The following is a 61236-nucleotide window of genomic DNA, read 5'->3' on the forward strand; positions in this document are numbered from 1 at the left end:
GCAAGTACTGCTCTAGGTGTTGATTAGTCCTCTCAACCAGGCCGTTCGTCTGAGGGTGATACGCCGAGGAGAAAGCCAAGGTGATTCCCAAGGACTTAGTAAAGTCGCGCCAGAATCTAGCAACAAACTGGGTATCTCTGTCCGGCACGGTACTCCGTGCAGGCGAACGATGTCCCGGATGAACACATCCGCCAGAGTAGAGGCGTTGGGAAGCTTCTTAAGCGGGATAAAATGAGCCATTTTTGAAAAGCGGTCAACCACCAGAATCACGGTATGGCCCTTCGAAGGAGGCAGCTCGACAATAAAGTCCATGGCCACATGAGTCCAAGGAACCGACGGACAAGGAAGCGGCAGAAGCAGTCCAGCAGGACGTGTGCGACACGTCCTGCATTTAGTGCATGAGTGGACAAAGGCTGTAGCGTCCCTGCCCCAGTGGGGCCACCAAAAAGCTCGAGAAATCAGGTCCTTGGTGCGCGCCACTCCAGAATGTCCCGAGGTTCTAGCGCCGTGAAGCGTGCGTAGCACGAGGGTGCGTAAGCTAGGAGGCACAAATAGTTTCCCAGGAGGTAAGGAGGGCGGAGCTTGTCCTTGAGAGCGAGAAATACGATCCAGCAGGGGAGTATACCCGCGTAGATGAATGGCAGCGATGACCTTGGCAGGGAGAATAATGGGTTCAGGTTCCCCATTCTCCTCCTCTGGTCGCGTGTGCATACGGGACAATGCATTCGCCTTGGTGTTCTTAGAGCCTGGACGATACGTCAACACAAACGGAAATCGGGAGAGAACAAGGCCCATCTAGCCTGGCGCGGATTGAGGCATTTAGCAGATTCCATGTACTGGAGGTTCTTATGATCAGTCAAAATTAAGATAGGTAGAGGCTCCCTCCAGCATGTGACACCACTCCTCCAAAGCCAGGATGACAGCCAATAACTCCTTATTCCCGATGTCATGGTTCCTCTCAGCCGCAGAAAAGTGCAGAGAGAAGTACCCACAAGGGTGCAGCGGTCCGCTGTATGATGCGCGTTGAGAGAGAACGGCACCAACCCCAGATTCCGAAGCATCTACTTCCAGGACAAACGGTAGATGCGGGTCCGCATGCCGTAGCACCGGGGCAGACGTGAATCTCTCCTTTAGAATAGTGAATGCAGAAACTGCCTCCGAAGACCACTCCGCGACTTTGGCACCTTTCTTTGTCAAGTCCGTTAAGGGTGCAACGATCTTGGAGTAGTTACGAATAAAACGCTGATAATAGTTGGCAAATCCAGTAAATGTGCAGTAATACTGCAGTAAAAGTGCAGTATTGCAGTTTTTTCATGTCCAAAAAACTGCAGTATTACTTCAGAAAAAACTGCAGTCATTTTTCGTAAGGGCGTGGCGGCTGCTGCAGAGGTGGCCGTGCGTTGGAGGGGGGTCTCCCTCTCCTCCGTGGCGGCTGCTGTGGAGGTGGCCGTGTTTTCCCTCCCCATTGGTTCCATTTTTTTTGTTACAGGCCATCAGTTGGTTCCATTTCCATGTCTAGGAGAGCCGCAGGTAGGAGAAACAGTATGGAGGTGGGCTTCTCTATAGACCGGGTTCATGTGACGTGATTTTGGGTGAGGGGTATGTTGTTGATGGTAGTCAAGTACATCAGGTTGTACATTGGTCATTTATGTGCGAGGTAATGACATGGGGGTTGTAAGTTGGTTTGGAGAATGAACCAGGATATGTTTAGGTTAATGGGGCTGTTTCTTGGTGTGGTCTGAAATGGTCCCCAGGGGAAAATGGAACTGGGACTGGTATATTGCGGCGCTGGAGCAGAGGCGGGGGAAGGTTAACAAGCTGATGGCGAGCTTTGTGAGGAAGCAGCAAGGTGTGGCGATAAGTAATGTGGATCTGGAGGGGGAGCGTACTAGGCTTTTTATTGCAGATGTGGTGCATTTTAGTGATGTAGGGTTGGAATTGTTTGGGTTGGCTGTTGCAGGTGGGATTGGAAAAGTTTTCTTGTTGTGTGGGGGAGTCCCATCTGGCTTGAGGGGTCAAGGGACGGGCTTGTGGCAGTAGTTTGCCAGTTAGCCAGGGGATGTCATGTGGTACTATAACCAGTGGTGGTAAGGTTTTTGTAGAAGGTTCCTGGCTGGGCGTCGTTGCTGGAACCTCGGGTGGGGTCGGGGCATCAAAGAATGCCCTCCCATAGGTGATGTTTATGGTTTGGCCCCAGTTGATCCTGTTTGCAATGTAAATGGTTTTGGGTCATTGTTGTGTTAATGCACCTTTTATGTTCACAGGTTGAGTGGCAATTACTTTTCATCCCACATTGTTGTCTGTGTGTTTATTTGGGGGATTATTGTGCATGGCATTGCCTGGGAGTCAAGGCTACTCCTGGTATAAGACTTTTGTTAAATTTTCAGAGATCATCATTAACAAGAAATCACTGTTCACAAGAATTCCCTTTCGTAATACATCTAAATATGTCAGATCTCCATGAATTATGGTTTTGTATATTGGATTTTTTGGACTTATGTTTGGCTTTCCCTGGTGATTAATTGGACTGATGATTTTGTCTAAGGAAAGGCTATAATAATTAAAGAATAGGTAATAAATAACACATACACATAAAATACATATTTTGGGGGGATAGAATTTTTTTTTTGAAATGGCATGTAATAAGTTTATTTCCTGCCTGTCACTGATGATATATATTCTGCCCTTTTCTTTTAAGTATCTCTGGTGGTCCTGCAGGCTATAGAGGAACCCCAGGCTACAAAACCTTCCATATGTTTAAAAGGATTTATCCTTTCCACATCATTCATACAGTCTTTCACAAATTTTTAACCTATTTTTTGGGGCCCCTGAATACCACCATCGTGGTGTCTCCAAATACATTCTTCAGGTCATGATCTTGTTTGAGGTGATGCCAATGTTTGTTAATTATAATTTTAATAATGTGGTTTTCCCCATAGTAATTTACAATCAATGATATATTCCTACATTTTTGTTCTAACTTACCATTTTTGGGGTACAAAATTTCAATAAGGTCCTTTCGAGCTACTTCCCTCATTACTGAATTTACTGCTTTTCTGTTATATTCCTTTTCAATAAAGAATTGTTTAAATGTATCTGCCTGTGTAGTGTACTGTTGTATGTACATGCAGTGTCTTCTTCCTTGCATAAATTGGCTCCTGGGAGCATTCTTTAACATGGGGTGTAATGACAGCTATCATAATATATGTTGCTGTTTACATCCACAGTTCCAAAGGTGTTTCTTTGTCTACTCAAAAATGTAAACAATGAAAATAACATTTACAAGATTTTTCAGAACCTCTAAAAATCAGGCATGTGATTATCTAAGGATGTGGTTGAGGTGCCTGCATGCCATTTGATTATGCCTTTTGTGTATTTCTCATGTGGGAAAGATGGTTAAAGTATTTTCTAAAGTATGGATGTTCTAGGTGTCAGTAGGACAAATTTTTTTTTAGTAATCTGGGATTCAGCAATCTTTAGTGAACACGTTTTATTACACCAACCTCAATCAACTCCCCCCTAGTTAATAGGGGGTCCTGTTGTTTTCTTAAATTGTTTATTTTATTCATGTTTTCCGTATTTTGTTAATGTAATTGTATTCAGGTTAGGGTGGGGCAATTGTTAAGTATCAGTTGAGGACATGCAAGGTCTTATTCAGCTCACACAACCTCACTTTAAACAAATAAAATGCAATATTCCACAGTCTTGCAAGCAAACTCATATATTTGTTTTACTAGCATTCAAGCAAATGCGACCTCAGTCAAGTGAACATAAACAATAGTTGTTTAAGTGGTAAAGCAATTATACAGCTCTCCAGAATATGATGATACTCTAATAAACAGTAAATGATGATAATAAAGCCATGAGCAAAATGTGAAATTTAAGGAGATTAGAGATATTAGACTGTCAGTGATATGAAACATTTAATACTGATAACAGTAACTACAGGGGACAGGCAACACATTCCATTTTGGGTTTTGTTTAGTCTTGAATTTTGTTATCATTTTGATATCGTTTTAATCCTCCAAATTATGTTGGAATATTCAGTGGCATCTACGTAGTACAACATATATTTTGCATTCCACGACACATACAATTTTGAAGAACAAAATTAGGTTTAAAAATATTGGCTGAAGGAATTGTTTCTATAGTTGTTTAGTGGTGTAGATGTTCATATAGGATATTTGACACTGTATCTATACCACAGGTCTGCTGTGGCCTTAACAAAGGGGTGCACCTTGGCTAGAGGTCTACCCACCTGTGACAGGGCCAGGCTAGCTGGCTCATATGTTTGTGTGTAGTGTAGCGGGGCCATGGAGCGCTTTTGTGTCCAGTTCGTGATACCGTGACCCGGTAATATTTTATATTGTGTTTTATTATGTAACCGGCCCAGAGACTGAATGTGGCTGCAGCTCCAGCCTTCAAAGGAACAATCAGATAACCTTGTTGGGGCTCTTAATCAGCCAGCACAGCCCTGTCTGCCCAAACGGCACCCGCACTACAGAGGGGATAACACAGGTGGGGGAAACCCATTGTATCCCTTAATCCCCTCACTTGATACATCGTCTGTATACTCATGGGATTTGTGAAGGGTTGTGGCTGATGGGATTGGGTTCGGTGAAGATTGAATTGGGATTATATATATATACTATGTGTGTTTATAAATAAAAGGAGTTCTTGTTTTACTACAAATGGGGGTCTGACTGATCCGTGGATAGCAGGAGCTATCCGTATAAGGGACTGACTGGTGATTCCTCAGCCCTCAAACAGAGCTACCCAGCGTTGGGTACGGTGACCCTGTAACAGTCATGCACACACACACTTATCTTTGTTCTTTCTCTGTTCAATTTGGGATGGCTTCTTTCTCTGTTCTTTCAGTTCTATTACTATGATAAAAAGGTTTTGTACCGTGTTAGCCGTTGGGAAAACAGGAGAAAAGTATAGTTAAAATGATACCATTTATTGGCTAACAGAGTTTAATTGCAAGCTTTCAAGACCAAGTTGTTAGGTCCCTTACTCAGGCATTAATGAAGCTAACACAGACTTTTCTAAATACAAATGCACAATTCACACATTAACAAAGACTTTAGATAAACAAAGAGGCATTGGGGAATTTGTTCAGCAGTAAATTAGCTGGACTAGCAGAGATCTAATGGACAGATATGGTTCAATCAAAGCATCCTTGGTCAGTTTACTCCCTGGTTAGAGGGGCCATAAAACCAATTGACATATGCCAGATCCATGAAGGTGTCAAATATTCCCAGGAATAAGTTGTTTGTAGTTAATTCTAATTGTGAGAGGATAAATGAATTAATCGCTGTACCACATGTCATGATACAGGCTCCAAAAGTAATGGAGCAGTTACCAACTTTAATTCCAGCATTACAGGAAGAAAATATGATTAAACACCTGATAACATGTTACACTAAAGGAGTTATTTACCTAGTACAGTAGCCCCTTTGGGATGCAGTATATTGGCAGAACTCCACAAGAGATTGGACGAACGTGTTAGGGCAATCATTCTGTTGCGTTGCACTTTAAGGAATACCATGATAGCGACCCACAACATCTTATATTTATGGGACTCCAAATAGTCAGCAGGGACTGGAGAGGGGGCAACTTTGAGAAAAAAATAGGTCAGGTAGAAATGAAATGGGTATTTAACCTTAAAACCTTAGCCCCAAGAGGTTTGAATCAAGATTTTGATTTAATTTTTTAGACTAATTTTTTAGACCAATTTTTGAATAAAAAGCCTTTTTTGCACACATACTTTTTTGCACATATTCCTTTAATATTGGAAATAAAGATCTATATTTTTTGTATATTAATTGTATACCTACTGTATATTTTATGTATATTTATCGTGCAATTATTGTCCTTGATTGTATGCATAATGCACTTTATATTTGATTCTGTTTCTGGTTATAGAACAATGTATGTCTTAGATTGATTGGTTTTATTAGTCTATCCCCGTAATTGACTTTGAACAAACTGTTGTGAAGCAATATGTCCCAATATAAAGATCTGTGGGAACGAGTATAACCGATACAAAACGGGATATTTAAGGAAGGTGGAGAGGACGAGTCGATAACGCTACTGAGGAAGCCTGATTGGGCGAAACGTGTCTGCGCGTCAACGTCATTACGCTATACCCGGAGGCTAGAGAAAAATGAGAGACTCTGATACTCGCAAAACAGATCTACAATGTGAGCATATTCCACTTTAGTTTTATATAATAAATCTTTTTTTGCATTTTACATCTTGCCTCTCCACCTGTATTTCGTCTCTAATACACCATTGTATGAATTGAAAACCAATGAGGCATAGAAACGGGAGAGAGACGGGAATACTGCTGACAGAATCCCTCGACCTGCTGTGCGCCCGAATAAGTCCAAGCAAGCTGATTTGCTCAAACCTATGTGAGTGTGATATTACCCTGGGGGGGGGACTTTAGATACACACTTATTACAAAACGGAAAGCACTATGATTTTTGTTTGTTCTTGATTTTTATTTTACATGCAAATACGTTCCTGTTATAAAACGGATGGACGTCTGGTTTACACAATTGGAAATATAAGTATTTTATAACAGTTTTTTGCGGGATATACACTGTTTGTATTTTTGGAAATTATTCACATGGTTGTCACTACATAAGTCCAATATTTGTTCCTGCGCAGCACTTTATCTTCCATCATTATTTTTGCATTATCGTTATTCATTATCACACATGCATTAGCGCTGAACACGTTTTTCTTATTATTTTCACATATTTTTTGTGCAGTTCAGCTCTATTGCTACCAGTACGGGAGATCTTTTTGTTTCCTTTCTAGGCTTTTGCCTGGGACACTAGCCTGGTAGGTAGTTTCCAAATTATTTAGAAAAGTGGATTTCATTTACAGTATTTAGTCTTGAAAAACATTTCGGGTGATCCAAATATTGTTTCCACTGACTGGCTGTTTTAATCCTTTAATAGAAAATATATGGATTAAACTGCATTTGATGGCTGGAGTATCCAGAGATGGACTGTTCCTGCTAAAAAGGGCCAGCACGGAGGTATAGTATGTTTATACTATATATATATATATATATATATATATATACATATAGTTTTGGTACTGTAAAAGCTACACTTCTCTATTTGTACAGTTTGACGATTCCATTCGTAATGTCTCTTCTTTGGTCATAAAGTATTATCACTATTAGCAACACCACGTGAGCTGCTGAGAATTACTGTATTTCATCGTTCAATCTCTCAGCCGAGGTTTTAACTCCCGCACAGCTACACGCGGCGTGAAAAAAGCACGTTTTAACGCCACACTCTGAGACATCTGTAACAAAGAGGAGTTAAATAATGAAAGTGTGGCGAACAAGGAAAATCTTCTCGCCCTACACCTAACTTCTACTCCGTATTTCCCTAATCTCTATTCTCTACAGCGGTGACATCTCCCGCAGCCCCCGGAAGTGATGTCACAGCCGGATGTCGGCCATTGACACGGTGGGCCTGAAGTCTGCCTGCGGGTGACAAGAAGTTGATCATGGGGCAGTCCGGGACTGGCGATCTGTGACCCGAGAGTGGGTAACACCCCGGGGGGGGGAGCGGAATGGGGTGGTGTGTTGTACACAATGTGTACGTTCTGTGCGCGCACTGTGTGTGTGTGTTTCCTGGTTGTGTGTTTCATGTCCGTATGTTTTGATTTTCTGCAAGTATTCCGTGTTACTCGTCAGTTCTGTATACAGTGAACCTGCATACAGCATAATCATGTTATGCAAAACATTCACTTTATCACTTTTCAATATTTGTTTGTACCGAATTAATGAGCCTCATATTGTTATCACCTGCTGTGATTGTGTGTGTATATATATATATATATGTGTGTTTTATAGATCAGATCATTTATATCAGTTATGCAAATTCCACATTTTATTTTACATCCATGTAATATTGATGATTTGTGTGGTGCCATCATATTCTGCTGCGCTGTTCAAAGTGATCACACTTAGGATAGGTAGATCCAGTTCTGAAATCACATGCTGAAGTACAAATCAGGTGAATCTGAATAAGTGTTCCGGTGTCCTTCATATATACGTAACAAAATACCGTCATGTTGCACGTAGCTTGCGCTAGTTTGGATACGCTCTGTTGTGTTATGTGTGTATAAATGTGTTTTATGACTCTATAATTTTCATGATGCAGCCATAAATCAGTTTAATATCGAGACGACTAGTGAAATCCTGTACACTAAATTCAAGTAATATAACCAAATTCTGTAGCTTCCTAAGTAGCAAGATGTGTGTATGGATAATATATCGTGCATGTCCATTTAAATGCCAGTAATTAATGTGCCTGGATCACATTTCTTCCTCTTCTCTGAAGGTCCATAAATGCAGATGAGTGATGTTTGGCCACAAAATTCATACCTTTTTGTCTGGAAGTAAATAAAACATTTTCTTTTTGTCTCTATCGTACCGGATATACCAGAGTGTAATGGGCTTATCTTAAAGTGGACCAGTCATCCACAAACATGTGGATCAAAAGGTCCAGTAAAGGCGAGTAAGACCCTTATTCTGTTAGCAAATGTGTGTGTATATATATTAAAGCTATGTTCACCTGGACATTGCCAGATCCAGGTTCTTTCTAATTTAGCTTCTTGGTTGTTGTGTGGCCATGCTTGTATCTCTGTGCTGTCAAACCTGAAGGCGTAGAGCTAATAGGGACAGATTTAATCTTTGATTAAATAACTTTTCACTCATATATTTACTAGCCAATGGGCTAGCACATTGCTTAGGGGACAAGTTGCCCACTACGGAGTGAGAACTTGTAACGTTTCAAGGACAGGTGTACGTATGAAGTGTTACTGCATGCCATGGAGTGAGCAAAATATTTATAGCATTATAGCAAGCTTTTTAGTGTATCTAACACCCAGTAACAGTGGCGGCACTACCGGGGTCACGACTGCGACCGGGCCCTGGAGTTCTGCCGATCAGGGGGTGCCGAGCGGTGGTTTTCAGCAACCGCTCGGCACCCTTCTGTCTCCTCTGCTCCCTGCCGCTGCCTGCCTCAGCGCTGCCCCGACTGCAGTGGTGGGAGCGTGAGGCGTCTGTCTCGGGTGCCGACGCTGAGCGCTGGCATGTGACTTCATATGCCGGCGCTCAGTATTGCAGCCCCGCGCACTGCGGCAGAGCAGCGAGACAGAGGCCTCGCGCCCCACCACAGGACTGCACAGTAAGTGACCTACAAAGGGGGGTAGGGACAGGGGGGTAGATAGCGTGAGAAGGGGGTGGGGGCCCTTAACAGATTCTCGCACCGGGGCCCTGAGGCTTCTAGTTACGCCCCTGCCCAGTAATGTTTGAAGTGCCCAATCTCGATTTGACTTTTTTCCCGTTAGTTCTATGACGATTCTTAAGGTTACAATGCAGATTTTCTTCTGTTTTAGAGATATTCAGAAATGCGACAATTCATGTGTGAAAAGATATATAGCTCTACACGGCTGCCTGTATTATCCAAAAAATGAGTACTTTTGCCGTATTTGGGTTTTTATATCAATAAATATATCAACCCTCGTCTGCGAGATCATCTTTTGGTTTCCGTTTGGTCCTGTTTCCGAAGACCCTGTAGATCTTTGGCACCGGCTCCTGTAAATGTGAATGGAAGCACAGCTAATGCCGATAAACATTTTTATCCAGTACTATAGATTTGGTGTACATGCATTGTGAGAACATGATGCCAGTAATTCAAACTAATCTTATAATGCCAACAAAACGATAATTATAGCAATGACAAAAGAAGAGCACAATATGTGGAATAAATGTCCTGAGATGGAAGCCATCTAAAGCTAAATGTATGAAAAAATACCTGTTTATTATGGGGAAAATGTCTACCATCCAAAAGAAGTAAAGTATGTTTACTGGATTAAACAATTCCCAACTTAATACTGAACCCCTCTTCAGCCATGTATACCACAACATCGTGAAGATATCACAAGCATTGTGACTGACGATTATAGCAGAGCAGGCTTATTAGAATTGTTTGTTATTTATTGATCTACATAGCGTCATCATATTATGCGGTGCTGTACAATGGACTCCCAACACATCAAGGATCTGATCACGAGGAACATTGATTAGGAAAAAGTGCCTATGATGAATGTTCCACCTTTCGCTTGGGTCTTCCTCTCTGGGATTCTTATCTTCATATCAGTGTACAAATTCTGCAACTGGCACAGCAAAAAAGGAGTGTATGTGTGTGTATGCCTACCTCAGGCGATTTGATACTCACTGAAGGGAGAAAAGAGAATTTTGCTGATTGTGAAGAAGAGAAAAAGAGGCTTACACTGTGTTCCCTTTAAATTGATACCTGAAATGCATTTTCTCATCTTCATAATCTCATTGACCATAAACTAGATGCCCCAACACATATAACATTTTTTTCTCATGCGTTTTACTGTCTACATTTGAAGGAGTTATTTCTATCTTCAGCAAACATAGTCTATTGCATGCAACTCTACATGTGCAGTGGTTTTGTATGTTTGCAGAATGGTAGACTGTGGGGCTAAATATTGCTAAATGAAGAGGTTGTGTATAGTTTGTGTACCCTTTGAGAATCTTTCTGGCGACTGCCTTTTGTAGGCAAAATATCTGAGAGGCTGGAAAGGACCATTTAAACCTAGTAGATCCCTGCTGCCGTATTGCATCAGGGAGATCAGAAATTGTTTTGTTTTTTCTCCCCTCATCATCACCAGGTCCGTGGTTTCAGACAGTCTGTTGGCACGAATTGGTTCCAGATACCTGTTACCCACAGAGTACATACAGGTTTTTTTATTTAAAGTTTCCCCCAAAAATGCAGTTGTTCTAAAACATGCATTTGTGGTACCTATAGAACACTGCTAATCGGATCTGCTCCCATGAGCTGTACCTGTCCGGTGCTGATATACTCTAAAGTATTGTGGCTTCAAAGGTGGCTCGTGCTAGATTTCCAGAGGTTCTAATGAAACCCCCCCACAACCCCTTCACTGTTAATTTCGATGGAAATTTGTTCCTGCCACTGATTATCTGTTTCAGGCAGCCAAATTTGGTGTGTAAAGACCAGAGAGGGCATGGTACACCACACATTTGGAGATGCAGCTTCTTCTAAAAATAATACCCCCCCCCCACACACACACACACACGTAAATAATCCACATTTACGTAGTTAGAAAGTAAATTTTTCACTGAGGGGGTTGTGAAAATAGACTTACAAATGTAAGAAAACCACGTTTTCTCCGATGTTGAATTACATTACTTTTATTATGTATATGTTTGTGTTTGCCTAAAATAGCTCATTATTATTTCTCTCATTCACCAAGCTGTAATGCATCATCTCGACGATTTAGTATGTGTTATGGAATGGCGAAAATTGCTAAAGCGGTGTGGGAAACAAAATGTCTTCCTACAACTGAATTATACAAAGCACTGTGAAGGAAACTACACATTCAATTTGCCTACAGTGCTAATTCTTAAAATGTCATGTATCTCCTTTCCAGTAGTATCATCAACATTGTCCAGGGTAAGACTAATGTTCTTTGGGCAGAAACAAGGAAAATCAGTTTTTGAGATTTGACTGGCACTGTGGGTCATATCCTTTTCAATCTGCACATAATGGCAAACATGGTATAACTTTATTATGTTCTAAAGTACTATTTTTATATTCTTTATTTTTGCCTTTCCCCGTTGTAGATCTTCTCAGTAACTGAAACTTGCTGTTTTTTTGTGTCCAGGTGCTTGCTATGGATGGGAATGCCATCACCCTGTGGCAGTTTCTGCTTCAGCTCTTACAGGAGCCTCACCACAAGAAACTTATCTGTTGGACCTCTAACGATGGCGAGTTCAAACTCCTGCAGGCTGAAGAAGTGGCTCGACTGTGGGGGGTGCGCAAGAACAAGCCTAGCATGAATTATGATAAGTTGAGCCGGGCTCTACGCTATTACTATGTCAAGGTAGTTTTTTGTTTTTGTATTTCCTTTCAATGTCATGTATACCATAACCAAATGCAGTGCACCTCAATAATACCTTTGAATTGTATTGAAAGGGGCAGTAAGGCCTAAGTTATTTTTATCAAGATCCGATAATTTTGACATCAGATTAAGGCCTATTCACTAAAGAAGGGAGTTTGCAGAGAGATATACACTTTCTTGATATCACATTGCATTAACGGTAAACCCCGGTATACTTCTGCAAAAAAAGGGAGAGCTCTTCAAATTGTGGTTGCTGATTTAGCTGGGCTTTGCACATCATAAAGAATAGAAATATCAGGGACGTGATATATTCAACTCTCCTGCAAACTGTATATTAAGTGAATAGACCCCATGGTTAGAAGCATGCCTTGTCTTCTTGCACACGAGCAAGATTAGGTTATGTATTCTGACTTTGCCAGAAATGTATTAAAAACTTAACAGAACTGGAAAAAAACCACAGAACAAAGGCAAACACAAATTCTGTATTTCTGGATAGGGTCACAACATATTGCAACATCTGCATCTCGGAAATATGGTTGATTTCTTTGAAATTCACCTAGGGAAGAAGACTAGTGCTTTCTACTGGCACTCAAAAACAATACTACTGACAAGTAGAAATAACTTTAAAATAGAGCTAAGTTGGCAGAAGTTATAAAACAGGCTGCAGCTGGACTTTGGTGTTTATTATATAAACTGACACTAAAGGACATATTTTGCTTCTGAAATATATACACTGCGTGGCAGATTCTGAGTTGATGCACATGAGCATCGTACTACCATGGCCTTTGTGATCTAACCTAGATGACCTCCTGCTGGCAGAAAAAACATTGACGTGATATATAGGGCTGCAACTAACGATTATTTTCATATTTTTAATTTATTTAAAAGAATTCAATAAACAAACAGGATGTTAAAAAAAAACAACAGCAGAATAAAAAAAACTTTGATAAAATGCATTTCTTGTTTTTATTCCCCAACCTGCCCCCCCTGTTATGCCCATTTGAGCCCAGGCTTGCCACACTACCTCCCAGATATGCCACATAGCCCCAGATATGTCTTATACCTCCTGAAATGCCATTCCACTGTGCCCCCATATATGCCTTATACCCCCTGATACGCCACTCTGTCCTCCCCAGACATGCCACTCTGCCCTCCCCAGACATGCCACTCTGCCCTCCCCAGACATGCCACTCTGCCCTTCCCAGACATGCCACACTGCCCTCCCCACATATGCCTTATATACCCTATATGCCTTATACCCCCTGATATGTCACTCCGTCCTCCCCAGATATGCCTTATACCCCCAGATATCCCATCGTCTCCTCATACACCCGTTGACAGCACGCTGACACTATACTTATAAATAAATATAGGATTACTCTTCACTGCCCCCAGGATTTAGATTCCCCTTAGTTGCCCCCCTATACATCTAACTGCACCTTAAGTTTACTTTAATAAATGAAATTAACCCTGTCATCAGCATTAAATTAACCCTAAAGACCCTATCAACCACAACGGGCCCTAAATTAACCCCCACCTCCCCATTAACCATAGCTGTCCCTAAATTAACCCCCACCTCCCTTAACTTTCAGCAGCCCAAATATTACTTTTATACTCGGATGAGTGTCACAGCAATGTGGATGCTATAGGAAATGGGCGGGGGTCAATCTTCAGTGTGACTGTAGGGGGACTGGGAGAAAAAGTGGCGGAGCCAAATCCCAGAGTGACTGCAGGGAGGGACTGGTAAGTAGGAACTGCTGTGAGTCACACTGAAACAGATTATAAAACAAGGGGTATTTCTCAGAGCATTTTCTCTGAAAAAAACCCCCTAATTTTATAATCCATAAAAATCGATTCAACTAATCGATAATGAAAATCGTTGCCATCTAAATGAGATCAGTGAACTGTGTGGTTTAGAAAGTCAGATCTGTCAATACTAGTCTAATTAAAGCTGTTGTTTAACCCTTTAATGGTGTTAAGACACTAAAAATAAACAAGCAGTAAAAAATTATTTCAAAAGGTTGAATTTGTTTTGACTTCACAATGCGTTATGAAAAAACACTATGGTGGGCTTTTTTTTGCCCAACCTAATACATAATTAACCATTGGAGACTTCCTAAAATCACATTATGGTCATGAGAGTCCATTATGCAAGCCAGCTCAGACCTTCTTGTAGTAGAACTTCGCCGTGCTTGACCTTTCATAATGTGATGTTAGAACATGCCTACTGTGAAGAGGATTGCACTCCTCCATTTGTGTCAACAAATTCAAATTAATAGAAATAGGTGTGAAAACTTAATGTTGTTCTTCTTTTATCCTGAACTTACTTTATCCATGTATGTTTATTGTAAGGTTTATTAAATTATTTTCATTAACCTTTTTTATTGTCTGGTTTTAGAATATTATAAAGAAAGTGAATGGGCAGAAATTTGTTTATAAGTTTGTTTCATACCCGGATATTCTCACCATGGACCCACTTACTTTAGGGCGTGGAGAAGGGGATACGGATGGGTGTGCCCTTGATGCTGTAAGCACTTATACAATAAGAGACAAGGAGAACTCTGGAAAAGAGAGAGTTACTGGCCTTTCCGGTAAATCCTCTGGAAGAAACGACTACATCCATTCTGGTCTGTACACATCCTTCACTTTAAATTCTCTAAATACAGCTGGAGTAAAACTTTTCAAAAATATCACTATGGAAACCCCTTTTGAGAAGAAAATTACTCAGGAAGCCTCTCCATCTGTCATCAAGTTTGTACCAACACCAGCCAAGAATCCAGAGCCAGCGCCTAGGGTCCCTTCCGTCCCACCTCAGCCTCCAGAACCGCAAGAGAAACCTGCTGAACCACCTCCTAATGTAGTAGTAAACACACTATCTCCCCCTGCCCCCTCTATCTCTCCTATTCCTTTTGAAACTTTATCACCCGCTTTGAATTCCAATCAAGAAATGGTAATTGACAACGACTTGGAATCTGTCAACTCACAGTCGATTGAATTTTCCAGTGAAGTGTCCATGGAAGTGCCAGAGCAGGAACCTGAGTTTGAGCCGGAACCTGAGCCCGAGCCGTATGTGCTGGACGTGAAAACCACCAAATCTAAAAAGCCCAAAGGGCTTGAATTAGCCCCCACCGTGGTAATTACCACTAGCGATGCAAATCCATTGGGCATCCTCAGTCCCTCATTGGCCACAGCATCTCTCACACCAGCGTTTTTCTCTCAGGTAAGGAGGTAAATGTATCATATTCATAGTCAAAGCGAGTCAGTCACTCCGGAAACCATCTGCAAGTAACCACTTAATGCCCCTATAGACATACAAGTATGTCCAAAAAAGGTGAGGGAAGATGCTCCAGCTTGAGGACCATGTGGACGTATATACACGTTCTGTGTTAAAAAAAAATATATATATATATTTTTATAATACATAATTATTGCAACTTGATCAATTCTTAGTGACAGTAGGTCACTGATTATTTATAGGTCTAACAAGTGATTACATTTTACATTATTATACTTTATCATAATTTTATTATACACTCTGCATGTGAACATATATCTGCATATTGTTGTGAATTTTGGGCAGGTTGGTCCATATTTTCTCTCAATGAAAAATGAATGTAGCCCACTAGACCCTGGTCAAGACCAAGCTGAGAAACCAAAAGTGAGAAGATTCTCTCCATTTGCAAACAAATGTAAAACATTTTATATATAAACAATGTAGGGAGCTCAGTGATGTCATTGTGAGACCGGAACAGTGCAAAAATAAATAGCCAATAGTATTGAAAATCGTGCACTATAGGGTAATATATAAGGGATGGATGTGGCCCTCTAGAACACAAAAAATGTGTATGTGGGGTGTTACTGTAATAATAAACACAAATTGTTCAGCAGTTGCCCACTGTTTTTCTATGGTTTCAAGAGAAAGCTATACTTGTCTTGGAAAAAGTTTGTCTAATTTGTGCTTGTACATCAAGCACAGAAAAGAGAAATCTTGATTAAACCGACATAGAGATTAGAATACATATATTATAATAATATGACATGTTCAATTGTAACAGAATTCAATTGAAGGAAGAAATAAAGGCAGGGAGGATGCTTTACAACCAGAGAGGTCAGCCAAACAGTCTAAGTGTATAAGTAGAATGTTTAATCTATAAATAATAATATGTGTGTGTATGGGAGATTCTAATTGACCATCTCTGCCATCAGGTGTATGTCCACGGTGTGTCCGCTTTCTTAAACCTCAAACTGACCCTTCTTAGGTTGTGTTATTGATGTGTGTGGTGAAAGAGGTAATATGCTGAGATGATCAGCCCTTCCAGAGACCAGAATGAAATGGCTATAGGACCTGTTTATGATCCGTCTTCCAGAAAATTACTAAAGAAGCCAATGTTTCTTTCACTGCTTATCCAGGCTTGCCTGGGGACCTTCAAAATCTCTGCAGGACCAGTCCTTGTGCATAAAATAACAAGAGGAGTTGCTGAGTTTTGAACTATTGATCAAATTGATAGAAAAGTGAAATGGCCTACTTTTTTTTTACCCTTGTGTGTGTGTGTATATGTGTGTATATGTGTGTGTGTGTGTGTATGTATATATATATATATATATATATATATATATATATATATATATAAAGAATATTGCCAGACTGTCTTTTGTGTAGACTTACCACATGTATGGCTCTTATCTGTTCTGTTGTAGACCCCGATACTGCTGACTCCAAGCCCCCTCCTTTCCAGTATACATTTCTGGAGCACTCTGAGTCCTGTTGCACCTCTTAGTCCTGCCAGGCTACATGGTGCCAACACATTGTTTCAGGTAAGTAGTCTTTGCCCCAAAGAATTGTTGACCAAGTTGAGTTTCAAATGAGACAATATTTATTCAAATATATAGACAAGTTAACACCACAACTCTCCTGCCAACTTCCATGTTACAGTTATCTAGCTATCCATGTCATGCATATCGTGGATAAGTAGTTGAGTCTTTTACAATAAGTATTGGTTTATATTGGCTTTATGTGGATACTAGGCCATAGTAATATATACCCTACATATGTTTAACCATTTGTGTGCTGTGGTTTGGACCCCCCCACCTCTTGGAGGCAGAGAAAATGTTTGTAATTTGGTTTTGCTATAGTGATGCACCGAAATGAAAATTCAGGATTCACTTGGCCGAAAATGCTAACAGCAATCACACTCATATCATGCCCAGGCAGCCAGTACATGCTAGAATCTGGGCATGATAGGAGTGTGATTACAGGCTCCCTATGTCATGCTATCCCACTCCCCCCAACACACACACATTCATACACTCATTCATTCACAGATATTCATTTCCTTAATCACGCATGCTTGCTCATACAACCTCCCCCACTTTTAAATTCTCTCATTATATTACCCCCCACCAATTCTGCAGATGGGCTGTTGCACTACCACCCTTTTGGTGAAGTGAAACTTAAAACAGTATGTTATATCTAAGCCTGTGATCCTCTAGTTTTAGACTAGACTCAAAACCCATGTAGGTATCAGTACTCAAGATGGGGTTGTATTAAACTAAAAACACAATTGCATAATAAAATTCACATTTACACATACATTTATATGTGTTCAATTTTTTTTATCAGGCAAAACAATACCCACAGTCCAATACCTTCATGTAAGTTGATTTTTCTCGCATTCAGACAGCAGTATTATTCCTTCATTTGGAGGTCTTTGAAAGTCCGGCAAAACTTAGGTCAGCTTTTGGTAACTGACAGCCCTCTACAGAAACAGATTTTCTCACAATCACTGGTTGGTTCCTAAACCTACTTTGCCAACTGCATATCTCATTAGCATCAAGGTTAATGATGTACCATTCCATTTCTGCTGTGAAGAGCTCTCCAAACTTTTGTGAACACTGAATTGTTTTACCGTTTCAGGATTGTAGAACTATATAATTGAGAAAATACATGTCTGTTTCTGACTTAATGTTTTGTACCCGTTTCAGTTTCCTTCGGTGTATAACGGCCATATGCCACTCACATTGTCCAGCTTTGAAAGTCCTTCCACACCAGGACCATTTTCTCCTGATCTACAGAAGTCCTAGCAGAAACTATTCATCCCACAGAAAAAAAAGGGAAAATCTGGGACAAAGATTTGTTTGGTTGGGTTTTTTTTATACATTTATATTTTTTAGTGTTGTAAACTGTCCTGTTATCAGTCCCAAAGTACGTTGCTTTTATGCATAGTTGTGCTACCTTTTACTATAAATATCTATTTTCAGGAACTGGGTAGGCCAGCTAAAATGTGCCCTTATAGAACCGGAAAATGGATGCCTCATATTCAGTAAAAAAAAACAGGTTTGATATACTCTCAAAGCACTTAATGATGTGTCATAGCCAGAAATCAAAGAAATATTTAAGTCATTTAATGTGACTGGGAAGCATGTTATATAGGCAGCACGAGAAAAATGTACAGTAATAAGAAAAAAAGGTCATATCCAACCTGATATCCAAATGTTGAAAATCTATTTAAATACAAAGGATCCAGAAATGTAAATTATTTGTTGGCCGGATTTTTCACCACTTGAAAACGTTGGTGGTGATGGAATGACTTTCCAAAGTACCACCACCTCACAGATATAACCACATAGATGAAGAAGTATCAGACCTAGAATACCTCTACATATCAATTCTACGCAGAAGATATGGCTTGTAGAATTTTGTGCAGGTCAGTTTACATTTGTTTACTCTTGTATCACTTTTTATCAGTCTTTTTTGATATGTCTATGCAAAATAATGAAATCTTGTATTCTTATATAAAAAAAAAATCCATGCTTACCACATATATCAGGAGAGACCTGTACAGTTAAGGGACTTTTTATAAAGAAAATGCAAAAACGGACCAAAGTGTTTTGGCAGTTACCAATTTGATTTAACTAGTGTTTCTTTGGAAATCAGTGATTTGTTATAGGTGGTTAAAAGAGCACTCGTGTAAAATTTAAAAAAATATATTTTTGTGTCAAAATATTTACATAATTCCAGTCGCTGTCACCTGCATATTGTTTCAGGGTGAAACAGTATGCAGAGCTATTTGGCCCCTCCATGTGGAGAGAGAGTTGCTAGGACAGAATGCACTGGCAGAGCATGTACTTTTGTTCCCAATGCCTGTAAGTGTACACAGAAAACCCAACAGCCACAAGGACAAAAAAAATGCAGTGCTCATTTAGCTGAAAGACAGGGATCAGGGAACCAACCTTGTTTCACTGATCTCTGAAAAATCACCGTGGCTGCCTCTTAAACTCAGTAACTAATATTTTGAAGTACAATTAATTTTGTTCCTCCAGTCCATTGTCTCTAGTGTGGTAGAGTATTTAGCAAAATGAGACAAGTTACAGTTTAAAAAAGTCATCTAAATATCCAATATTTATACCACAGAGGCCTTCAAACATTCTTTGCTATGCAAGAAGAAAATGGGCAGCTAAAATTATTGAAATGTAATGAACCAGTCTATGATTATCGTATATCATTTATTAGTGACGTGTAGAAAATAACGCAAAAGGAACACAATACAAATGTAGAACATGTCATCCAATATTTTGTAAGACCATTTGTCTATATATCCATATAATTTCCCTTTGAAAATTGTGTGTCATTATACACTATATAACCAAAAGTATATGGACACATAACCATTCCACCTCTATGAGCTTTTTAGACATGCCGTTTTAAAACCATGAGCGTTAATATGGAGTTGATCCACTACTTCGTGTCTGTGGGAATATGTGCCCATTCAACCAAAAGAGCGTTCCAATTCATCCCAAATGTTAAGGTCGGGGATCTGTGCAGGCCACTCAAGTTCTTCCAAACCATGGATCTTGCTTTGTTTAAAGGGGCATAGTCATGATGGAAAAGGAAAGGGAGTTCCTCAAACTGATGCAACAAGTTGGAGACATTCAATTGTCTAAAATGTCTTTGTATGCTGTAGCATTAACATTAAGCTTCACTGGAATGAAGGGACCTATCCCAAACCCTAAAAAGGTCCCCAGACAACCATCCCTCCTCCACCAAACTTTACAGTAGACCCTATGCATTCCGGTAGGTAGTGTTCTCCTTGTATCTGCCAAAAACGCATTCACCCATCACGCTTTCAGATAGTAAAGTGTGATATATCACTGAAGGGAATACATTTACCCTGCTCCAGACACAAGTGGCGTTGTGCCTTACACCATTCCAGTGAACCCTGGGCATTGGGCATATTGATCATCATTTCGTGTGCTGCTGCTTGTTTTTACACCTTACACGCTTCAGCACCCCAGTTCTTTGAGTGTGCATGGTCTACCACTTCAGGGCTGAGCTTTTACATTTAGACTCTTCCACAGATTTCCTCAACTGATTTGTGGCAAAGTTATCCCGTGACAGTGCCACATTTATAGTCACTGAGCTCTTTAGTACGACCCATTCTACTGCCAATGTTTGTCTATAGAGATGGCTACCTATGCGTTTGATTCTATGCACCGGTAAGCAATGAGTATGACTGAAATACTGAATAATTAGAAGGGGTGTCCTCGTACTTTTGGTCATATAGTGTCTTCTAGGAAACTTAATCTATCTTTTTTAAAACCAGTAATTTGTATTGGAATAATATTTTTTTCTTAAAAAGGCCCGTTTTAACTTTTAACATCTCGAGCTGCTCACCATCAGCAGAACTGAAGCTCTCCTTTAGACATATAAAGAATAAGTAGGAGTAATTATGTAAAAAGAGCACGATGCGTGTTAAATAACATTCCAGTAGCAAAGTTACAGATGTGATAAATCATTTATTATTACACACATATACAGATCTTTCTCATGTTTACCTACGTGTGCACTTACTATGAAATGATATACCCGTTTACCTTGTCTCTGTTGATTACACTGTACAGTGTTCCGGTATTTTTTCTTAATCGCACAGTGCATGTGGTAATGGCTGCAAACTGTTAATTTCCCCAAAAAATGGAAATGTTTTTTACTCGTTGTGATGTGATCTTGAGTCTATGTACTTTCAAAGACCACAACACGCAGACATAGCACATTCGTTCTGATCCTCTTTCGTTTAGTTGGATTTAGGCCTAGGTCTAGTTGGGTCGGTTATATTACACTGAAAATGTAGTGAGATGTGTAATGGATAATGTTTGATTCATTTGTGGATATAGTCAGCCAGATGGCATTCAAGAACCACTTGAGAAGTTCACTAACGCATATGCTGTCCATCTGAGCCTTTTAGCTATTTTTGCAGAGAACTGATCTGAGGGTGGCCCTGTGATGCATAATGAATTTCAAATTAATACTCTCCAGTCAAGCTCCACCTTGCTGAATAAACCCCAATGATTAATGCCATGAGAATAATGAAATATATTCTTCCCATTGGCCTGCACTACTGCATTAATTCCTGTTGGCATAGTAGAAACAGAACTTGACGGCAGATTAGCATCTGCCAGGTTGTTAATGCAATTACTGGGAGTGGGGTTGTCATTGCATTTTACACTTTCATGGTAGCTGATGGATCCTGCCTACCCCGGACGTTCATAGTTTGTGAATACCGTTAGATAATAGCAGATTCACTTAGCCTAACACTAGTTGATAAAACAAGGTTAGAATTGAGTCGAAAGCATCTGAAAATTTGGCTTTACACGTATATTTTTGGGTTGATATATGAACAGAGATCACATAACTGATTATTATTGTTAAGTTGTATTCGGGGAAGGGACAGGGCTACAATCTTTATATCCAAATGGGAATTTTAAAGCATAACCACCAGCAGTGCAGTTTTGTATATATTATATGCTAATATATTAGTGTTTTATGTGTGTAATCTAAAATACACGGGTTCTATACCAGCTTTACAGTCTTTTATGGCTATACGTGTGTGTGTGTGTGTGTGTGTGTGTGTATACTACATAACAGTACCGACTTAACAAATTATTGCAAACACACAGCTGTACCTTGCATGATAACCAAAATGTGTGTGAGGTTAAGCTTTATGTTTGCCTATGGTCTTAACGCCTTTCCTTGTGCAGAGTATGTATTTGTGATAAACCATTTACCAAAGACATGCATATTTTTCATAATGGCTTTCACATTTTATTTTTAAAATTAAAAAAAATCTGTGCAAATATTTATAAGTTTGCAACAATTGTTCTGCATTTTATACTCTCATGGAAGCTTAATATAACAAAGTATATTTTCTTAAAATTTTCTTAGATAATTGAATTCCGATACCCACTGGAAAAATACAAATAAAATATATTTTTTAAAGATCCTATTTCAATAGTAAAATCAATATTACGCTCAAAGTTTTTATCATACTGGTCTATTTACTAACACTCCCTTTAGTCTGGCAAAAAATGTAGAAAACATGCAACATCTTAAAGATTGTGCAAAGTTGACTCCTGTTGTTTGACGTAATTGTTGCCACGAGACAAGCTAGGATTTACTTCTAAAAATCATGCACACCTATTTGGTTTTATTAGATGTATTCTTACCAGGCTACTGTGTAAGTAGTTTTGGAAACCATAAGTAGTAGTTTATCAAGTTTTTTTTATATATATATATATATATATATATATATATATATATATATATATATATATATATTACATGGAAAAATGAAAAGGAAAAAAAATACATGAAGTATTTTTAATGTACTCAAACATGACTATTGTCTTAATGTCAAAGTGATGGTATCTACAATTCTAAAGGAAGATTATTAAAGTTTTCAGGTAAGTTGAGCATCATCAATTTAACCATGCATGTTGTTAAAGTCCAACAATGACTTGATTGTAATAAAGGCAGAGTTGGTCCTACATGGTTAAACCAGCACTCAACCTAAGTATACCGTATTTGCTCGATTATAAGACGACCCTGATTATAAGACGACCCCCCAAAATCTGAATATTAACTTAGGAAAAAAGAAAAAGCCTGAATATAAGACGACCCTAAAGGAAAAAAGTTTTACCAGTAAATGTTAATTCATGTAAACTATTTTTTTTAATAAAAGCTATGATTGAGAAAAATATTTTTTTTGTTTTTATTTCTTGTATTTTCCAGCCTGTCCCCCAGTTACGCACATCTGCCCCCAGGCTTGCCACACCAATATGGCACTGTGGCCCATGATATGCCTTTTAACCCTCTATATGCCACTGTGCCCCATGGTATGCCTTTTGACCCCCTATATGCCACTCTGCCTCCAGAAATGCCTTATACCCCTATATCCCATTCTGGCATTTAGGGGGTTAAAATGCATATTATGGGGCAGAGTGGCATATAGGGAGGTATAAGGCATTTCAGGAGGCAGAGTGGCATTAAGGGAGTTAAAAGGCATTGTATAGAGCACTCTGCCTCCAGAAATGCCTTATACCCCTATATGCCACTCTGGCATTTAGGGGGTTAAAAGGCATATTATGGGGCAGAGTGGCATATAGGGAGGTATAAGGCATTTCAGGAGGCAGAGTGCTCTATTAAATGCCCCCTTAACGCCACTCCAGAAATGCCCTATGCCCCCATTTAACTAACACACACACACACACTCTCTCCCCCCCCCTCCCCTCCCCTCTCAGCCCTCTCTTACCGGTGCTTCCAGCCGGGGCAGCGGGTTGACGTCGCCTTCTGCTGCAGCCGGAAGGAGGTGGAGTTGGCAGCGGGGGTTTGTATGCGTCCGTCGCGTATACTTTCCCCGGCTATCAGAGATCTCTGACAGTCGGGGAAGGTCTACGCGACGGACGCAGACAACCCCCGCTGCTAGCCACACCTCCTTCCGGCTGCAGCGGACGTTGTCTACGCGGATCGCGTAGACGTCAACCCGCTGCCCCGGCAATACAGCAGGAAGCACCGGTAAGTGTGTATGATGGGGGGGGGGGGGTGAGACAGGAGGATCCAGGTCCCCTGCAGCGGTGCGGGGGATCTGGATCTTAGTCTCCTAATCAGACTCTATTTGAGGTCTGATTAGAAGACGACCCCGATTAGAAGACGAGGGGTATTTTTCAGAGCATTTGCTCTGAAAAAAACCTCGTCTTATAATCGAGCAAATACGGTATTTTACAGGGGCAACTCAAATCTTCTTGCAGTCAAAGCTTATAGGGTTTGACCTTCCCAGTGACCTCAGAGTTTGAGATGTTTCAACTTCCATGGAAATGTATGGTTACACGCAATAACCTACTGCCTATACAAAAGCCAGGAGCAATGCAGTATTAAGTTAGGCCTCGTAAAATACTGAAAGATTTTATATTGGGTGTTTAACTGGCATGTTTTCTTTCTCAACTATCTTTTCCGGGATTGAGATTCATTGTTTCAACGAAAAAATTATTTGTGTGTTTGTGTATAAAAATATTTTATGACTGAAAGCACTATTTGCCATATTGTATGTTCCTTTCAAATGCTTAAATGTAATTACTTTTCTATGTGAAAATGTCTATATTTAGCCGATAAAGCCAAAAAGACAGCAGTTATTTGCTTATTGTTAAATCTAATAATGCAGAGATGTGTTTCTACTTCTGTTTTTTTAAATAAATATTTTTATGAACATTTGCAGCAGTAGATTGATTTATACCAGGCATTAATCAACATATGGGAATTAGTATCATACAATCAAATAAGAAGCACACAAAGCTGTAGCATAGACTCTCCTTCATGTCAGCAGTGCAGCAAGTATGAAACAGCACATGTATGTTAGTGTAATTGATTGCTTAAAGGCAGATTGGTCACAAATTCAAGTTTTTGAAGTTCTGTATGCTAAGAAAAACAATGTAATTATGTTTGCAGGTAAGTTTTGTTCTTTAATGAATCCCAAGTTTAATTATCCCAAAAGATGTACTGACAACGGTTCCTCATAAGTGAATGGAATAATGTACCTCAATGAGATATAAGCATTATAGATGTTTAGTTATATCTGATATTACCAGCTGGTAGGACAAAGACAATTTAACAATTTTGCAAAAAAACAAAGCATTAGAATCAACACCTAATACAGTGGAAAATGTAAGTGTCATGGAGGAACTAATCAGACCTATATTGCAACGTGACACAGATGGCACCAATTGACGTCTGGTGAGATCATAAAGCACCTGGAGTAGACATTATTTCTTGCAGCCAATTCCCCTTTTCTACCTTGATTTCCTTCTAATATTTGGTGAAACGTGAACTTTGAGTCATACGTGTCTCGTCGTCATCATCAATACATCCTCCCTAGCATTTCGTTAATTCTTACACGTGTAGTGCTTGTTCTCTGTTTATTGAAGGTTCTTCAGCCAGCCTTGTGTGGATTCCCTCCATGCCTTTTTATGGCATTATGTCACTGCTGCCAAGGGAAGTGAATTCTTCTTACCGTGAATTATTTTCTCCTGAAAGCATTTATTCCTACACAATATACTTATTTTGTAGTATATTTGAGATATAGTTTATTTAATTACAAATGGGGCCAATAAGAGGTAATTTATAATGCATTGTTCTTCCTGGTCAGGTAAGATGAGTCTCTGTCACTGCTGCTAAGAGCTAAGCAAGGAATTCATGGTACTGTGTGTAGAACTCGCTCTCTTAACATAATGGTGTAATTTTCATTGAGATCCATATGCAGAGATATATATTGGGAATCATAACCTCAAAAGCCTGTATATAACCTTTTATTAATAAAGCACTCAATATGGAGACTGATATCACAAAAACTTTTTCAGGTAGCATTGGGGGCACGCACACACACACACACACACCCCAAGATCGTGGGTCTTAATTAAAATTTTTTTTTTTTTTTATGTATTCATACGTAAATATGAAGAAAAATATAAACCTCTAATTTGGACAATCTGTCAATACCCCATTTACCTCACAAAACTTGGTCACGAAAAACTAGGTTTATGTCTATGTTTATGTACAAACTCCAAACACATGCTCCTGGCAGCTGGGTTTATTCTTGCCAACAATACAGAATGCCAACTGTAAGGGGTTACAAAAATGCCAAGTATTGTGGAACATAAGGAAAATGGTTGCTATTGTTTCTTTTGAAACAAAAAAAGGGAAAGTATTTCTGTAAATAAATGAAAGCACAAATGTGTAGTGTTTTGTTTGCAATATTGTGCATTGGGTTTTAAAAATGTAATTATACGACTGAATTCAAGCTATTAAGCTTTATTTTTTCCTCAGTGTTTTCAAAGCCACGGGGGGGGGGATCTTCTTTTGATTTTTTTTAATCCAATATGAAATGCCAACAGGGTTTGAATTACTGAAGCACCTGCTGTGTTTTACCTTAAACATTATAAAAAGGACAACCATACAAGAAAAGATGGAATGTATGCTTCTTTTATACAAGCCAAGTAAAGCTCTTGTACAACTGCATTCAACCCTTTATAACATGTAGTGAAAACAGAGTTGAATCTCCTTGTTTCGTAAATAAACCCCCTTATAACTAATAGCATTTCTGTATAACCAAAAAATGTCTTTGGGCACACACTAATTAAGATTGGGTGCAATAAATCCCGATAATTATTTTCCTCAAGAAAGTGTATTCACTGAACGGGGTGTTCCCAGAAGAGTTCAACCTTTAAGCTCCTTGATATCACTAACCACTATGAAACGGACCAACTCCATTACCCTGCTCCTGCCGAGCTGTATAGTATATCCTACACAATGCATTATACAAGACTATTTCACCCCTTCTTGCAGAAACAACTTAATGGAGTCCTTCATAATGCTTTGCAAAGTCAGTTAGTTAAGACTGCAAGTATCTTGCAAATCATTCTTTAGCAAAGAAACTCCTAACAACATTTCTGTGAAATAAAAAAAAGTTTGGATGGACATCTTGAGTACCATGTTTCCAACATCCACATGCTTCTGCTTATTCTATTGGGAAGAACATCTTCTATAATCTTGCTACATTTGCTGGTAGCCAAATATCCAAGTACCTACGTAACATTAACATGTAAGGAGTTTCTAAACAGCATCTACCTTCAGAGTCAACAATCCATTTTACGATAGAGAGGTTTGTGAGACCAGATGCTTTTAAATATCAGATAGTCCATATTGACAGTCATGGTTTGAAGACCAGGATTTTATTCTACCTCTGATAAGGGACAGCTTCTCTGCCAAGTTCTGGGGGTTTTCTTGAAGAACCTGATAAGAGACAGTGTTCAACTTATAATATATCAAACTTTAAAACATCAGTAGAGCTGACATTTGAAAGCAGACTGGTTGTATATTAAGGAGCAATGTGTGCCCTCTACAAATAATGTATAAGGATCATTCAAAGGTCAACTGACAAGCAAGCAGAAAGAAGAAAAAGACAAGAGCAGCAGCAAAGCATTTCTTTGTATTCCTGCAGTATTCTTAACCCAAGCTCGGTTGGGCATTACATCTCATCACGGCCATTTACTGGGTAAAACAGCATGAAAGTAAAATCATTGTCTTGGAGATGTTTCCAGAGCCATGTACAAAGCATTTATGCCCTGACCGACTTCCTCCAACAAAACAGAGTTGGTTTTGAATTCCAGGCAGGTTCTGAAGCCCAGGCAAGGTCATTCTCAGGTACCATAGACTCTGTAGAGTTGGATCAGATTTAAAAGGAGCAGTCTAGTCCCCCATTTGTTTATTTAATGTATACTGCAGTCCATTTTGCAAGAACTCCTATACATTTTTTTGCATGCAGATCAGTGCATGCACACTTTTGCTATTGGAGGTATGCTTGGTGCACATGTGCCATAGACCTATCAAAAGTCAATGGGAGCTGCATGCATTTTAAAATCCATGGATATAGCAGCAACCAAATGGATTTACACATGCATTAATATCTGTACTTGTATGGGAGTGCTACAGGACGTATACAGGAAGGTTCTTGCATTAATTTGCAGATTTCTAAATCCAATAAGCAAATGAACAAATGTACCTACTTACATTTGAATCCAAGCAAAATTGTGTTTAATGTGCACAATTCTGAAAGTAATCTATTGTAAATCTGATTATAATAAAGCTCAATGCTTTATGTCTACTTTCATTTGCTAGGGATCCTATTTTTAGTGTCATTTCTTTTCTCTGTTTGCCATATGAAATGTAAATGTCAGAGATGTAATATTTGAGTTCTGATTTCCAGAATAAACAGTTAGTTAAAACATGAGTTATGGTAATTCTTTCCAACATAGGTTTTTTGGCACCAGTAAAGATTTGCCTTTGCCTTGCGTACACCACTTCAAAGGTAATTAGAAATACTGAAAATGTCAGTTGTATGACTCGTATATGTAAAACTATAAGGAGATTAGGTGAAAAATAAAAAAATTAAACAACTATTTTCTTGAACAATAGATGAAGCATGTGCACAAAGCCAGAAAGACAATGCTATAATTATATTTTAGGTATGCCAAGCAAAAACAAAGAAAGCAACACTGATATGGGTAAAGGTGTAGAATAATGATCATATGGTATTTATAAGACAGGTCTCTTACCTCCTGACGTCCTTGGATGTATGCTGTCCAATACCAGTAATACAACAAACAAAGTAAGAGCCAATGACGACAGACTGACGCCGCATACAAGGAAACTATAATTACCCTGAGTTTGGATTACCTGCATTAGAGAATACGATTTAATGAATTGGTTCTACAGGAGGGTAGGATTATTAGCGTAAATTTTAACTTATATTGTCCGTACTTTAGATAGAGTGTTCATTATTAATGATGTATAACAGGATGGGAACTGGTAATCAAAAAGATGGTCATTGTGTAAATATAGCAAGTTGACAACACCACCACACTTAACACTTCCTTACCATTCCAACAAGGATCTGTAGAAACATCTCCCCCATCCCAGCGCCAGTAACAAGAAGTGTGGTGGCACAGCCTGAAGGATAAAATGTTAGTCAAGTTATACACATAGTACATTTACTGGGCTCATCAAGATTATGACAACCATGCAGTGCTCACCTTTGTAATTCAGGAGGTCCTCTGTGTATGCCAGCATGCTGGGGAAGATACTACTGAGAAAAAGGCCAAGAAGTGCTGTCCCTATAAAAAGACCAGTCACACTGTTTTGTGTCAATATCAAAAACAGGAATGTCACCATAATACCAATCTGTTGAGGGAAAAAAAAAATCTGTATCAATCTCTATTGATACTTTTGCCACCAGAAAACTGCAGGCATTGGTTTCAAAGAACATTGCAGAAAACTCAATATACGGTAAATGTCTGGTCTTTATATACTTAGAATTTCATAAAGTATGCAATATAAACTTCATACATGCCATTTACTAATACCTACTATAAAAGTTTTTTTTAATTGTGATTAAACAGGCTTTCCAAAGCAGTGACCTACAAGCACCTCAGAGGAATTATATCATCCTATAATGAACTCTTGATCCCAAGGGCCCTTAAATAATAGGTGCAAGTTACAGTTACAAGTTAAGATGCTCTTTAATAATTCACTAATTTGTTATTTTGGTTTAATTAGACTACAAAACTGCTAGTAATGATTACAAATGTGATTTTTTTTATTATTATTATTCTTTTTCACAATACCTGCACGATGGTTCTATCATTTAACTATTTTTCCTTACCAGGTTGATGAAGAGCATGGATCGAGGAGACATTTTGTAGGACATGGGGATGGAGATCAGTCTCCCCAGCGTGATTAAACCCCAGAAGAGACTAGGTAAATAGCCTGCTGTCTTGTGGGTTAGAAGTAGCGGCTGCTCCACAGAGTAGCTATATATAAAAGCTGAATATTCACCCTGCATCAAACACATGGCACATTGACAGCACTAAACCTTTTTTGGTCACAATTTAAATAGTTAAAAGCAGCATGAGATGACAAATGATTCTGAACATGACTTTAACCTTTAAAAATTACAGGTAAATGCCTTTATTTAACAAGCTCTAATTTTCATTAGCAGATCAAGCCACAACACACCCTTATCCCAGCAGCAGACAGTATATATAAGTACTGATATTCCTTACCACTATCCCATCGCTCATAAACAAGACTAATGCCGCACAGCCGTGGATTGCAAAAAATGTGTAGGGAGCTTTCAAAAACTTTGTAGTTTGGCAGCACAATGACAACCCATGACCTACATTAAAGAAATATACTTTAGAAGAAACCAAGAAGTTTTTAAAAGGTAAAGCGCCGTTTTAAGAAGGTTCCAATGCAATACCATGTTTATGATAATTTGGTGTGTATCCAAGTATTTTCTGTGGGACTATCCACTAAGAACCCATTTAAGTGCACATTTATTTTTTGAACTCGGGTTGACTGCCTAGTTGTGCTTTGCTTCTACATATTAATTACCTCCCCAGTTTCCTTAGCATAACTGTTAAGCTACAATATTAATAAAGTCAGCATCTGTAACTATTATTACCAATAGTAACAAAATAAGGTGCTCCATAGTTTATGGCCTGAAAGGTGTGTATTAAGAGCAATCCAGGTGATGAAGAGCATGAAAATCTACTGAGCTTATGCGGATTTGCTCTGGGCAAACAATAGACAAGACTATAGTCTGAAAAGGCGCTACCCTGGTCTTCGCACTGGTTCTCTTGTGCTGCCACCCCAGGGTCACTGCTGTCACTCTCTTTCTGAGTTTCCATGGCCAATTCATCAGCCGATAACAATGTCCCAGTCCTGTGAGTAAAGCCTGGCACCATACCCTTCCGATACATCAGAAAGAAAACAGCAATGGGTACTGGGAGCTGAAAGAATGTGGAAAATTAACAATAGTTATTTGGCAACCAGTTCATTACCCTATTTAGCTTTAGAGATTCAACAATGTCACTTTATATAAACTTATTAGGGAAACAAATTGGGGCATAATGCCAAATAAAAAAAAGTAATCAGATAAAAGGTGTTTACACAGACAGCCGCCAATTTACTATTTGACACCATGGTTCTGTATTTCTTATGCCCGCTTTGGCACGAAATAAAATATTTTTAACTAGCAAACTGGTATTAAAAAAGGAACCTTTTTGCCAACTTCCGCTCACCAGATAAGGAATTTATAACTCACATTGATGGCAGCCATTATCCAGAAAGCGTAGGATACTCGTGTTGCTGTTGGCCCCTGAAGGGGAAGAACGAAGTGAGAATGGTTTCCAGGATGATGTGGCACTAAGGAGTTCCTGATGTGTTCTAGATTGGTGCTCCCATTCTGGGTTATGTTCGACTGGATACAGTTTGTATCGGAGAGGAATGGATCCGCAATTAACGGGCTCAAAAGGGCCCCAAACCCAACAAAGAAATGGAGCACCTTGTGAGGGGAAAAAAAAGTAAAATTCTATTGCTTAAGGATGTAGAACTTTTTACAGTGCCTTGGTACATTCCTTTATTATTGCTAATAAAAGCACTTTGATTCTTATTCATGCCTTCAATAGACAGATTTCTCCCTGGATTAACTCCTATTAACTAAAAAATCTGTTTCTTTTATAAAAATTCACATTATCTGAACTTCACCAGGCAGCGCCATCACCATCCTTTAATTAAGATGGAATCATTGCTCATCCAATCTTAGATGGTTGCTTGTAATTTGCTTAGTTTTTGTGACAACCGATCCCCCAGAAAAGGTATTGCACTAGCCTTTTACACATTTAAATATACGTATGATTTCACATAAGAGACACCAATTCTGTCAAGCTAAATCAATCCAGTTTAGATACGCGCTCTTCAAAATGCAATCCTTGCTTTCCCATAATTATTTTAGGCGCCTTTTTTGTACTCAGGCATTATCCTAGTCTAAACTCCATTTAGTTAGTACACAGAATGCTATTTTGCTTACCTAATGCGTTTTTTTTCATATGTCTGTGTTGTATCTTTTCTGCTGTTTTTCTGCCCAGTGCTCCAATATATATTGGAAACAATTATCATCCTAATCAGGGTTTTCAAGACATGGCTGACCTTGTATAGCTAAACAAAGTGACTTTCATCCAAAGTCTCCTTACACATATTGTTATGCATTATGCAGGGGATGTGTTTGCTATGGACAGCCCTTCATAATAGCAAAATTAAGAGTATTTTGATGGATAAACATCAAAGGAAAATATATTTAGTACCCTGGTTATTTTCTTTGTGTCTCTCAAGTTCACCCATTTCATCCTTAAAAGGTCCATTACTTTCTCTAATCCAGCCACCTAGCTTCAGTCTTACCTGCAAGAAAACAGCGGACTCCTGCTGGTAAATTTTCACTAGCTGCATGTTGGATATTGTGTCAATGCATCCCATGGCAAGCCCAGCAATTGCCATAACCATGGCAAGGACTCCAACATGGCCACAAAATGGAATGATAACAAAGACCAAGGAGATGACCAGTGAGGAGATGAAGAGGATGAACAGGCAAAGCCTCATTCTGGGGAAGGTGATGTTAAAAAGAAAATGTCACCTCTGGTGTATGTGCAGACTAGCAAGTAAACATATTACTACAATAATTCTTATAGATGACATTGAAGTACCGATAATGCCATAACCATAGGTTGTGAGTCAATTCCAAAATTGATCAAACAAGACTAAGCTAATATTAGTAAGTCACCAAAATCAGGAATCTGCACTCACTCCCCACAGGAACTCAGGTGCTTAGCTGTGCCAGGAAGGGCCAGCTCCCCAATAAATCAAAATAGAAAAAGGCTCCAGGCACTCATGGGTTCCATCAGGCAGATTTATTGGAAGAGACGAACAACAACGTTTCGACCTCACGATGAGGTCTTTAGCAACTTGATAAAGACCTCATCGTGAGGTCGAAACGTTGTTGTTCGTCTCTTCCAATAAATCTGCCTGATGGAACCCATGAGTGCCTGGAGCCTTTTTCTATTTTAAGCTAATATTAGTGTCCTGTGTGAGGACTTACAACAAGAAGTGGAAAATTTTATCATGCGTAAAGAATAAAAATGTTAGTAGTCTAAAATAAAGATCATATGTGTGAAACATGATTTGGTGACATCAGTGTTGTCCTTCAGCTGTACTCATCTTTATCATCTTGCATGGAAGATCGATCCAGGTCTCTGAGAAGAACAAATGGTATTTCCAGTGGCATGTTTATTATACTATTAGTGTATGGTGAGATTTTGTTCAGTATAAACCTTCCTTAGGTTTCTTTGTCAGTGCATGATTAACAGGCTGCAAGGGGGTTCATCGGTAAGAGAGCTAATTAGCCAGTTGACCAATTCTGGTCTTTATTTGTTTGCTTGGCTACCAATCTGTATTGCAGAGATAATTTAGATACCATTTATTAGTGAAAACATGTAACTACCAACCAAACCTGCACAGTGGCCCCTTCTTCATCTCCTGATCATTAAAACACACCTCACTATGACACAAATACGATTCTGCGTTCCCCTCATAACCATGAAATGAGCATTATAAGCATACTGAAAAAAGATTTATCCTAAGCTAACTGATATTTGCTATAGGACTGTGGACACATCATCATCTAGATTACATCATGGTGGCAACATTTAAAATCCCAAACTATTTTATCTCAAACATATATGCCAGGATAATTTTTAGTATGGTGCATCCTGGAAGCCGTTTTTCTTAGTTGTTTGATAACCTTATGAACGGCTTACATTTTACTCATACAAAACAATATACCGTATTTGCTCGATTATAAGACGAGGTTTTTTCCAGAGCAAATGCTCTGAAAAATACCCCTCGTCTTATAATCAGGGTCGTCTTATAATCAGACCTCAAATAGGTCTGATTATGAGACTAAGATCCAGATCCCCCGCAGCGATGCAGAGGACCTGGATCCTCCTGTGTTAACCCCCCCCCCCCAACTTACCGGTGCTTCTGAGTCCCCGGTGCTTAGTCCGGGCTGCGTGTAGAGCTCTACACGATACAATCGCGTAGAGCTCTACACGCTTCCCGGACTAAGCACTGGGGACCCAGATGCAGGGGACCTGGATCCTCCTGTGTTAACCCCCGACCCAACTTACCGGTGCATCTGAGTCCCCGGTGCTTAGTCCGGGCTGCATGTAGAGCTCTACGCGATATAATCGCGTAGAGCTCTACACGATACAATCGCGTAGAGCTCTACACGCTGCCCGGACTAAGCACTGGGGACTCAGAAGCACCGGTAAGTTGGAGGGGGGGGGGCATAACACAGGAGGATGCAGGGGACCTGCATCCTCCTGTGTTATGCCCCCTCCAACTTACCGGTGCTTCTGAGTCCCCGGTGCTTAGTCCGGGCAGCGTGTAGAGCTCTACGCGATTGTATCGTGTAGAGCTCTACGCGATTATATCGCGTGGAGCTCTACATGCTGCCCGGACTAAGCACCGGGGGCTCAGATGCAGGGGACCTGGATCCTCCTGTGTTATGCGCCCCCCCAACTCAGAAGCACCGGTAAGTTTGGAAGAGGGAGGGGGAGTGTTAAATGGGGGGTGTAAGGCATTTCTGGAGGCAGAGTGCTCTGTGAAATGCTTTTTAACCCCTTTAATGCCACTCTGCCTCCTGAAATGCCTTAAACCTCCCTATATGCCATAATATGCCTTTTAATCCTCTAAGTGCCAGAGTGGCATATAGGGTTAAAAGGCATATCATGGGGCACAGTGGCATATAGGGTTAAAAGGCATATTATGGGGCACTGTGGCATTTAGAGGGTTAAAAGGCATATCATGGGGCACAGTGGCATATAGGGGGTATAAGGCACTTCTGGGGCAGATGTGCATAACTAGGAGGCAGGTTGGAAAATAGAAGGAAATAAAACCAAAATATTTTTCTCAAGCATAGCTTTTATTAAAAAAAGTGTTTAAATGAATTAAAATTTACTGGTAAAACTTTTTTCCTATAGGGTCGTCTTATATTCAGGCTTTTTCTTTTTTTCCTAAATTAATATTAAGATTTGGGGGGTCGTCTTATAATCAGGGTCGTCTTATAATCGAGCAAATACGGTATATGTTTTATTTAAGGCAATAATAGCATCATATCATATAATGGTTACAAAAATAAGACTACCGTATTTACTCGACTATAAGACAATGCCCGGAAATTTGAATATAAATTTAGAAAAGGAAAGGCCTGAATATAAGACTACCCTATAAGAAAAAAGTTGTATTAGTAAATATAAATTCATATCTAAACTATTTTTTCATATTTAATAAAAACTATGATTGAGAAAAATGCATTTTTTATTTCCTTTTATTTGTCAACCCGTTCCCCCCAGTTATGCACATCTGCCCCACAGCTTGCTACTCTTCCCCCCCCCCGGATATGCCTTATACCCCCTTATTTGCCACTCTGGCCCCCTAGGTTCGAGTTATTCCCCCCTAGCGCTGCAAGGGATCTGGATTTTAGTCTTGTAGCCAGACCTCTATTTGAGGTCCGATTATAAGACGAACTTAAATAGAGGTTTTGCTCTAAAGAAGCATTTGCTCTAAAAAATACCTTGTCTTATAATCGAGCAAATACGGTAAAAGGAAGCAGCTTCACTTGAAGACTCCATTTGCTAATAGCTAATAAAGCTATATCCATTTTTCACATCTCAGCATGCCACCTAGCTGCTGTCCTGAGTGGCTGTTCATTAACCCCTTAACGACAATTGCCGGTCCTGGCACGACACGGAAAAGCATGTGCTTTACGACAATTGACGTGCCAGGACCGGCACGTCTTTAAACGGGTGCAGAAAGCGATCTGTTTTCGCTTTCTGCACCCAAAAAACGTTGCTGAATGCCTCGACCTCGAGGCATTCAGCAACGCCGCGATCGGAACGAAGGGGCCATCTCTGGCCCCTCCACGGGGCGTCAACATCCGCCATACTTTGTATGGCGGCGGACGCCCGTTTTAAAAGCGTTTAGGAGGCGATCGACGATCGCCTCCTAAACTTAAATGTGTCGCTGGAATGCCTCGATCAGGAGGCATCCAGCGACACCAAACACTTACCTTTCGATGGGCTGTGACCGCTCCGGAGAGCGGCCACAGCCGCAGCTGCCAGTGATCTTCGCCATCAAGCAAGATGGCCGCTGCCCTGTAACAGGAACCAACAAATTTTAAAAGTTCGCTAGATGGTCCAGACCATCTAGAGAACTTTGGCTCCACTTGCAGGTTGAAGACAGGTACTGCATTCACCATGCAAGTCAATGGAACCCAGCTTTCTAATCACAGTGTGATTAGTAAAAATAAATTAAAAAATAAAATAAAATTAATAATAATTAGAAAAAAAATAGTAAAAAACTAGTAAAATGTAAAAATCATTTCCCACTGATGTCACTATCAGGGGAACCTCCAAGTTGAAAAAAAATGTTAAATTTTTTTTTTAAAAAGACAAAAAAATATATATATATAAAAAATATATTTTTGTGAGCAAGTCCTAAAATTAGCATATTAGCTTAAAACAATTCTCGCATGGAAAGAGTTAAAATACTGGCATATTAAATGCCCGTGGGGTGTCTACTTTTAAAAAAGGTACCAAATGTGGCCTTTTAGTTCCCACAAAAATGACAAACCCATGCATGTGGGGTATCACTGCACTCAGGAGATGTTGCTGAACACATTATGGGGTGTCGTGTGACAGCGGCATATACCAGGAGCTGTATATTCATACATAAAGTAGGTGTGTGTGGGAAAAATACACACACAAAAATACTACTGCAAACTTTGAAAACATGCTGGTGGTAAAATGTGTGCATGCAAAGAGTTAAAATACCAGCATTTAAAATACCCTGTGGTGTCTAGTTTTGAAAAATATATGGTTTTGTTGGGCACACTGAAATGCCCCGGCTCAAAGATGTACCAAATAGGGCATGGGCAGTGAATCCCCAAATGCCAAAGTTCAACATTGAAAATGCGCATGCCCCAAATGTGGCCCTTTTGCCCCCAAACAGCCAGGCAAAATCATTCATGTGAGGTATCGCTGTACTCAGGAGATGTTGCTGAACACATATTGGGGTGTTTTGTGATAGTGACATATACGAGAACCTTTTAATTCATACCTGAAGTAAAATGTGTGTGACAAAACAAATGCAAAAAAATGACTACCACAAAGTTTGACAAAAACTGGTGGTAGATATGGTGTATGGAAAGAGTTAAAATACTAGCATTTGGAATACCCTGGGCTGTCTAGTTTTCAAAAATATATGATTTGATGGGGTAAATTGCATTGGCCGGGTTCAAAGATACCCGAAATGGCACATGGGGGGAAGAATTACCAGATTTGGAAAAAATGGCTTTGAAATAGCAAAACGCTACCTGTACGTATTGCCCCATAATGGGTAGAAAAAAGCAAAAAAACATTGGGTATTTCTAAACTCAGGACAAATAGTAGAATCCATTTAGCAGGTTTTTTCATTACCTTTTATAGATGAGTAAAAGATTTTTCAACTAAAAGTTAGAAACAGTCATTTTTTTCTAAATTTTTCACCATATTTTATACTTTTTTTAGTAGTAAATAATATGATACAATCAAAACAATGTCATCTAAAGAAAGCCCTTCTTGTCCTGAAAAAAACAATATCTAATGTGTGTGGGTTCAGTAAACGGGAAAGAAGAAAATTACAGCTAAACACAAGCAGCGCAGAGATGTTAAAAAGGCCATTGTCACGAAGGGTACAAAAAGTAAAATCAGCCTTTGTCACGAAGGGGTTAAACCTTTACAAGAGAAATTCAGATATTTGAGAACAAACTTTCTTTTACAAATATTGTATCTTATCTCAGTGCTGTGGAATCTGATGGCACTATACAAAACAAATAATTTGTATCTACAAGTTTTAGATGCAAAGACACAGTATTAAAAAGTATGCCATTTTTTCTGTTTGTTCAACTATGTCTTTTGTATTATTTAATACTTCCATAAGAATGTTATGAAAACATATCGCACACACTATTTATAGTACAGTAATAATAATAAAAAAAAACACTTTAAAATGTATTCTACTCCACACATATAGTATAGCTATGAAAAGCGTCACCTTCCCTTACAACAGACTATGACAGCTATGACTGAAAAAAAAACACATTATTCACACAGCGATTGCATGGGGAGCATAGAAGTGTTACTTGGTATCCTCAAGAAGAGACAGGCCCCAGGAGACCCATTGTTGCTTGCTGTCATTATGGGCGTGTGTATACTAGAGCGACTCAAAAATCACAATAGCATGGAACAGCACTATGGATGCCAAGGAGTTAACATAAACTGTTGTAAGCATAAGAATGACTAATTAATGGCCACTACTACCACTATTAATGTATAGTAGGTTTTTAAAGTAAAACTATCACAAATTTAACATAACAAATCTCTCAGAAAATTATTCATTTTGCAGGCAAACGAAAGAGACTTGCTCTTCAGGTTCAAAATTAATTTTAGTATTTGAAACCAGAGAGCTATAGTCTGACATTCCTCTTCTTACCCTGGTGTTTCGACATGAGGTCACCTCGTACCTAACAATAATGGGCACAGCTGATAAACACATGAGATTAATGGGAGTCATGTAGTTAACTGGTGCGTAACACAAGTGAATAACACTAGTCTTGTCTGAATTACAGAGATTAACAGGTTTAAAACTAAAAGGCAGGTAGATCCCTATTTATTTCATATCCATATTTATTCACTCCCTCCCCCCGCCAGTTTCCCCATTCCACTAACGTTATTTTCCAGTTTCAATATGGCTGTCAATATTAATTTAATAAGTTCATTCATTTAACTTTACATTTGGCCTCAACCCAGATATGTTCTGACAAGCAAAAAATACATTCTATTCCAATACAGCTTCTGTATGCATTACATAAGATGCTCCACAATTCTGTTCTCTGCATGTGGACACTAAAGGTTTAGACTAGCTCGGCCAAGAACAGACCCTACAGTAAATCCCTGCCCAGAAGAGTCTCACATTTTATCACACTTATGCCATTACAGAGAAATTAATGATCCAGCCCTCAAGATCAATCTAGAGTAGAACCAAAATCCAAGGAAAATGTCTTCTGTGAGACGCAAGTAACTACCCCAGATGTACATTTTGTTCTCCATGAGCAAAAAAGTCCAAGTATTGAGAAAGATGCACTTGCTGTCTGCTCAAAAGTAAGTCTCTAGATATCCAACATCATAATGCACTACTGCGTAAATTCCTGTGGTGCAATAAAAAAATAGAATAGATAGAATTTCACTGTTTAAACTCCAACAGCCTGCTCGCAATGGAGGGGTGAATTTACCTAATCTATTGGACTATAATCTGGCATTTATCGTTTTGCGGCTGATTGGTTTGCGTGGCGGGTCTAAATTCACCAATGTGACCCTGGAGCAACACCTATCTCCAACCATTTCTTTGGCCTCTCTCCTGCATCTATCTAAAGTTAACCTACCCCCTGAGGCTGTCTCCAACCCATTGCTGTATCCCACTTTAAAGGATTGGGGGCGTGTTAGACCTGGGGCCTGGAGGTTCACTACTCTAAATTCCTGCCATTGATCCGTAACCCGCAATTCCAGCATGGGAGGGAGGATGTTGTCTTTCGACGCCTGGCCCGGGAGGGGGGGGGGGGTCGCACCATTGGCGATTTTTTGGACCCACGTGAGAGTAAATTGTTGTCTTTTTTGTGGCTCCAATCTAAATTCCCTACTATTAACGTTCACCCCATTCACTACCTTCAACTTCGCAATTATGTTAATAAATTGCTTCCTTATCTCTCTGGGGCTAATTCTAACAACCCCTTAGACCAGGTAACGATATTATCCCCCGTCATAATGCTCAAGATGTCCACAATCTATAATCTGATCAGACCTGCCATCGACTGGGAGTCCCACCGTGCAGGTCTTCCTGGAGGGCTGATTTTCAAACATCGAACCGGATTCTTCAGGCGTATATGTTCAATTCTAAAGTCCTGGTCTCTAGGGACTATAGTGAAATGTTCCTCAAGATGGTGCATAGAGCGTATGTCACCCCTAAACTTCGGTTTTTAATGGGTTTAGCGGATCACTCCCGATGCTTAAAATGTCAATTACCTGAGGCTGATCTTTTGCATGGCTTGTGGTCTTGTGGCTCTATTGTCCCATTTTGGGATGCTCTACAATCATACATCAATGACACTCTGGGCATTCATTTTGTAATATCTGTTGAATGGGCTATTTTTGGTATATTCCCTGACCACATTCCCCCACCTGTAGAGAGGGCTAAATTTCTCTTGCTCATTCTTTCCGCAGTGGCAAAACGGGCAATATTGTCCCAATGGATTGCTCCACAATAGGGCTGAAACAACTAATCGATAAAATCGATAATGAAAATCGTTGTCAACGATTTTCATTATCGATTAATCGAATCGATTTTTATCGATTATAAAAATTATAATCCGACCTCAAACAGAGATCGGATTATAACACTAGAATCCAGATCCCCCGCAACGCTGCAGGGGACCTGGATTCCCCTCACTGTAGGCCGGTCTCTCACTTCCGTCTCTCTCCCCCCTCCCATAAACACCCCTGACTCCTCCCCCCTCCCATACATCACTCTGCCTCTCTACCCGGCTCCGTTACTGACAGGAACTTTCACTGCAGCCTCAGCATAAGTGAAGGGCAGTAACGGAGGCTGGCTGTGCGCATCGTGCAGACCCCACCGGCTGACAGAGAATAATCCTCTCTGTCAGCCGGTGGGGGTCTGCATCGCACAGACAGCCTCCGTTACTCACCTTCACTTACGCTGAGGCTTCTATGAAGCTGCAGTGAAAGTTCCTGTCAGTAACGGTGCCGGGTAGAGAGGCAGAGCGGTGTATGGGAGGGGGGAGGAGTCAGAGGGGTGTATGGGTGTCAGGATCAAGGTGAGGAACCCGATATGCAGGAAAACCCAGCAAAGTCCAGATCAAACCCAAGGTTTAGCAGCGTAGCCGGTAACAATAGCCAGAGGGTCAGGATAGGAGACAGCAGCGTAGTCAGTAACAAGCCAAAGGTTCAGGGTAGGAGATAGCAGCGTAGTCAGTAACAAGCCAAGGGTAAAATAACAGGGCTCAGGAGAGAACAACAATGTAGCTCTTAACAGCACAATAACTGAGCACTGAATGATTCTCAGTGCTCATTTTTAAAGCTACCACCAGAGGTCGCCCTTCCCCCTGAACGTGCTGACGGTGGTGTGTGTTCCCCGCCCTCTCCATTCAGGAGTGAATAAGGAGAGGTGGGAGCATGCACGCTCGCTCTTTGAGACCGGCACTGTGGCAGGAGCAGTGAGAGCAGCGGCGTGGGAGCCGGTACCCGCAGTCAGCGGGTACTCAGGTGAGTCACTGCGTTGTGGGTTTCTTCGTGGACCCTGACAATGGGAGCCACCCTCCCATACACCACTCTGGCTCCTCCCCCTCCCATACGGCACTCTGCCTTTCTACCCGGCTCCCTGGTGTCTTGTGAACCTCCGTTGCTGACAGGAGGCAGAGTGGAGTATGGGAGGGGGGAGGCAGAGTGGAGTATGGGAGGGGGCAGGAGGCAGAGTGGAGTATGGGAGGGGGGAGGAGGCAAAGTGATGTATGGGAGGGAGAGGAGGCAAAGTGGTATATGGGAGGGGGAGGCAAAGTGGTATATGGGAGGAGGCAAAGTGATGTATGGGAGGGGGAGGAGGCAGAGTGGTGTATGGGAGGGGGAGGAGCCAGAGTGGTGTATGGGAGGGGGAGGAGCCAGAGTGGTGTATGGGTGAGTTATAGTGGTGTATGGGGGGTATTATGAATTTCAGGGCATATAGGGGGTATAAGGCACAGGGCCGGCCTGACAATGGGAGGGGGGAGGAGCCAGAGTGGTGTATGGGAGGGGGGAGGAGCCAGAGTGGTGTATGGGAGGGGGAGGAGCCAGAGTGGTGTATGGGAGGGGAGGAGCCAGAGTGGTGTATGGGAGGGGAGGAGCCAGAGTGGTGTATGGGAGGGGGAGGAGCCAGAGTGGTGTATGGGGGGTATTATGAATTTCAGGGCATATAGGGGGTATAAGGCACAGGGCCGGCCCGACAATGGAGCCGAGTGGGGCAACCGCTCCAGGCGGCACTTTTGAAGGGGCGGCACTTTGCCCCAAGCCCTTTTTTTTTTTTTTAAAGCGAAAGAGAGAGAAAGGGGCGCCGAGTGGTTTTTGCTTACCAAGCTGTCAGTACCCGCTCGGCGCCCCTCTTTCTCTCCTCTGCGATGAGTCTTCCTGTTCGGTCTCGGTGCCGGCTTGTAATGCTGAGTGCCGGAAGATTTCCGGCGCTCAGCATTACAAGCCGGCACCGAGACCGAACAGGGAGACTCACCGCAGGACAGCTGAAAGGTAAGTACAAAGGGGGGGGGGAAAGGAAGGGTAGATAAGGGGGGGGGCGGCATTTTAAAATTCGCCCCGGGCGGCATTTTGCCTTGGGCCGGCCCTGATAAGGCATATCGATATTAGGCATATCAGGGGGGCATAAAACATATCTGGGGGTAAAAGGTATATCAGGGGGCTCAGTGGCATATAGGGGGTATAAGGCATATCGATATTAGGCATATCAGGGGGGCATAAAACATATCTGGGGGTAAAAGGTATATCAGGGGGCTCAGTTGGATATCACTGGCATATAAGAGGTATAAGGCAAATATGGGGGCAGAGTGGCAAGCTGGGGGTCAGATGTGCATAACCGGGGGCAGTTTGGTAAATAAAAAAAAAATGTAAACAAGGCTTTTTTCTCATAGTTTTTATTAAATATGAAAAATAGTTAACATATGAATTAATATTTACTAATAACTTTGTATTAAAACTTAGTTTGAGAAACACCGTGTTTGGGTTCTTGTAGCTTTTATTATTATGTCAGTAAAATAAGAAGGTGAATAGAGAGAGGCCATTGTGATAAAGAGATGAAAGTGTAAATTGTACGTTTTTTATTACATTATTTTAAATTGAAAAAAATTGAATTTTTTTTATCCGATTAATCGAAAAAATAATCGGCCAACTAATCGATTATTAAAATAATCATTAGTTGCAGCCCTACTCCACAACCTCCGTTGCTTCCTCTGGTCCTGTCGCGACTGCACTTTTTGTTTCATATGGACTGGCTCAAAGCTGTCCTTCATAAGGAGAGCAAGGTCAAATATCTTTTCAATCGCTGGTCCCCATTTATCGCAACTCTAGATAGCACTACCAGATTGTCACTGTTTCAAACGTTCAATACCACAGAGTGGTATTGTCTTCAGGTCCTAAAAGGTATTCGCCCCATACCGGGGACGTATCTGTGTTGCGGTCCGGTGTTCTGTGATTGAGGAGGTGATATTACCTACACTGTATGTATTATTGGAATTGTGCATTACTTGTACCTGTACACATCTAGTCTGTCACCATGTCTATTTGTACCTTTGTTCTTATGCTGTATGCTCTGTCTTCTCCGTGTAATAAAGAAGTTTAAAAAAAAAAGTAAGTCTCTGGAGTATTTTCTAGATTTCTGTAAGAAGTGATCAGTGTCCCGATTCCAGACGGTTTACTCTTTGTTATATTAGCCACAGTCAAGCATAAAGAGATGGGGTAAACAGACAAAAAAAAACCAAAAAAAAAAAAAAAAAATCAATGCACATGGTCTATAAAACATTCATAAGGTTTGTGTTTTGTTTATCTCCTTCTCATGATTCAATACCATCATGGAAACAGTAGGCTTTAAACCTACCGTGAAAGCATGGAACATCACATTTAAAGTAGCAGTGAGCCTTCCAGTGCTCACTGTAACCCGATGGTTACAAGCACAGGAAACCAATCTTCAGGCCTGAACTAGCCATCTGGCACACCAGGCAAATTTTCAGTAGGCTTCTGGCTTATAAACATACCATACTCCAGTGGCAGACACTTAAGCATGAGTCCAGCCAGTTGGATATACCTGGCTGCACAAGTATAAAAACATAATATGCGGCTGCATTTACGTCACTTGGTGGCCATTGACCTTAAAGTGCCAAAGCAGCTTAGCCATCCCCATCCAATCCCATAGCATGGCGGTCTTTCTGAGTCATGTAATCACAGTGGGTTCACACAACCTGGGGTCACCTGCATTAAGTCACAACGTATCCCTGTTTTGCAAAGGGGTTAATTAATATCTGAGCCAATACATCAGTTACAAAAAGGACAATGTTATCATTGTTTAATTTTATCTTATCCCTTAACCTTTGTCTGTCCTTCAAAAGTAACAGAGCATTTTTATCTTGCGTTCCACCTGACTATGTGTAACAAACAACTTTTATCAGTAAGGTACTTCCTATAAGCATTTAACTTCAAATCCTCTGCTGAGTGTATGGATGTCAACTTTTGAATTTAAATTAATTCAACACAGCTTTTTCCATATTTAAATTAATTTATTAAAACTACTACCAAGAGAAAGATTTCTTCCCTTTAAAAGTTTGCCTCAGGGAAGATGTTTAAACGCGGCACCTATTCTCTAATGCCTTAGCCAGTTCTTACAAAGGTTTCATAAACTATTCGGGACAGGAAAAGGACAGGTTTATGGAGAAGAGTTTGGACAGCTGGTCCTATAGTATACACATAAGGCAGTTTTTTGCCATGTGTGTGTATATATACAGTGTATGATTTTTATATGTAAACTTCCACTACAGCAGTGATCCTGTGATTTTTTTTTTGTTTTGTTTTTTTCACCAATGACAGACCAGGTATTCATTGGTCCTCTAGGTATATATACATACATGCCATACTTTACAAAGTTTTAGGCAGATGTGAAAAATGCTGTAAAGTAAGAATGCTTTTAAAACAGACATGACAATAGTTTCTTTTTATCATTTATCAAAATGCAAAGTGAGCGAATAGCATAAAACCAGCACAAAGGTCAAGTATTTTGTAGGCATATAGTTAGATGTATGATTAAACAAGTTTACCATTATATAAACTATATATAACGATGCCGTTATTAAATTGATGATCTTCAGCACCTGTTTACATATGTAGGTTGAGACACCATCATTAACCGAAGCAACTGAAGCAATAAAATTGGGTGAGGAAAAATTGTGGCCGCAAGGTGAGGTTGCTGAAGACACATGTAAAAACTTATACACCTTGGCAAGACTGAGCACAGCAACAAGACACAAGGTAGTTATACTGCATCAACAAGGTCTCTCCTAGGCACAAATTTCAAGACAGAGAGGGCTTTCCAGATGTTCTGTCCAAGTTTTTTTGAAGAAGTATAAAGAAATGGGGCATGTTGAGGACACATTGGTCAGTCAAGGGAACTGAGCGCGGCAGATGAAAGACACTGCTTGGCTAGGCGTGTCCTTAAAATGGCTTATGGCGTTGTACGGATTAGGACTCTTGGTTCATATGTGTGGAGTAACTGCCTACCAGGTCATCCAGGTTTGGTAGCCGGCCCGTAGTTTAAAAGGTTATATTTATGTTCTGCTGGTGGTGGGCATTATCAATAAAGCTTTGAGCTAATGCTCTACCCACACTCATTTCGACTATTGCATCTTTATTTGGTCTGTAGAAGGTTTTGGGGGGGGGGTTTCTGAGGCTATGGGCCCAAGCAGTCATGTACGTGCCTGGTACTTTGGAATATAAAATCCAGCCAACCCTTCCATTGGCAAACAGCTGAATACCAACAGTGAGCAGCATCGTTTGTTCAGTGTCTGGTTTATTACCTTACTGAAATAATATTACTATAATAACAACAACCAGATAGGTAACAAAATACAGAAAAGAATGCTGTAAAAGGTACTGCTGTGAGCAGATGCACCACAGCTTTGCATTACTTAGCAGAGAGCAGTGCGCTAAATTTGAGCCTAGTCTACAGATCTCCAAGAAAGCAGATACAGAAGTGCTGAGAAGTAAAGAAACCAATGGTCTGTGTCATGATTAACTCATGGAATATGCTGGATGCATGGAGGGATAACCCAGCCGAGGTGGCTAGTTTCTTTGTTTAAGCATTCAATAAGTTAAGCTGATGTTGATCTAAATCAGTTTCTTTGAGCATGCCCTCTGCATCTGTTCTGGCAAGAGGTGTTATCTTCCCAGGACACCTGTGGTGATTCATGGCCCAACTGATAAGGAGTCAGAGTTCCATTCCATTCCTAGCTTAAGTTTTCCCATCACCTTTACCCCACCATAACTTATTGGCAGATCAAAGATGGGAACCAATTCTTGGGAAAGGTGTCGTATAATTGGTCACCAGAGGGGTGTTTTCTTGCAAAGGACCCTCATTTAGGGTCAATACAGCCACCTCAAATCAGAACTCCATAATATACTCGGATTGGAACAACATCATAAGAAATCATCTGGACTTAAGGAGTTCCCACAGGCCGGCTTATTGAAGAAAATTGTGAGTGAGAGTCTTGTGTTTATGTCCCATTGTTTTTAAGAACGGTTTGCCTGTTTTATTTTTTTTTGTAATTGTGGCACTATGTAAACTTTGTCTTTTTGTTATTAAAATATTCATAATCCAAATCTGTATTTGGGCTCTAGTATTGATATCCACAAACCCTAAGAGAGGATCACCTTACCAAATTGTTATTTACTAATTTCTAGAGGAGATAGATATATATATGTGTTTGCCTGGGGTGGGTTGATACATATATATTCTAATTCGGATATCTCATGAATCCGGTATCAAAATCGTGAATGGTGGCAGACTACCTGGGGGGATGCAGGCAGGATTTCGGGGGTTAATTTGGTGTAATTTATGCCTTGTTAAGGGGTGAAGTTAGTAAATCAAGAGGCCTGGTGCTATTAACCCCTTCATGCCCACACCCTCCACACAGTCACGGCTTGGCAAGTAGTCCTGACCGTGACAGTCTGTGATAGGGTGGTGTCAAGTGTACACGGAACAGCACAGTATTATTCTAGGTGCACTCAGCACTGTGCGGGTTAAGTGCCACCAGCATGTTTGTTCAAAGGGAGACTCCAGGATGTCATTACTAAAGTATGAGCCTATTGTATTTATTACGTCTCAATATCCGTCTCCACTGCATGCCATCAAATCCTAACAAATATTATGATGCAATCTTCAATAAGATTAATCCCTTCACCTCTGTGAAAAAGGAGCAAATCACACCTGCCCCGCTCAAAAAAATACATTGCTATAGAAACAAAATGGTTGATCTAAATTTTGTAAAAAATAAAATAAAAAATTGATATATATATATATATATATATATGACACTTTCAAAAAGATGGTCAGCACTCCAGGTCTTTAAATTGACAATTTCATTTTATTCAAAGTCAAGTCGACGTTTCAGTCATTACTGACTTTCATCAGGACATATATATATATATATATATATTATATATATATATATATATATATATGTAACACAAAGGGGACCATTTTGTAGTTTTATGTCTGGATAACAGCTGTCGGTTCGTACATGACAACTTACAGTACTAAGAATGGCAGGCTATGTAAATATTGGCACTTTGCAGCAGCTAGACCTGGGAATTCTAAAAAATTTTACTTTTTTAACAAGATATGGCCCTGGAAAGGAAAAAAAAACAAAACATAATTCATATGCAGACTAGGACTTTATTTTACTCAAGGCTTATTAGTGAAAAGTCAAGGAAGAGATATATCTTTAATATTGTGGTCCCCTCTATTTTGCCCTCCAGCATTAACTGGTTTAGATTTGTGATGTTGTACTATATCCTCTGGTGTTAATGGGTTAAGGAGAAGCAAAATTTAGTCCCCATGTCATGTGTGCTGAAGACTATTGTGTCCCCTACAGAGAAGCTCTTGAGAATTCAGAGAATAACTCTAAAAACAGCAATATTGCCTTTCTGGATCTCTGCCAGTCATTGTTCTTTGGGTAGTAAAAGAAATTTATTCTGCCCAGTTACCTTATCTTTTCCTCTCTAGATGACAAACTGAACAATATAGTATCTATCTCCTTTACCCTTCAATTCTTTAGCGTGCACTCTAGAAATAAAAGTAGGAATATAACTAATCTTTAAGTTTTTAAATGTACATTCCAAGTATTAAATGCATGTGATAGCTGTGTCCCCTTATATTTTAGCTTTTTTGTGTGAATAATCAGAATCTTCTCCATGCATTTAGTGGTTTTCCCCAACTTGCCAGCTCCTTCCCATGAAGGCTATACATTCAATTTAACACATCTCTTGCTCGGTAATGCACATACATAGGTACTCCTCGACAACTTACCTACATACTTATGGCTAACATGTCAGACATCCTGTGCACATGCTTAGAAATGACGCCCACTGATTTCAATAGAAGCACTTTCCGGTTTCTGGCATAACTGCCAGAGTAGAGGTGGGGTACAGTTCCGTATCTAAAGGCACAGCAAGTGGTTTTTTTCATTTTCTTGGTAAATTTACGTCATGTCACATGACCCTGCTCCATTCTTGCCTCCCTTGAGTGGGACAGGAGAAGTTGTTTGCACAGAATGCAAGCAACGCAGAGGGAAGCAGCGGCCCCTGCAGAAGTCTGCAAGCGGCACTGAGAGACCTGCAGTTCAGGTAAGGGGGTGGGGGAGGGTTTATGAACGAATATGTGTGAATGACTGAATGAATAAGTGTTTGATAGCATTGGTGTGTAAGGGGGGGGGGCATGGCCCAAGGAGGCTGTAAGTGATGTGCAGACCCCATCCTGCAGGGCAGCATTTTATCTATGCTGGCAGCATCAATACACAAGGGGGGCAGCTAGCCAGGTTTTAGCATGTATTGGGGGCTCGTGCATGATAGGAGTGTGATAGCAATCATATATATTTAATAAAGCAAACCGCAATCACACTCCTATCATGCCCAGGTTCCAGCATGTACTGGTTATATGGGCATGATAGGAGTGTGATTGCTGTTACCAATCACATATATATATATATATACACATACACACACACACACTATTTCATATACATGGTGTATATGGGGAGGTCATTTTCGGTTTCGACCAAGTGCATCCTGAATTTTCATTTTGGTGCATCCCTAGTTCCATTAATGTCAATGGAAGAATTTATAAAACACAAATATGCATTTACTCCTTGACACCAGGGCAAAAACCTGCCTTTGGGCTAATTCCACATTTACATTGTGGAGATGGTCTAGGATCTGCATTAAGGAGTAAAGAATCATAGGATCAATGCTCTATGATCTATAAGTGTCCTCTTCCTGTAACACATCCAGGTCCTGCAGCAGCCCTGTCCACAGGAGGTCTGGTGGTTGTACAGGATGTAAAGCCTCTTCTGGCCGCCGGCGTCTAATGAAATGAAAGGGGGTGATGTGCACGCACCGCGCTACCCAGTGGCCGTGCCTCAGCTCTTCGTCCCACCCCTTTTAAGACATGGGACGAAGTGCTGAGGCACGGCCATTGGGCGGCGCGGTGCGTGCACGCCAACCCCTTTAATTTCATGGACGGCCTCCAGCCGCTGCCCCCACCAGACATCAGGAAGCAGTGGTAAGTTGGGGGGGGGGGGGGGGTTAGTGTTATATGGGGGGGCATAAGGCTTTTCTGGAGGCAGAGTGCCCCATGATATGCCTTTATGCCACTCTGCCTCCAGAAATGCTTTATACCCCCCCATGTGCCACTCTGTCCCATGATATGCCTTTTAACCCCCCTATTCGCCAGTATTTCTGGAGGCAGAGTGCCATATAGGGGGTATAAGGCATATCAGGGAGGCAGAGTGCCATATAGGGGCTATAAGGCATTAATGGGAGGCAGAGTGGCAAGCCTGGGGGCATAAGGCATTAATGGGAGGCAGAGTGGCAAGCCTGGGGGCAGATGTGCATAACTGGAGGGGGGGGGGGCAGGTTGACAAATAAAAGGAAATAAAAACACATTTCTCAATCATAGCTTTTACTAAATATGAAAAAATTGTTTGCATGAAGAAATAAAAGTTTCTTACAAGAATATTGTGAAGAATAATGTGATCACTGTTTTGTTCCACTGAATAAAATGTAACTTTTTCATCTAAAACAATTTTGCAGTAGCAAATGTTTTGATTCCAAAATCAGAGGAGGGAGGCTAACATTAGCCTTTTGGCTAAGATCAAGTGTAGTCTCTCTTGCTGGGTGGAGAGATGACACTGATCCTCTGGCCTTAGGGCTGGGAATGCATGGAGCCCGAGGTGCTTAGATTGCCCTGACAGAAATGTTGGAGTCACCATGTGCAGTCTTGCACGCCGCTGCACATGGTGAGCGCACGTCTTTGCACAGGCGGTTATCCTTGCACATTCCTCCATAGCGCCATATGGGCATGGAGCGAAATTTATTTTTGTATCTGGCTAGGTCATCACGGCCTGCCCTTATTTATTTTTCCCTATTTATTTAATCGCAATGTGTGAAAGCACGTGTGCCTATTAATTTGTTTTGGATTTCACGGTCACCGAACCTTATGCGAGGCCACGTTCACCCTTAGTTTTTCCGATTTGGCACCTTTGTTTTTGGACACTGTTTTTTTGGGCAGTGAAGCCTAAGGGGGTTTCTCTCTAACGGGAGTACCCCAAAGGTAAGGGTTCTCATCCTTTTGGGTGAGTCCCATAGATCCGACCCTCCCATGGGGGAGGGAAGGAATCAGTCTGGGTACCTCTTCGGGGGACCCAGTATTCGTATCGGGCTTCCGCTGCCTCTTCGGAGCACGGAATGCAGCACCAAGGAGCACGCACCTCGGGCTTCAAAAATAAATAAATAAATAAATAAATAAATAAATTACTTCACAGCTAGCATCTGTAGCTTTACTTTTGCTGCACTTCCCATGACGCACAGCCAGCATCATGGAACTAGTATGTCTGGCTGAGCCTTATGGGAATTCAATTCAATGTATTGGTTATTTTTAATGAGCATGACTGTGCTGACAAAAATAAAGCGTGTTTTAAGTGGCGATGCAAGAGCGACATTTTCAAGTGCAATTGCTTATATCGTGAGATTTTTTTATTTTATTTTTTAAACTGTGCCTCTTTCACATTTTGAAATGTTGGGAGGTATGATAATAATAAATAAATAATAATAATATTGCTGCTAAAGAAAGTTTAACCAGTTATTAAATCCAAGGGTTCACTTACATTTGAAAGAAAAAAATTAATTTCACATGCACACACAAATGTATTTTTTCACATAATGTGATGTCATACATTGCATAGTCACCCTACAAAAGAAACATATAGGTTGCATTGACAAATATCAATCAGATCTGTCATTTTGCCTAAAATCTTACATTTTACTGTACACTAAACAGAATGCTTTACCATTGACTGCAATGGGAGTACTTTCCCGATGGAGACTAGTTGCTTCTAGCAGCCAAACTAGCCTGTTTCTTGGAGAAACCAGGGTGCGGTAAGCTAGTTAATAAAGAACAAAATACGTACTTGTTAACCAATGTATTACTAAGAATATTATACGTAGCCATGTTAACATATCAGCATAACATTTTTTAAAATAAAACAAAAAAAAAAAACTTCTGCACGTTATAACATTTGTGAAAATGTGTGCCTTGCAAATCACATGAGCAAATACTAGTGGATATAATCTTGTCTAATTAATTTAATGTCCTAATGAAAGTGGAGTAACCAAGTGTTCATCTCCTTGTGAACAGTCTTCTTTATTCTGCACCCCAGCTCTCTTTTGCATTTGCTCCTTTTATGAACATGCTGGAGGTGGAGGTTGTTATTCATAAATCAGTATAAAAGCCAGGACCACAGATCAGTTATGATACCGACAAGAGAAACACATACACTTGAAAGGGTGAAGTCGTATTTACTTTATTAGTGGAGTTTCAAGGTGCTGGGTCCTGCTCTGTACACCAGACACCCCACAAGAATGAAATGTAGGTACAGAGGTGATGGGGACAGGGAGGTATTGGAACAGGAGTATAGACCAACACAATGTGCTTAAGCTAACACACAAACAATGATAATCTTTCAAGTCTTTATTGAACGCATTAATTAAACTGTGAATTCAAAAACTAGTTGAAACCGTCTTTGGCAGCAATAGGCACATGCACTTCCTATAGCTGCATATCAGACCTGTACAATGTTCAAGAGGAATTGCGGACCATTCTTCCTTATAGAACTGCTTACACTCATATTCCTAGGATGCTTCTTGAGAATAGCAAACTCAAAACGATTTATTGGATGTCAAAGTAGCTCTAAAACACACCTCCAATCCAATTTCATTGATTGCTAACACCTGACTCCAATTAGCTTTTGTTGAAGTAAATTAGCCTAGGCGGGGTTCACATACGTTTTAAAACAGATTGTGTTTGTTCATTATCAAATTTATACATAAATGCTGGTAATGCCAAAGGGTTAACTTATATTTTCATGCCACTGTACATCTGTACAGTACCCCAAAATCCCTGATGGCGGCCCTGTTGGCAACTACCACTGGTAGATACATTCCTTAGAGGTTCCACTTTCACTAACTAGTACCATTGCAATTACACAAGTCTACAGCATCTGTTACAGAAGTTCACAGCCACAACTTAAGATCATGGGCTAAGCACCAGTTAACGATTTAAAAAAATATATATTATTTGTTCCCATTTTAAACAAACGGCTATTAACCCCTTAAGGACAACGGGCAGTCCCTAAACCCATTGAAAACATGCATTTTGAGCCCGTACATGTACAGACTTTGTCATTAAGGGGTTAAAGCACAATGAAGTCACTTTAAAGGTTTTGTTAAAATGTCTGACATTCGTCCAGACCTACCATTAAACCCTTAGAGTAGCAACTAGATGTGATAGGTAGTGGGTAAAATGGGCCTACTATGTATGCCATATGTAGTGGCACTCTAAGACATATTTTACACACACTTTTTTTTTAGTGCAGTGGGACATCAAATAAGCTGCGAGCCTGCCAGCATCTTTCCACTTTGTCCCAGAGGAAGCGTTATGGGTTTCAATTTACATGCGGGACTTAAAAGTTATAGAAGGAAGCTTCAAGTGGACATTTACTGTAGTTTGGGGTAGCTGTATTAGTCCAGTGCATAAGAATGCAAAAAAAAACAGAATGTTGCAGAATGTTGTAATACGTTTTTTATTGGACTAACAGTATTTAAAATAATAGACGAGCTTTTGGGAGTCCTCCCTTTATCAAGTCAAAAGCATTTCTTACCAAGCAAGTGAAAAACACAGTTTAAAACTAACCGGTACATGTTCTGATCCTTGTTCTTAAACAACAAGGTAGAGAATTTGCTGGCAAAAAAACTTAAGAGGGTCGTAAATATTGCAGTAGAAGATTCTCATTCAGTCATGTGCTATTACTTCTGACCAACTCGGAGATGATTTAAAGGTAAATTATATTTAGGAAATCTCTCTCTTGGTTATGCATCAGACCAATGAAATGCGACCTAAGGAGTAATGCCTACAATGAGGGTACTGTGGACTCTGCCAGGGCCAAGGGATGAAGCACAGATGAGGCATTTGGGGTTAACTGCTTTGACACTGGTGTTAAGAAACCGTACGCTACTCACGTCTTCTTGAAGGCACCTGCCAGAGAGCTACCCACCAGGAGGCAGAACTGCTGAGCGAAGAAGACCCATGTGATGTCCTGTAGACTGCTGTGAGTCTGGCATCTCAGGTCCAACAAGGTGGGTCCCAGAAAAGCAATACACAATCCGAAGCTGAAGAACACACTCCAATAAGTCAGAGTGGGTTGTAAATTCTTCTTAAAGAGGCCCAAGAGCCTCTCGTCCCACCACATGATTTGAGCTTCTCAATTGCGATGCTTGCTGGAATCGTTGAGTCTTTCAGAATGATCTAATACAAAGTAACGTCTACAAACGACATCTATCAGTGATGATTATTAGTAGTTTAAGGAGTGTGGAAAAGAGGAGGAGTCGAGTAATGGGGGTGGCTTCACGATCCTCATATTCAAATACCTTTGGCGCAAACTTTTCTTCTCATTTTGAGGTGCTGAGTCCCCTGCTTTTTATTCATGTTGGTGGGCTCCTTGTTGAGTATTTATATCTAATGCACTCAGATCTGTGGTGTATGCATATATTATATATGTATCTGCCCTCTGGTATGCCCGTTACGCTGACGTCTGAATTTCTCCTCTAAACTCTCTCCTGTTAAGTCCTTCAGGGATCATTTGTTTCTTATTCAGGAAGGTGCAAACACTTACAGGAGGTGCGAGAGCGAGAGTGGAAAAAGACCCGCCCAGAGACTGCCTGGGGAGAGGGCATATACTGCAGGGCAAGGAGAATGGGGAGAGGGCATATACTGCAGGGCAAGGAGAATGGGGAGAGAGCATATACTGCAAGGCAAGGAGAATGGGGAGAGGGCATATTGTCACGTACTGTACTTACCCATGCAGCAGGTAGCCGCATACCCGCTGCTCGACGCGCCCTCCTGCCTCTCGGTCTTACGAGTGTTTCGTGCATATGCGAAAGCTGGCACTCTTAAAGGGACCGAGTCCCGGAAATTGGGGGAACCTCTGGACTACTTAAACAACTGACACCTTTGCTAAGGTGCTCAGTTGTTGTTTGTAGTTCCAGAGAGCAACACGGTATTTGTTCCTTCCATTCCCCCTGAGTTTTGCCTGTTAACCCTTTCATACCTGTACCTGTTCCCGTTCTGGTCCCGTCCCTACCTGTCCCCGTTTTCCTCGGATTGCCTTCACGGTTGTTTGAGACGGATTCAGACTTGACTACGCTTTCCTCATTAACGCTTATCTGCTGTGGTGCTCCAGTTGTCTGCAGTCCTGCTCTGTCTGCAGTTTAACCCCTTGTCTGCTTTGGTGTTCCAGTCGTCTGCCATCCTGCTCAGTGTCTGCAGTTAAACCCTTTGTCTGCTTTGGTGTTCCAGTAGTCTGCCGTCCTGCTCAGTGTCTGCAGTTTAACCCTTTGTCTGCTGTGGTGTTCCAGTCGTCAGCCGCCCTGCTCTGTATCTGCAGTTAACCCTTTGTCTGCTGTGGTGCTCCAGTTGTCTACTGTTCCCTGCTCAGCTCACTACTAGTAGTCCACCATCTACCTGCTGGTTAGTGGGCAGTGCATGGTCCGGCCATCCTCCATAAGATTCCACCCCTCCTGGACCAGGTAGGCCTAACACATACACTGCAGGGCAAGGAGAATGGGGAAAGGGCATATACTGCAGGGCAAGGAGAATGGGGAAAGGGCATATACTGCAGGGCAAGGAGAATGGGGAAAGGGCATATACTGCAGGGCAAAGAGAATGGGGAAAGGGCATATACTGCAGGGCAGAAAGAATGGGGAAAGGACATATACTGCAGGGCAAGGAGAAGGGGTAAAGGGCATATACTGCAGGGCAAGGAGAATGTGGAGAGGGCATATACTGCAGGGCAAGGAGATTGTGGAGAGGACATATACTGCAGGGCAAAGAAGAATGGGGTGAGGGCATATACTGCTGGCAAGGAGAATTGGGAAGGGCACTTACTGCAGGGCAAGGAGAATGGGGAAGGGCATATACTGCAGGGCAAGGAGAAAGGGGACAGGACATACACTGCAGGGCGAGGAGAATGAGGTGAGGGCATATACTGCTGGGCAAGGAGAATGGGGAGAGGGCATATACTGCCCGGCAAGGAAAATGGGGAGAGGGAATATACTTCAGAGCAAGGAGAATGGGGAGAGGGCATATCCTGCAGGGCGAGGAGAATGGGGAGAGGGCACTTGCTGCTGGGCGAGGAGAATGGGGAGATGGCACTTACTGCGGAGCGAGGAGAATGGGGAGAGGACACTTACTGCAGGGCGAGCAGAATGGGGAGAGGGCACTTACTTCCGGGGCGAGGAGAATGGGGTGAGGGCATATACTGCCCGGCAAGTAGAATGGGGAGAAGTCATAGAGTGCAGGGCAAGGAGAATGGGGTAAGGGCAGATACTTCAGGGCAAGGAGAACGGGGAGAGGGAACTTACTGCTGGGCAAGGAGAATAGGGAGAGGGCACTTACTGCGGGGCAAGTAGAATGGGGAGAGGGCATATATTGCAGGGCATGGGAGATGGTATACATTGCAGGGCAAGAAGGAGCGTGCATCTACTGCAGGGCAAGCAGTATGTGTAGAAGACACATACTGCAGGGCAAGGAAAATGGGGAGAGGACACATACTGCAGGGCAAAGAAGAAAGAGGGCAAATGATATGTGGCAAGAAGCAGAAGGCATACTGCAGGAAAAAGAGGGGTCTACTTTACATGACACAGGCAGAGCTGGCTCAGCATGAAATGCAATGCGAGGGTAGGAATTGCACGGGAAGTTTAGTGTTCAGAAATAAAAAGTGCAGTCTGGGAGGAAGGAAGACTGGGCAAAGACTGAGAGATAAAAAAACTGAGCCACTAAAGAGTAGACAGGATGCAGATTATTGTGTTGTGGCAAGTAGTTTAGCCTGTGTGACAGGCTGGGATTGGATTTGTTTGCTCAACCTCATTGTTCTAACTTGTATTATTGGTTTAAGATGTCGTTTTCATTGTATCTAATATTTCATTTTATAATGTCCTTTTTAGAAACTACCTCAAATGCATTACATGCTTTTTTATTTTGTAGTGGTGTGTGAAGAGACAATCAATTAAAGAAATGCAGCACTAAGTGAAACTAAGGAATATTTATGATAACTTCATTTGTGAATGAAGATGCTCTCTGGATTGTGCTCTGTTTTTGGCAATATTGATATTTAGCTCAGACCTAAAGGACTGTTTTACCTCATGGACCGAGCTGGATTGAGAATAAAAACCGGGCTTTGGAAAATCGAACTCTAGCCCCAAATGTCAAAGTGCCATTATTGCGTGGCTTATATTTATTGGTTCCTAGCCCCATCACCATGCCTTGTCACCTTGTGTGTATTTCTACTCAAATTGGTTAATGTGGTAAGATTCTTTTTTAAGCGTCCTTTTTCTTCAGGTCATAAAAAGTAGATGTAGGCCATGTAAATGTACAGTCTCTACTATATACACATTGTACGGCAGCTGTTCTATTGCTGTCTGCTTATTATATGTAGTAAGTAGGTTTGGAATATAATATCAATTATTAATTTATAAGTTCTGGAAGTTGTGCACTCCAGCATTACATATGTTAAATAATAATGCCAAAAACACTCTTCCTGGAGATTAAAATCTGCCTTGTCACTTTAAAATGACACGTGTGGGTGCTGACTAGGCCGCTATGTTTTTACATTTTTGCAGCGTGTGGCTGCATGTATCAAGTCAGCAGTCACATGAGATGGAATGAAGCTACGTGCCAGGTACCATCGGGCACCACAAGGCATTTGGTAAGTTTCCCTGATGGCCAGTCCTACCATCTTCTAAAACAATGGCTGCATTCCCTTTCTTGGGATGTTGCCTATCTAGACATTGTTGCCGATCACATTGCGTTATATGTGACTCTGTGGCCATGCATAGATCTTTGTCGCAGCCAGCCATGTGGAGGAGGCTTTCACACCACTCCCAGGGTAAACAGTCTTAGCGGGAAATGTTTCCAGTATTCCTGTAGACCAGTCTGGCCGTGGAAGCTGAAATCCATGTGTCAGAGGGGCAGGGCCAGCATAATCTAATCAGCCCTGATGTCCTCTCTCTCTCTTAACTTCACCCCATTCTTACAAAGGCTAACCAAACAATCAGCAATATCAAGCGACTGTGTCACTTCTTCCAAGTCCCATGTTTTAAAGTTCTATACACTAAATCTACCTCTTTTTCCTCTTCCTCTCTTAACCTGTACCTTTTGATGGATGTATGGGGGTATTCCTCCATCCCTAATCCTGATCTAAAAAAGTGCATTGCCTGATTTTATTCACAGGTGTGGTAGTTACAGGTCTGGAGGTTGTGGATTTCGGAGGAGATTCTTGAGCGATATTCTATTCTGTTTATTTGTGTTATACCTATAATTTTTTCTTTCCACCCTTTTATCATATATATATAATCTGGAGGGGTCTCTATTAGCATTCCTTCCATGATGGTCGAAATGTGTGTGTTCTTTTATGTAATTTGTTCTATTTGTGTATCTCTGTTTAATTTCTCATATGGTCATCTGTTCCAGAAAATCTTTGAGCTTGTGACCTACTGTAAGGTAGATTAATTTGTTCTACATAGGGTTAAATACTCCCTCTTTTTCCAAATATCCTGATCACGTTTATATTTTTTCCTCTTTTTCTTGGTCAGTTCAGACTATATTATGTTTAATTGTTATTGATAATTCTTCATAGTCTTTTGAACCGGTAGAAGGTGAATTTTTTTCTTGAATGATATTAATTTCTTGATCTAAGAGTCTTAATGTTTCAGTCCTCTGTTAAATAATTCACTGCATAAGTGCTGTGGTGGATTTTTTTAATATTGTGTTCCACTGATCCATAAATTTTGTGTTGTGCTTTTGAAAAGTAGGTGTTTTGTGTAATCTTAACCCTCTAGGTGTCATTCATTCCTTAATATATTTCAGCATGGGTTTGTTGCTATGCAGCACCATACACAGCAAAATATAATGCACTGTGTGTTCTGATACCTTTCTATCAGAACCAGCATTAACTTTTTTAGCAATGTCAGATATAGCAGCTCATCTATTGGATTTGACCACAACGGCCAGCCTTCACCGCCGCAGGCATCAATTAGCCTTGGCCGCCCATGGTCTTGTGGCCCGTTCACCACTTTTCCTTCCTTGGACCAATTTTCATTTTGTGCAGTCCTGGCCACGTCCCACAAGGGAAGGCTCCGGGTAGCCGGAGCCCAGAAGTTCCCAGGTATGCTAATCAGTGACCTCAAGAGGCACCAGTTATCATAAGAATATTGATGAACTGACATAGTTTTGTAAAGACAAATGTTGTGCAAGTCTAATTCACAACTACAAGAAAAGTTTGGTTGAGGTTCTACCAGTTCACATAATTCTTCCACCCTGCAGCGTGAATGTTTACATGGTGTGTGATGAATAAAGACATGAAAACATATATGGTAATTGCGTTTTATACTATTGTGACATAGTTGAAGATCATAACGAATCTAATGACATATGTATGCAGAAATCCAAGTACCAAAGGGTACACATACCTTTTCCTGCAGCTGTATAGAAGGACTAAGGCAGAGGCTGTTGGTGTCCATTCTGACACCTTTTTTTTGCTGCAGACTCGGCAGTGCATTTCTGGCTTTTTTACATGCATTTGGAGGAAGCCTGCATGCGAAACCTGTCCAGGAGTCTCAGGTGATTCTCTGCCTGACAGTGTACTGGCGCAAGAAGCGAGCTAGCTAGGGTACACAAGTTTCTGTGGGAACAGTTTCCTTTTTTTTTTTTAAACTATCCCACGGTTCATTTCTCAATATAAAATAATTTATTACTTTTAATTGCACAAATATATAAAATGTATCAACATAATCATAAACGCCCCAAAGCCCCTATGAACTTAGTAATACAAAACAGGGCCAAGATCAGTACATCCTGGCTGGAGAGCCTAGACTGACCCTTGTCCGCAGAAGCCAGGAACGCTGGCTTTCTGTTGACAGTGTCATGGTAACCCTCTGAGGCTGAGGACACATGGGGATAAGTTTGAGGGGGGGGGTATGACAGATTCATGGGGAGACTCTTGAGTTTGGTCTACTCTAACCAGACTTCCATGAACTAGCTGGCTATGGTGGATCTACATGGCTGGAAAAGCTCTGTGCGCCTGACCGGGACAGACACAGAGACTCCGTGGAACTCGCGAGAATTGTACCTTTTTCCACCTGGTAAATGTCTTAAATAGGTGTCGCTCGGGTCCCCAATGCCCAATTAGGGTCATATTTGGACTAGAAAACTAGTGGATACCCTGAGCTATTATACAACACCCTGGTTGTGGGCAAGCTCTCTTGGGGGGACCTGGGGTGGCATGTTCCCCATGCTATGTCTCCCCATGGGGTGCCAGGGGGATAATCATATCATCCTAATGTATTGTTTGTGTATTCCCCTTGCGTGATCTGAAGGAAGACTTATTTACGTTAATTGCATTTGCTGTGTATAAATATCTGTATGTATTTCTGTTCTCACCTTAACATTAGTTCTTTCTGAAGCTTGGGGTGGGCTGCTATAACTCACTGTCCTTTTCAGGACAGTACATGCGCTGAATACACTAAGCTATGGCTAGGTACATGGCCAACGCAGCTCTGGTGCACCGGCATCCCCCTTCTCCCTACAACAAAATTAACTATGTACATAGGGTATTAAGCTCATCAGTGATGTTGTAAGACATAAATTGGTTCATTGGTCAGCAGTCACACAAACTCTTTAACAGGAATTCTAATCAAAATTGCAAAACCTGTGTTTTTGTACTTTAGTATAGGTTTTTTTATGTATAATTTGGGCACATCAAACATATAGAGAAGGCAAAACATGGTTTAACAAAAGCTCCAGACTTTAGGGTAGGACAAACCCTCAGTCCTTAAGCAATGGGAAAAAAGGGGTCAGGGAGTGTAAGATAGATATTTACTGTATTGGCTCAATTATTGGCCACACCGATTATAGGCTGCACCCTTAGTTTGGTGCTATTATTTAAAGAGAAAAAAAATACACAAGTGGAATGGTAAAGCAGTATTTTATCTAATGAATATATGTATTTTATAATTTTTGGTATCTATTATGCAGTTAGTCAGCATAGCTTATACCGTATTTGCTCAATTTTACATCAAGTTTTTTCCAGAGCAAATGCTCTGAAAAATATCCCTCTTCTTATATTCAAGGTCATTTTCTAATCAGGTCTGACTACAAGACTAAGATCCAGATCCCCCGCAACTCTGCAGGGAACCCGGATCCGCCTCTCTGGCAGCAGGTAGAGGTCTGTGGGATGTGCGCAGATAAACTCCGCTTCTGCCAGGGGTTCTATGACTGAGCGCCGGCGTCACATGACCTGGCCAGTAGAAGCGGAGGTCTGCATTGCACAGACCTCCTCCGGATGCCCCACTAGACACCAGGGAGTCTAAAGCACAGGTCATAAGTAAAGGGATGCACTGGTAAGTGGCTTGGGGAGGGTTCAATGGTTTTCTGGAAGAAGAGTGGCATATAGGGGGTTAAAAAGCATATTGGGGAGGCAGGGTGGCATATAAAGGGTATAAGGCATATCTGGGGGGGAGAGTGGCAAATAGGGGGTTAAAATGCATGGCAGAGTGGCATATAGGGGTTAAAAAGAATATCTGGGGGGCAGATGTGCATAACTGGGGTAGAGTGGCGAAAAAAGGAAATTGTCAGGCTCTAGTAGGACTGGTTTGGGAGCGTAGAGCAGGGTGGCCCAGCAGGAGGACAAGAGCGTGGCGCGTTTCCCCAGGTAAGAGGCGAGGGGAAAGACCAGGTGCCTGACAGAAATAAAATTTAAAAGAAACACTTGTTTTTCGATCATAGTTTTTATTAAATATGAAAAAATATAGGTAGTCTTATATTTAGGCTTTTTCTTTTTTTCCCAAAACAATATAAAAATTTTGGGGGGTCGTCTTATAATTGAAAAAATACAGTTTACATTTTAAGGTCCTCACCCTTAATTCATAATGCACCTTACATATAGATATGGCACTATG

General features: G+C 40.8%; 2 protein-coding genes across 2 annotated transcripts; one reads left to right on the top strand and one right to left on the bottom strand.

The window, feature by feature from the left end:
* The first annotated feature begins 11763 nt into the window (after positions 1 to 11763).
* Positions 11764 to 18072, top strand: LOC149287925 (ETS domain-containing protein Elk-4-like). Its single transcript, XM_089492334.1, has 4 exons — positions 11764 to 11973; positions 14390 to 15211; positions 16690 to 16806; positions 17974 to 18072. The coding sequence occupies exons 1-4, from the start codon at positions 11764 to 11766 to the stop codon at positions 18070 to 18072; spliced, it is 1248 nt and encodes a 415-aa protein (XP_089348460.1).
* Positions 18073 to 27047: 8975 nt separating this feature from the next.
* On the bottom strand, positions 27048 to 53474 carry LOC149287926 (solute carrier family 60 member 1-like). The gene is made up of 10 exons (XM_089492282.1): positions 53245 to 53474; positions 32108 to 32306; positions 30975 to 31214; positions 30486 to 30660; positions 29932 to 30044; positions 29532 to 29705; positions 28903 to 29050; positions 28749 to 28819; positions 28426 to 28546; positions 27048 to 27103 (listed from the first exon to the last, which is right to left on the bottom strand). The coding sequence occupies exons 1-10, from the start codon at positions 53472 to 53474 to the stop codon at positions 27048 to 27050; spliced, it is 1527 nt and encodes a 508-aa protein (XP_089348408.1).
* Between the last annotated feature and the right edge of the window lie 7762 nt (positions 53475 to 61236).

Source organism: Sceloporus occidentalis, unplaced genomic scaffold (assembly GCF_023333645.1).
Source record: "Sceloporus occidentalis isolate IW3139 unplaced genomic scaffold, rSceOcc1.0.p SCAF_55, whole genome shotgun sequence".
NCBI lineage: Eukaryota > Metazoa > Chordata > Lepidosauria > Squamata > Phrynosomatidae > Sceloporus > Sceloporus occidentalis.

What these genes read in the sequence shown, in the direction of transcription:
- LOC149287926 (XM_089492282.1), bottom strand. Translation starts at nt 53,474, where the DNA reads ATGTGGTGGGACGAGAGGCTCTTGGGCCTCTTTAAGAAGAATTTACAA. An exon ending in TTATGAGCGATGGGATAGTG is followed by an intron (nt 29,706 to 29,931) that starts GTAAGGAATATC and finishes TGTTTGATGCAG; the next exon opens with GGTGAATATTCAGCTTTTAT. An exon ending in ACATCCAAGGACGTCAGGAG is followed by an intron (nt 27,104 to 28,425) that starts GTAAGAGACCTG and finishes GTCTCTTATCAG; the next exon opens with GTTCTTCAAGAAAACCCCCA.
- LOC149287925 (XM_089492334.1), top strand. Translation starts at nt 11,764, where the DNA reads ATGGATGGGAATGCCATCACCCTGTGGCAGTTTCTGCTTCAGCTCTTA. An exon ending in CACCAGCGTTTTTCTCTCAG is followed by an intron (nt 15,212 to 16,689) that starts GTAAGGAGGTAA and finishes GTTCTGTTGTAG; the next exon opens with ACCCCGATACTGCTGACTCC. An exon ending in GTGCCAACACATTGTTTCAG is followed by an intron (nt 16,807 to 17,973) that starts GTAAGTAGTCTT and finishes TACCCGTTTCAG; the next exon opens with TTTCCTTCGGTGTATAACGG.